We start from the raw sequence: 72,089 nt of genomic DNA, 5'->3' as shown, positions 1-72,089 counted from the left end.
ATGTATGATGCATATTACACATGTATGATGACTTGTACAAAGTGAACAGTTTGTATAATAAATATACATACATAGGACAAGTATGACATACATTGTATACGTCTAGACTAGACCCTAAAGTCCATTGTAAGTCAAGTTGAACTGTCAAAATAATATGAAGTATCATATCAATCTTGCTTCATGGGATGATACCTCTAGTCTTAAACTAATGTGTAAAACCATTGTTTATCTATCCATCCACTGATTTTTGGGTAAAGTGCCATATAACCGTTATTCAAAATTAAATTATATTCACAACCACACTCATGGTATGCATATGCAATTTGTATGTTCAGGAAACTTCCTCAGCTGATGGAGTAAAATGCTAATGTATGTGACTTCTCAGGTTGGCATCTGGTGGCTAAAGTCTTGGGGCGACACATCAGCTAATACCTCTAGCCTATCGCAAACGTGCCATCTCCATCTCCTGCCTGCCCGGCCATTGATAAATGGTTTGGGCGCACAATGGCCTTTTTATGAAGTAAAAATCATCTTTCGGTCCCACCATTAATTAGCCTAATTCCCACACTGCTCGAGAGGCTCGATAAATCACCTGGTTCCCGGTCGGACCTTGGGACCCTAATTAATGTCGCCTCATTAAGGAGATAAAGGTAATTTATTAGACTCGTTTTTTGTCGCAGCCTGTGGCCGTCATTCATTAACTAATATTGAACCTCGCTTGATGAGCCTTGAGCTGTAACTTATGCCAGGGCTGGCGTGCAGGGAGGTTGGCCGTGGGAGGCGCGGGGCATATGTCTGTCACCCGGACCATAATGCACCAGCACTGAACGCTGACATCACCACAGATTCTGGATCACGGATCAGGTTAGGCTTTAAAGATGAAATATCAGATAGGATAGAAGGCTCTGCTCCTGATTTGTCCTACCATTGCCTGGCTGGGTCTTCATATATCTGTGGTATCAAAATTACCATCAGGGCAGAGAATACCTTCTATGATGTTACAAAATTCATCCATGTAAACTACCTGACCACCACCTGCATTTGACTCCCTGCCATTATAGCTAAATGCATTGGTGCGTTGTAATTTTCAGTCTGTACGTTTTACTCAGAAGTCTACATATACATTATTTTAAATGTAGGGACTTAATTTGCATAGCGTAGCCATATTACAAGTTTTGATAACAGACTACACCATCAAAATGTATGTGAGCGCTGACAGAATGAGTGCTGATATACTTTGCTCAGCTGGTTTGAAGTGAGTTAGTAGTAGCCTGATTTAACCAGTTCAAAAAAGTCTGCCTTCCCTCTTAATCACCTCACCTTTTTCCTCTCTCTCATCTCTTCTTTCTTTCTCTCTCTCTCTCTCTCTCTCACACACACTACTCTCTTTCACACACAGGTCAACCTGTCCTGAGCAGCAGCAATGCACCTGTTTGTTTTTTCCAGCCTTGTCGGTAACAAAGCCTCTTTCTTCCCTCTGCTTCTCACCCTGCTGAGACGGCCTGTGCTTTATGGCCCTTAATGAGGGCCGCGCTTTACTTGTGCGGCTCACAGCCTGCCGTTTTACTGTCTCTGACAAGGGCCCCATTGTGTGGCGGCAGATAAACAGTGGTTATCGCAGAACAAGTCGTAATTACTTTCACCCTGCAATCCAGCTATCTAGCGCTAACCACATCCACACTCTCTCTTTCTCTCTCTCTCTCTCACACACACACACAAACACACACACACACACACCTTATCTTGTTCCTAGTCATGGGAAGTCATGACTTTGAAGCCCTTCTTCTGTCTTTAGTCATGTTACCCATTCCTAAATTGTCACTTCTCTCCCCCATGTTCTTCTCGCGGATCTCTCAGCACTAGGTGTTTGCAGGCGAGAGAGTGTTTACCTGGGAAAATGACACTCATTTTCATTAATGTGCATATCCTGGTAAACTGTGTCCATGAAAACAATTCATTTTCCAGGAAATATACAAGTTAATTCAAGGTTGGTGTCTGTGGGTAATGTTAAGGTTTGTGTATGCTAAGGTGTTTCACCTGGTTTGTAAAATCTACAAACAGGTCAAGTAATGTGGAAAAAGGAAACTGCTCTCAGAGGATGATACTCAAATAGTGTTGTATTAAAATAAGTCAAAATACAAAAAGAACTTCAGCCTCTGAGTGTGGTTTCCTTTTCAGCCTATAACCGGAAATAAACAAACCCCATTCATATTTAGAAATGATAAATTTGCCCCCCTTGAAATAGTTGTATGATACATTGATGTTTTGTTCACCTCCTCACAGCACACTATTGTGTATGCGAGGCAGGGTTGTGCAAAATTTGAATTGCAATTCTGCTTCCTGTTTGCTACCTCAATTGAAATGCAAGTGAAATTCAAGAATTGAATTGGAATTTAAGAGGCAGTTTCAATTCAATGCTGGAATTTTGCACAAGCCAGATGCGAGGAAAGTATGCTTTGTTAATTTGATTTGCTAATGTCGAACAATTCCAGTGTTAGGCTAATATCTATTTCAGTTTGCCTTTGCAGAAGACATTTATTCTTTTGATGTTGTATGGCTATGACCTTCTACCTGTATGAGAAACATCTTTTCTTTAGTAGGCCGACATTTGATTTGCTTATGACAAACAAATTCAGATTTAAGCTCTACTTCCATTTCACTTAACAGAATGGGGAAAAAGTCGATTTCTGATGTTGTATTTCTGTGCCCATCCATCCATAGCCACTCTGACCTACCTATCTGCCTCTCAGCAATCACCTCACTCTTTCTGTGCAGGCGGACATGTTGCTGATGGTCCTGTGATCTAACGGTAAGTGTTATGATCTGGCTTTGATGATGTGCTGCCTCTGATGTTTATGTACACAAAAGCGCATGAGGAAGTCTGTCAAAGTCATTATCACACCATAAATGTGAGCTTATTGGCCAATTTGACCCATAAGAGTAACCTTTGGTAAGTGTGGAAAGAGTACTCACAGGCCTGAATAGGTAAGTCATAATGTCCTGCGTCAGACAATATGGCCTGGAGATATTTGAGATAATTATAATTGCCCCCCTTTTCCATCACAGCTATGACTTTTATTTGTTATGGTTGCCCATGACAACAAATAAATACAAGTGTTGTTTGGTGAGTGTTCACATTTTTGGCTGTTGGGAGGGCTGTAAATGCCCGAATTGAAAAGCGCCGATTTAAGAACTGTCTGAGCTACATAATGAGGCGTATAAAAGAAATGGTCACATCTTTTTACAGTAATGGACCAGGCTGATCAAACATGACACATTTAAAGTTCACTTATTTATGTAAATGGTTCTGGAGAGAATTATTGGTGAGTTGGTCATCATTCTTACTGAGTAGCCCTCTTCTGGCTCATATAGGAATAGCATTGTTTTACAAATCAAGAAACAATATCAGGCCTGCTTTTGGAATAATACAGTGATGGATAGTATTTTCTCTCTGGCTCTGAAGAAGAGTAGATAGATAGTCTCTATTGTCCACAAGGAAAAGCTGTTGTTACAGTCAGTACAGAGGCTCATATACCTACATGCACATAACGCAGGCACATCAGCATCTTCCGCCAAGCACCCTTATTGTGCAAGCAATTACCACAAACACCTCAAACACATAATCCGCTATGACCCCCTTGTGCACCACCTACTCAACATGACATACATACATACATATAGAATCCTTCAAAATGGACTAGTGTATGGTTTGGGTCTGTATGAAAACTATAAGTGTCCCAAACTGCCCTTTTGTAAGCCCTGAATTATTCGTTTTTTTATTTTTGTTATGATAATAGCTCTGGTCTTCAGAATCTACATGGGGTGTAGCTGCTATGAAGGGCCTGGCCTCACTTTAAAGGCTGACCTCTGCAAGGCCCTAACACTGTTTCTCCCCTCCTCCATAGACACACATCCCCCTTGCCACAAACATCAGCAGCCCACCAATACACACAAACACAAATGACCTTAGGGTCCCCTACCCCCCCTCCCCCCCAACACACACAGTGAGGACAATGAGGCACAGTGTCAATTCCATTCTTCCATTGTTTGGCTCACACGTTCTTCCTAATGACCTGTGGCAAATTGAACACTTCCTATGGCACAAAAGAGAGTGCTTGAATGACCCCCAGAGACCTTGATTAATGAGCCAGCAAGCATCCCAGACTATTTAAGTAGATGCGTGTGTGTGAGTGTGTGTTTCAGTGAGTGTGAGCATGTGGCCACATGCGTCCTAAGTCTGTGTGTGTGTGTGCATGTGTTGGTCTGCGTGTGCGGCTAATTGAAATTAAAGGGAGGTTTTGAGACATCTGTTGCACTTGAACAATGCGTGGTGAGTTTTTTTGGCATCACACAGGACAGATGGGGTGCGTAGCCTAAGTGGGCTTGACCACACCCTTCACTACGTCATGCTGGTGAAGAAAAGCAGAAAAAAACAAACAGTGTTTATTATAGAGCTTTACATTTGAAAGACCTCATTGACTTTTCACCCGCTTGCCATCTACACGCAGCTGATGGCTCCGTCTTCCATGATTACAGAGCCAAGGAGAGGACAACCGTATGGGGACTCAACGCTGTGACCTTGGCTCTTCAGTCACCTTGGTTGGATGTCTCCAGCTGAATATTTGAAGAGTTTGGTTCCGAAACGCTGTTTCATGTTATGTATTTCAGGTAATAAAATTATTATAAAATTATAAAATAAAATTGCAGTTCTGTTGTTTTGATTGAGTAAAGATAAATCAAATAACAATACCCAATTACAGGTCCACTGAAATGTCCACTGAAACTTGGAAAACAAAAATAAAATAAATGATTTATGAAAATTCATTAAAATCGAGGATATAGGGCAGTGTTTCCCAAACCTTTTTTCTGGGGACCCACTTTTTAAAAATGACAGACTATCGCGACCCGACTCGTGACTGTGGTAGTTAACAAACTAGATCCTAATAGAAAGCTGTTAGCTTTCCTAAGCTATATAAGGTATAAGCTAGGGGTATTACACAACATAAATTGTCAGTATGCTATGCTGGCGACCCAAATAAAATCTCCTACGACCCATCTGTGGGTTGCGACCCAGTCTTTGGGAACCAATGATATAAGATATAGGACTGTTGAAGATGAATACTTTTAGAAGTATTCTGTAGAAGAATAATACTTGTTTAGAAGAACTACTCAAACATATTCAGCAAAACATGCCTATTTTTAAACAATGTTTGTTTTTATTGTGATAAAGAATCCCTTTAAAACATTAAACAGGTCAGAAAAAGACTGCGTTAGTCCAGTCATATAATCCACTATGAGCCATGTCACAGGGAATGGATGTGCCCGGTCAGCACTTTAGCTGTCACCCCCACGTCACTACTCAAAATCAGCCTTTTAGCAAGTACAGATCGGAAAAGACTGAAAATCAATCTATTGGTTGAGCGGTCAATCAAGCTGAGCACTATTTGGCTAATATTCGCACTCAGAGTATATCTATGCATCGATACTCCCTTGGCGCCTCAGGTTCAATTTGTGTGGGGAACTTTATCACCTTGGCTGTGACATAATTAAAACCTTTGTGTTAAGTTAGTGAAGCATTGTGTATGTGTGTATATGACAGTGTTTCTGTGTTGGGGTAGGAGAGAGAGAGAGAGAGAGAGCGCTAGAGAATTGAATTGATATAAGAGGAAGATTTTATAGCATCTGATTACTAGAATTGCCATTATTAGTGGACACGTTCATATGTAGAGCTTGTAACAATGTGTTTTAGCAGCTTCAGCGCCTCCTGGGCATTTCAACCTTCATATGAGAGTTAATCAGTCAGCTGAGGGTAACAGGCTGGTATTAGGGGCACTGTTGTGGGTTATTCATGCAATAACCTCATCAATGAAGTTGAACAGTGAAAACAGTAAAAACAGAGACAGGTAATCCAAAAATCATTTCATAATGTTAACATCTTACTAAAACACAGATTTGATATGTCTGAGAAAGACTTTATGGACCTGGTTCCTGCTAACCTTAGTCCATTGCTCAACAACTCCATTGAGATTCATAATAGTCTTCAGGCATTAATAAACAGCACTAATGAAAACAATAAAAGCACAACCCCATCCAGCATAATGTCAAGTGGACATCCAAAACCTGTGGACAGATTGGCTGTCATGTAATATCATTACCAGAGAAATGTCGTACGGCCCAGTATAATCATGTGTCACTGACAGATGATGTCACTGCATCTAATACCGGTTCTAATCTTCTCCCCGGGTTCATTAACCTCGGGGGGAATGAGATCCTGGTCACATGCGGGGTTAATCTGTGTGTCGATTTGACACGTCACCATTCATCATTGACGGTGTGTGTGTTAGTCTAGTGGGCTTCAGACCATCAGCAGTCTTTCTAGACGACAGGTCAGTCAGCTCGATTCCTCTTGTCTCGGGCTCATCTCACTGGTTAATTGGCCAGAATGGGCTACTCCGCCCACTAGTAAAAAGAGGGAATTGTTTAATTAGTGGACTACGATTGGTCATTTGGTGTGGTGACAGTAACGACTGCTTTGAAAAACTCCAGAGGGGACCTTCAGGTTTATCGTTTCAATCATTCAGCAAAATGCTGGATAGTGTAATTTGTGTAATATCTCAATGCTTGTGAAAGAGTGTTAGTCATACCTCCAAATATGTCCACTTATTTTTTATTTTTTATCACATTTTATGTAAACTAATCAATTTCAGTAGTAGGAAGACAAAGTAAAATTCAGGAAATGTGTTTAAGAAAGTAAAGCCATCTTTATAGAGATAGTTTGGCATTAAAAGCAATAGTTTGACAAGCTTTCTAGTTTGTTTTGCAAATGAGCTATTGAGTTCCACTTGAACTTTGTCTGTTTTCAACACTAGACTACTTTCATCCTCTGTATAGGCCTACTTCAGGCCTTTAAATACAACAAAACAATAGTATGTATGAGGATAATATCATGTAATCCTAGTTTTGTCTTCAGCTAGATTCACACATTCAGCACTGTTTTATCTAGTAAGTTGCTCACCTCTGCATAGCAATTGGAATGCTCTAAGCAGTGAATTAGCTGTCAGTTAAGTGGCAGTTCTGTCAGTGGTTCTGACAAGCTAATAGGACCAAGCTGTCAGGGGCCTGTTTACTTGTTGTTTAAGCCAAAACATGCGATTTCTGATTAAAACACCACAACATTTTTACCAGCTTTCTCTCATTTTCTCTCTTTCTTTCGCAGACAGACACACACACACACAAAATAACATTTACACACAGAGACATTCAAGTCACCTCTCTTCTCTTTCCATTTTTCCACTGCGTTCTGCCCTCTTTCAATCACTCATTTGATGCTGAATATGTATGGGCTCCATATGAGCTTGCAAACACATACACACACTGGCAGGCAGGCAGGCTAGAGTGTGGGTGACAATGCAGCATTAGGGAAATAAATATCTCCATTAGGTACATTGTGGGCAGCCGTCAGGGCCAGCAGCAGTGGTTTATTAATGGAGAAGGGCCCTGCTTTGATTAAGATGGATGATTTATTAGGAAATGGGTGCTCACACACACACACACACACACACACACACACACACACACACGCAGATGGATGTCATCCTAGGGAAGGTCACAAGAGATGAAGATCACTGTGAAATCATGCTCTTAAACCACACACACACACACACACACTTAGACATACACTCTAATTTATGTGATACGTATACAACATGCACATGTACACATGCAAATAAAAGCTCCATGGTGATAGATAGTGCTCCCTGGCCTACCCAAATGCATATTAAATGTAATGTCCTATGTGCAGTGATGGAATGGGCGAATCTCACGTGCCTCCCACTTTTTTCATCACTATGCTTTCAAGCACTCAACCATGATAAACACACACCTTAAACCACACACCCACACAGGTGCCCATCAGGGAGAGCAGGAAATCAAGGGACATAGGAGAAGTCTCGTCTGTCCATATTATGAGAGTGAAAATCATGCGTTTAACTCCCAAAGTGAGAATTTCATTTTCCTACTATTTGAATGTGCATAATGTTAACCTATGCAGCCAATTGTGTTCTGTCTTCAAGACTGACTGTGTAGTGTTTTGGTTCAGTATGTGTTTTTATAAGGAATCACATATGTATGTGCGTCATGGTCTGTGAAGTTAGGAGAAGATGCTTCTTTTTAAATGTGAGTGTGTGAAGTTATCTCCCTCCTATTATATGTGTGTGTGTGTGTGTGTGTTTCTGTATGCATAAGGGGGCTATATGGTTTCTCTTTTGCTCAGTCAGACATGTAACGAGGCTTCATTCTGGCGTTATTTCAATTAGCCTCGCAGCCCTGACCTCGAGACGCAGCAGCACAGAGCGACACAGACCCTTCCGTCCCATGTGGACTTAGGTGGGGAGCAGGTGTGTGTGTGCATGCATGTGCGTGCATGTGTGTGTGTGTGAAAGGTGGGGGTGATGAGCCAGACATTTTTTTGTGACATGCACCATTTATCAGCACACTTAACCCCGGGGCAGTGGGTTGTAATCCAGAGCGGGGCGCAGGCACTTGGTCTAATTAGGCCCGTTAAACAGGCACCCTCCTTGGGCCACACCTACAGCCAGACTTCCTCTCCCTGCTCCACCACCTGCCCTCTCTGGAGTCCTAAAACACAACTACTCACTCCTACTGCAGCTCTAGCCTCTGCAGCCAGTAGCTTTGACACTGGAAATGACATTCTCAGGTAAATGTAACACTGAAGTCATGAAAGTAAAAAGTTGAGCGGAGTGGAAGCATTGATATACTGATGCAGCCACAAAAGTGCACTTCATACTTTTACTCTTAGTTTCAGACATATTTTTGGTAGAGGCGCTCATGAAAAGGTTCCAGCATTTCCCCTTACATGACATATGACAAATAGGATTTGCAATTGTATTCAGTCGTACTGAACTTTCCCTCTTAACTAGCAAGGTAAATATATTGTTTTGTGTAGATGCTAAGGATACTGCGTAGGCAAATATATCAAATGAACAATAGAGTATTTGATATGTTGTAATCTATAGGTTTAACTTCTCTCCTATGTTTGATAACACCGCTTTTAAATATAACTCAATTAAATCGGAGTCTTTTCAGCAGCCCTGCTGTGGACTGAAGGAATGACTGGCCTGCTCTGGCTTGTTGGTGAAATATCCATTAGGCATATTGACCTTGGCATAAGTGTTTAAACATTTGATGTAACTGAAATATGATTGTGTTCCCTGTATCCTTCTCTGTGTACATACACACACGGCGTTTCCTATTTGAATGGAAGTCATTTTGAGGTGGCACACAAAAGAATCAAATACTTATCTAGCTGGCGTACTTCCTCTCTCAGTCACTCATGCACTTGTAAGACTAAAGCTGTTTTTTACTATGCACTGTGTAACAATGCATTTGAAAAGCTTCAATTGCAAGTTCGCATCCCTTTGAATAAAAGTGAACTGTGTGATGGGAATTACTCAGGCTGGCAGTATCAAAGGCACAGTAACCATAAATCTAGCACCAGGCTCCAAGAGGCCTTGATCTAGCAGGGGGGCTCCAAAGGCTGTTTAAACTCGAGTACATCAAGTGGTGGCAAGACAAAAACGTCTACAGAGGCAAAAGCTATACAAATGTACAGCGGCAGACACATTCAGACATATGCGTGTACGCTGTACGCATGCACACACGGATGTACACACACGCACACACACAATTTCTATCTCCAATTTACATGCATGTCTCTCCATTCCACAATATCTCTGATCCGAATTTCTCTGTCTGGCTATGTGTTTGACCCTTTGTCTTGGTCTAGAGTCCAGAGACAAGCCCACTGGTTCAGATGTCAGACACACACACACAAACACACACACACACACAGATAATAGGTGTCCATTGAAGATAGAGGCGAATCTCTGCTCTCTGAGGCTGTAAATGGAATAATCTTGACTATTCAGAGGTCGGAGTTCAAATAAGAGCTCATGTCTTGTTTTTCCTCGATTCCTTTTTTTGGATAAAATCAGAATATTTGGAAACTGACCTGCTTATTTTTCGGAGTAGTCTGGGGCAAGCTTTATGTAGGCCGCCAGTCTCCAGCTTTTTGCTCCTGATTGTGTCTGAATACGACCAAACACTAAATGTCATTGGCATAAATCTCATCAGGGTGCAAATTTGACCCCTCTTGAACCTCTCAAATATGATGCCCCTAGTTGGGACAAAGAGGCAAAAAAAACCATCAAAGTGGTGTTACTAAATTAACCAAGCCAATGCATGCCCTCTCCAAAAAGATGCAGAGAAGACACGCTTTCAGTTTCTCAATAATCCCGTGCAAAGAAGGGGCTCTTTTGTGGCTACGTAGCGGCATGTCTGCATGGGTCATGCAAGCACTTCATTTCTGTAATGGCTTCATGTTTATCACGGGCCAAGATTGACAGATAGGGGGGTGTAGATGACATCACTCACATTTCAAAGCCTATTCTCCTTGATTTAAATAATATGGCCTCACAGGATTTGCCTTTTTTTTGCTCGAAGGGGGCCTATATCTCTTGTGGAACAGCCATGGAACACACACACACAAACTGTCATGCAGTGTCACTGCAGCATTCAATCGTTATAATTGATCAAGGTCAGGTGACACCAAGACTGAGAACAATCAATACAGGTAAATAAGCACCAGCTCTACATTATTAACTCAAGAGCAGCATCTGACACACAAGCATGCACATACACACACATTTTATGTACAAACATGCATGCATTGTACACTCTCACACACAAATATGTACTCCACTATTACTGCTCATTACTGCTATGTAGTAATCACTGAATGTGATTGTTGTCAAAAGGCATGTTATCTGCAGTTCCATATTTTTTAACATCAGTTCTGTACACCCCAAGTCAAACAGATCCAAGAACAGGTGACTGTCAAGGGGTTTATTCATGTGCTGAAACAGACTGCAGTGTGCAATATATCTTTTAACACACTTCTATCGCAGGACTTCTCTTTCTGTACTTTACATACCGGTAACTACATTACTTTGAACATGACTTGTATCAGGAAGCCAAAACTGCCAGTTAAAAAACATGGCTGACAACAAAACAGATTCCGATTCCAATTTTCTGATTTTCAAAGTGGCAGAATGTGCCGGAAAAGCTGTTTTTACGCGAGGGAGATGATCAGTGTCCCCAGGATGGATGGGCCTGTCTCCGGACGTGCTGACTGTCACTCCGCCACAGCAGCCGTCGTCCGCACTCTCTCCATCAACACGGAGTGCCTGTCAGCACCCCATTTCAGGAAAATTAAACAAGCTTACCGTAAGCATGCCACCCAAGGGCGGGGTGTGTGTGTGTGTGTGTGTGTGTGCACTCGCATTGCAATTTGAGTATGTATAGCAATCAGTTAGAAGAGCGGAATCAAGTTTGTGAGTGTGTTTGTGTGTGTGAACTTACATGTCAAATATTTAGTGGCTGAAAACATACATATACAAGGCATGTCATAAAAATTGAGCTCACAATGACTAAGGAGGTATGACTGTGCACATCATTCTCATGTGATATGTGGACGCAGGTGGACTCTGTGCAAGTGGGTGTTGATGGTGTGAATGGGCAGTTGTTGGCATACATCCACTTGTGAGTACAAGTGTCTGCTCCTCCTTGTGCATTTCTATTTATGTGTGTATATGAAAGAGAATGTTAAAGTGTGCATGTTTGTGTGTTTACATAACTAGGAAAAGGTGTGTCTGCATGTGTTTGTGTAAGTAGGAACAAACGTGTATCTGTGTGTTTATCGCAATCGCAATATGAAGCACTGCAATTATCTAATCGCAAAGGCTACAAACAATCGTGCAGTTAATCTTGTCACATTTATGATTTTTGATGATTATGATGCATGCCATCCTCCTTGACTGTGCCACTTCTGATTGGTGAGTGTGCATAGTGCGTGAGAAGTGGAATTTCTGGAATAATTTGGAATAATTAACTCAATCCTGACACTGACATTCAAAAATCACAATCGCAATATCTGTCAAAAAAAATCACAATTAGATATTTTCCCCAAATCGTGCTATGTGCATGTGTGTGTGTGTGTATAAGCATACATGAGATGGATAGCCTACAGAGCAGCATCATGAGATGAGTAGTCAGTTCATGCTCTCCTCTTTTTTTCCTCAGGGAAGCACCCCTCTCATCCCCTTCTCCTCCTTCTTCCTCTATCTCTCCATCCTCCCCCTTTGACATGATAATGGGTACAAATTGATAAAGACATTTCACTCATTCCCTGACAACATCCTGACACACAAACACAAACACTCCCTCCTCCTCCTCCCTCCCTCTCTCTCTCCTTCTCTTGCTCCCCAGGAGACCGCCCATCAATCACCTGACCCGCCCACCCTGACGCTGCCAGGGACGCGAGCCTCTTTTAATCAGCTAATTCGCTCATTCGCGGTCACCCCGGCGCCCATCACTCCACCGAATAATCCCATCGTCCGGCACGCTTAATCTGCCCTAATGAAGCCCTGATCCACCAATTAGACCCAATCACACCCGCCGAGGAACGGAGAGGAGAGCAGCATGAGACACTCTTTTCTCTCTGCCAGTCTTGTCTGCCTAGGCGGCTGAGATGCGGCCGAGAAGCGGCTGAGATGATGCACTTGGGATAAAGGGGCAAAGAGACAAGGATGCCGATAAGGCTGAGGCTTCCGTCTTCATGTTCTGAGACAGTACACACACACACACACACACACTTCATCAATGTACTTGTGCTCCACACTCACCGACTCCAAAGAATTATTTTTCCCCGAGGGCTGAAAAAGGAAATGGTTATGTACACACTTCACAGACAAGGAAGGGAAGAGTTCTGTCCTAATCCGTCCTGATTGTTCAGAATCAATGAAAACCTGCTCAAAACGTGTCAGAAGTAATATGGGATGAATGCTCCAACTGACTTGAATATGACCAAAACAGACAGCTGGGAGAGTGACCGAGGGAAAGGCAAGATGATTGAATTCAAGCACGGCCCTCATTTCAATAACACAAGGACCTGCTTTGCATTCACTTTACAAGGCTGCATAATTTTATGATGTGTAAAGTTTGGAGTGTGTATATATATATATATATAGAGGGGTGTGTGAGCGCAGGAGGGAGAAAATGCCCTTCCCCAGTTTATACCCGATTTCTTGCATCCATCAGCAATTCCCTCTTGTGTCAGTGAGAGAGTTGTGATGCATTTAAAAGCATCAATAACACCCAACCTGTGTTGACCTGGAGGCAAATAAAAATTATTGATCCCCCCCTCCCTCCCTCCCTCCAAAAAAGACTTATTGTTGATCTTCAGAGGCACACTTTCATTTAATCACTTGGGGGAAATATAGGTAGATAAATAAATAAAAATGCCTTTGGACCAACGTGTTGCAACAGAGGTAGAGCTCACCTTCGGAGATGAAATTACCTCAAAAGCTGTTGCAAATCAATGGAATCGATGCAATCAACTTAACTGACGCGGCCAGAGCGAAGCTCCCAAAAGGAGCGTTCAATCTCCCTCTGCTGCTAATTGCCCTCATGGGCCACCCCCGTATGTGGCATTTGTACACTTTAATTTAATTACGAAACACCGCTGGTTTCCAAAGGCGTGAGAGTATTAGCTTGGCAAGCGTCCATTAATTAAAGCGAAACTTCATTTGATCACCGCAATGCTCCCTAATGAACTCATTATGCATTTTTATCCTAAACATTCAGGACAAACTTGAAGTGGCAAAAAAAAGTATATAAATCACATTTTTCCAGCCACTCTTCTGGAAAGTAATAGGAAGTAGTTGGCGAGGTTGTTTTAATGGACAACAAATAAAGGGCCAAAATGTAACAGGTTTACACTTACCGGTAGTCATAACATTATGCTGGCACAAACATGAAAAGAGATATCGTCTGTGTATTGCAATACCACATGCTGCCTCTATTACACCACCAGCATGGCCAAAGCTCAGTGGGACTTCAATCCAGTTTGAATCCTAGACCCTGGTATTTGTTCTTGAAGAAATGAGGGTTGAGGAATTTTGTGTTAAAGTTGTGAAGTGAATGATTTACTCCTAGAAGACGTGGGATGCGGCGTTTCATTATAGGCTACCTTCACCTTTTACCTCTGTACTAACTGATCTCACAAGCTCAAAATATGTCATAGGACTTTAATCTTATGATTTCAATTTCCCTGGTGATCCTTTAAAAGCCAGGGATATAGGCTAGGTCATTCAAGCTTCGGCCGATTCCATTTCTGATCTGACATCTGCTGACGCTGTCCCCTTTGACGCGCACAAATGCCCGTGTGGTGCTGAGGTGGACAAGCAGGTATGATTTAAGGGCGAGTGTTTACACTGCGGGATCAAAGCCACTCAAGGTTGACCCATAATTCCAGGCTAATTAAATAATTCGCTAATTGATTCATCGCCAAATCAATAAGGAGCCAGATGGTTTATGGTGTGAATGCGGTAAGGCCTACCGTATGGCGAAGGAGGCTGTTACCAATGCTACAGAAAAATAAACACAAAGGCAGGCAGGAGCTCTATACAGGCACTATACACATACACACACACACACACACACACACACACACACACACACACACACACACACACACACACACACACACACACACACACACACACACACACACACACACAGAGAGAGACACACACACACACCCTAAATGGCTTTGCCAGTTTGGTGAGTGGTGTAAATCCTGGTTTAGGGGCAAATTTGCCGATTAAATGGGAGTCGGTGTCGCCGTGACCTTGTGAAGGAATAACATGACATCATTTAGCATGTGCGCCTAAGACAGCAGAAATACAGGTCCCTAACCAAGAGGGACAGCGGCTGGAGCAGCAGGGGGTCCTGCACTTTGCAGACCATAAACACCGTTTCTGTATAATGAATACAATCCCAGTGGGGTGTTTGGAGTGTGCGTATGTATGAATGGTGCATATGGGTATATTGTTTAATTAAAGTGTCATTTTTCCCCCTGAGTGTTATGTACACAAGTGCAAGTCCACTGTGTGTGTGTGTGTGTGTGTGTGTGTGTGTTATGGACAGCAGGTTTATGGTGGCTATTCTGTCTGGGTTGGAAAGTGGAGATGGGTTGGCCGTGGAGATTGATTAGGACACGGGGTGAGCAGCAACATCGCTGTGAACTCTGTGACCCGGGTGAGTAGTAAATTTAGGCACCTAAACAGTTTCTCATGATTGTTTCATTTCTCAGTTTGGATGGCAGCACCAGACCTGGTTTGATACTGTACCAACTAACAGCTCATTTTAGTTGACATGTAATGCACATTTTCTATAGGCCTACATTTCTGATCTAATTACATGAATGAATTACATTAGTCTGCTAAACTGTACACAAAGAATAGAAAATGCAATCGAGAACCATTTAGAGTTCTGCTAATGTCCTGTCCTGTTTCTAGAACCATTTAGAGTTCTGCTAATATCCCTAGGTATCTAGGACAGTGGTCCTAAGAACCATTTAGAGTTCTGCTAATCTAGAACAGTGGTCCTGTGTCTAGAACCTTTTAGAGTTCTGCTAATATCCCTGTGTCTAGAACCCTTTAGAGTTCTGCTAATATCCCTAGGTATCTAGGACAGTGTCCTGTGTCTAGAACCATTTCCTAGACTGGCTTTTGGCAGAGTAAACCTCTAAAAGGCAAAACATAATTATGGTGGAGCTCTAATGCATGCATATCAAGATGCCACACAGGAACTTTTAGAAAGGGTTGAGTTTTAATTCAGCATTAAAATGTTTCCGTATGTGTATTCTAGTAGCGGCAGAGTTTCAGTTGTGGGGTGTGTCTCCCCCTTGTGGCACAGATGCAACACTGCAGCACACTGAAGAGATGACACAGCAAGTGAAGGCACAGCCCATGTTTCTCACCTGTCTGGCCTAACCTCCAATTCTTTCCACACACATTAATTTCACAACATTTCAGAGAAAACATAATCATAAACCGTGACTATGTTATATCATTAGATTTATGGTTTTAATGTGTTCCACAACATTCATTTCCAGACTGACCAGACCGCCAATGCTCTGACCATTCTTTTGATAATGGTACACAGCTCCTGCACTCTTTGTAAAATCCTAACTTCCGTCTGAAAACATCAGATATCCAGATCAATATGATTAAGTGGTGAGTCATTCAATAAGACTGTCAAAGAAGTTCTCATAATGTAACTTACATGAGAAGTAAAGGCCTTGCAGTCACCATTTGCGCATACACTTCCTGTGCTCACAATTATATAGAGGACTGAAATTAGTCCTTCAACATATCCATCATGCCCTTGTAGTACAACAGTGAAGAGATGAGTTAGCAGCCTTAATATGCCCATAATTCTTACTTAAATCAGATGTTTCAATGTCGCAAACACATAAAAGTAATTACAAGTGGAATAAAAGATAACTTGCTTCTCTTAATATTTAGAGTAATTCACACCGTCACTACTGCAGTGAGAACTGCATTTGCAAATGCACTCTTTTTTTTGTCTGAAAGGCAAATGGCTTTATAATGCCTCATCACACTACATGTGATGCCTTGCATGTGAATCTATGCATGTTCGAGTTTCCTACAAAGGTCATGTATAGTTCCTCACAATTGAGATTTGACATGTACATGGATTTCACACATTCAAACACAGGAAAATATGAACTTGTGCACACACACACACACATATATACACTCACACATGGTATACACAAATATTATAAAAAGCATGAATGCAGCATACAAATCAGTACCTTAAAAACAACAGTAACAAATCCTGAAATAATTTCAGATAAAGATGGAATGACACCAAGGGTCAATGTCACAATCATTCCTCCAGATGAATTTCCCTGGGGGTTGTAGCTGACTGCACCAGCTTCCTTTTGATAAACTGGCTCTCAACTGTTCTCCACCTTCAAAATGCTATTTCCTCTCTCATCCTGAACTAGCATTACCCCTCTTCTGCACAGCATCTCTCCACCTGCAACATGCGTCTCATTCAGTCAGGTCCTAAAGTAGGCTTAAGTAACTGCCCCCCCCCCCCCCCCCCCCCCCCAATCCAGTGGGCTTTCTGCAAAAGCCACTATAAACCAACAGTGAGTGGCAGTGATCATCGTGTTGATGATTATATAACACAGTGTTTCCCATACATTTGACTAATATGTGGCGGGGCGCCACAAAATTAAAATCGGCCGCCACAGATTAATATTTGATGTTTAATTTAATTTAATTTAAATTAAATATAAGATCAAATCCTTGCATTGCCATTGAGCTGCGCTTTTTACGCACGCAGCCTTTCCTTACCCCGCCCCGCTCTCTCTCGTAGCCTGCTGCCCCTCCTCTGCATGTGCATTTAACAAAATATTCACGATTGTTGTTGCCACATAGAAGCATTGCATAGAAGACGTCTGGCTAAATTGCTATTAAATCCGCTTAGCATCGTGACCATGCTGCGCAAATTTGTTCAAAACTGCTGCATTGAAGTTAAAGCAACACCAAAGAGTTTTTTGTACCTTAAAATAATGTTTCCAAAATTCTTTCCGTGGTTCATCAACTCTAACAGGGTGAACGGCACTTCTGCATTCGCTTCGCGGCCCTCTATCAGCTGTAACCGCACTATGTAAGTTTGCCAGATCAGGTAGCGGGTTTGTAGTTCGATGGAATGAGACCTAAGAAACTACAAATTTGACTTGCATGATGTCGGACACATCGTACTTTCATAAAATCATGCAACATATTCTACCTTGTCTATGGACATCGTTATTTGCAAAGCCGTTGCTAGATAAACAAATAGCGTGCGTGCGACAGAGGAAAAGTTCTTTGGGGTTGCTTTAACTCTGCTAAGGTCTTATCACAACGTAGTAGGCTACATTGAAGAGACTAAACTAAGTTAAGTTATGCAATCAAGCAGTATCTCAAAGCTAACGTTAGAATACTGTTTGGATGTCGAATTTAGCATGCTTAGCCTACTTGCAGCTGCTTGTCAATTTCGTTGAGGGGCTCATTTTATTGACTCTGAATGTTTGTAAAATCCCGATGTAAATGGAAAAGTGTTTTCCAAAATTAAAAAGTGCTTGTCCCAAGGAGAAGTACAAACCTTTATTTTAACTATGTAGAAAACGTTGCATCCACACGTCAGCAGCCTTTTAACTGTGTTACAATTGCAAGGGTTCCCTCACGAACGTCTTAAAGTGACAGGCACTCAATTAGACCTATACACTACCAAGACGATCTTAATACCCCCCCCCCCCCCCCTGTCCAAGTCAGCTACCGCCACAAATTGATCCAATTCTGTGGGAAACACTGTGACAGTTATATATGTATTATTTTTTATCATCCCAACATGCTTGAATAAAGATTAAAGAAAGTGAGAAGTTAAAGGGTTGGACATGAAATCTATCGTCAAATCCTCTCCTCAGATGTGTGCTGTGACTTCCAGGCATGCTCATATGTCCCAATGCAATCTACATGCTAAATAAATCCTATGACTAATTTATCCTTCAGCTTCTTGTCTTCAGTCCTACACTAAAATCCATTATTTACTACCCACAGCATCAAGTAGTGCTTCTTTAAGATGTTGGTTGGTACGCTGCTCAGTAGTGCATTCTGTGCAATCTGTGAATGTATAAAATAGCATGATGTGCCTGTGTGTGTGTGTGTGTGTGTGTGTGTGTGTGTGTGTGTGTGTGTGTGTGTGTGTGTGTGTGTGTTCTCCACGTTCGTATGCCAGGTAAGCTTGAGGTAACCATGAGCACCGTGTCCGGTGGCTTCCCTGGTTGAGGATGAACAGCGTGTTTGTCCCAAAGAGAGTGCATAGTCCCGTGAGAGAGAGAGAGTCCAGAGTCCAAATGAATCGATGTGAGAGAGAACGATAAAGGGAACAAATAGAAGGAGAGAGAGAAAATAGAAATAGAGAAAGAGAGAAAAAGAGAGAGGAGAGAGGAGAGAGAAGAGAGAAGAGAGAGAGAGATGCAATGTTGCTCCAAGCTTACTCCCTCTTCGGGGCCATCATACCCGGTTGGCGTCGGCTGGTGCTGGGGTGGAGTTCTGGAGGTTCTGGACCTGGTCCAAGACCCAGCTGATGTCAGGCCTCTCCTGTGGGTTGGGCACCATCATGGAGCTCAGGAGGACCTGCAGGCCCTGGGAGTAGCTGTGTGGGGAGAAGACAACAGGAGGACGATTCATATGCAAGTCATGCAGTTCAGAATATGTGTACATCAGTGTGCATGACTGTGTGTGTGTGTGTGTGAGAGAGAGAGTTCATATTTTATTGTGTTTTATCTTAGTTCCACAATGAAAACAATGAAGAAAAAGCTAACCTTCAAGGGAAGCACATTTATTTTGAGAAGAAAAAAATCCTCATAAAGAAATATTTTTCAATAAAAACATATCTGACAGTTATTGGCAGCTCTAATTCTTTGTAAAGCCTCCCTTTGCCAATAAAATAGCTCTTAGCTCATAGTCTTCTCCTTTAACATCCCATACAGTTAGAGAATACAAAGCAGGGGATTTGAGAGCAGTACTCTTTACAAAATATCTACGGACCGTCCAGATTTTCTCTTGTGCATTCTCCTCCTAAGCTCAACCCTCTATGGGGGTCAGCTGAGGATTCCAAGATAACCATGTGGTAGAAACTTGCTTTTGTGTTCAGAAAACCATTTTTTGCAGTGATCTGGATATACATTTTGGGCCACTGACCTACTGGGTGATCCAATCATGACCGACTTCTAGTGTTGTGGCAGAGCATCTAGATTTTGATTTAAAATATCCAAATATTTGGTGCAGATATCAATACACTTTGCCCTTATTGGTGTCCTATACTCTTTCCTATGTTGAGGAATGACTAGGGCCTTTTACTTTATTTTTTATACCTCAATGAAAGGAAGTGATGGATTACTGTGTGGAATTTTATGACCTCTGATTGCCCTTAAGGAAGAATGGAATTGGAATGGATTTTATTTATGATTTTCTAGGGGCCCAATACATTCTTTGAAGATGTTTTTTTAAATGTTGTACATTTTCCTCATTGTTTTCATTGTTTTCATTGTGGAAACAGATAAAATTCCAACGGGTTATTTTTTTATACCTTTTTTTTTTTACTCATCTTTACTGGGGGTGCCAATAAATGTGGAGGGCGCAGTATATTAGAATTTTGGTTGACAGGAAGTCAAAACTTTAGGTGGGGTTGACAGGGAGTCAACACCTCAGGTAAAGTGAAAAATTAGAAATTGTGTAATTATACAGTGATTAAGATTTCGTAGAGTAAAAAGAGTAGTTTTGCAGAGTTCAAAGAACAGAAGAGAAGAGAAGAGTGCACCTTTTGCATATAGTGGTATACTATTTCACTCTTACAGAACACCCCAATGTCTCTGACCGTTTTTGAGGAGTTCTTGTGGAACTGACCTGCAAGGCTGTGGAATGGTGACAAGGTTCTGAACAGCGAGGGCCACACTATCTCCTTTCTGGAACACCATGTCATACGGCCCCTCCAACATCATCATGCTGTACAGCACACAGCCTAAGGACTGATCACACAGACAACACATGTTGGGCCACTGCCTTGGACCACGTCATCCATCTGATGTAAATACAATACATCTGAGTACTTCATCTTCAATGATGTCCCTTGTTTCTATCAGGACAGTTTAAAGAACATCATCCCTCACAGATGACAAAAATCAATTATTAAACAAATCCATGTGGACATTATTTGTATGTCTTTGATCCTTAAACAAATTCTTAATGATTTCTTTGTTGTGTTAAATTGTGTTACCATAATGTAGTATGACATCAATCAGCTCTTTCCATCATTCACTGTCTTCATAATGACGGTCATCCAGGGAATAGAATTTAGAACAAAGACTACACTGTCTGAGCACTTCTATTTTTAGTGCCCCCCTTTTCATGAGCTCATGCTATCCATTCTAAGCTAAGCTTTTGCCGTTACCATGTACGATGTGCAACCACTGATGTAGCTGTAGCTCCAGACACATGGTTCCATGGTTCTGACCCCCCCCCCCCCACACACACACACACTATCCACTGTCTCTCAACCCAAGCTGCCCCCCCCCCCCCCCCCCCCCAACCACACACACACCCACAAACACACACACATCTCCTTATGAGCTGTATTCTGCTCAAGGTTTCAGTTTTTCTCTGCCACCATTTCTTTGGTGTTTATCCCTGAAGGAGGTTCAGGCTCTGGGCTCTGTAAAGCATCTTGAGACAATTTCAATTGTTATTGGCGCCATGGAAATCAATCAAATTTTACCTGATTGAATTATATTATCAACAGTGTACGTAAACACTGAAGATGACATTCAAAGAACCAAAGAAATCTGCTTGGAAAAATAAAACCAAAAGTTACGTTTGCAAGTCACACACTATTTATCTTCAACCAACCTTGGCCTTTGCCACACCAAGCTTATTCCCTACAAATGACCAAAAATAACCTGTGTGGGAGACCTGACCAGTATTCCATCTGTTCCTGCTAGATAAGATAGGAAGGTGGACGGTCACTTACCCAGATGTCCGTGCGCTCGTCGATGATACACTGGCTCTCCACATTAAACAGCTCAGGCGCCCTGTACGAGATGGTGCACCTCTGAGCTGCCCAGTCCTATGCAAAACCACCAGGGAACACTTTCAGATATACAGTGCCTATCTATGTCCTCTAAAGACTGCACACCTATTCAAATACAGAGCAATGTAGACTAATCTACTGCAAATGCTCCAATGTCAACCTTCTAAGTGTCCACTCGCAGTTCAACCTCACCTGAATGGTCATCGCCTCTCTGGAGCCCCGCACCTCTATGCGGGCCCTGTTCATGGAACCCAGGTCCATTAGAACCGGCCGGTCATTCTCGTCCAGCAGAACGTTTGTGGGCTTTAGGTCTCTGGTGAAGGAGAACGGGGGAAGAAAAATGATGGACGAGTGACAAGAGGTGGAGGTGAAAACACGGAGAAGGTTGAGCAGGACAGATGAGATAAGGGTGGAGAGGAAAACAGAAAACAGAAATAAGAAGCTTCGACAGATAGGAGGTTGAACAGCCAACAATTGTGCAGGGCTGAATTTGTGACAATACTTATCCAGTGCTAACTGATTGGAGGTTTTTATTCTTTTGCAAGAACTAAAGTAAAACAGAATGAATGAGATTTAATAGATGCTTTCATCCAAAGCATCAGGGACTCACAATGGCAGGTTTGGGTTTTGAACCTGGGCAAACCATTTCTCATGCTGCCACTGCTATTGTGTAATTGTGGCTGGAAGCAGGCAGTAGAGAGGTAGGAGGATACCTGTATGAATAGCCTTGGTCGTGGATGTGTGTATGTGTGTGAAGGAGGTTATGTCGTAGATGTGTGTGTGTGTGTGTGTGTGTGTGTAAACGGACCATCGTACCAGTGTGTGTAGCCTCAGTCGTAGATGTGTGTGTGTGTGTGTGTGTGTAAAGGGACCATCGTACCTTTGTGTGTAGCCTCAGTCATAGATGTGTGTGTGTGTGTGTGTGTGTGTGTGTGTGTAAAGGGACCATCGTACCTGTGTGCGTAGCCTCAGTCGTAGATGTGTGTGTGTAAAGGAACCATCGTACCTGTGTGCGTAGCCTCAGTCGTAGATGTGTGTGTGTGTGTGTGTGTGTGTAAAGGGACCATCGTACCTGTGTGCGTAGCCTCAGTCGTAAATGTGTGTGTGTGTGTGTGTGTATGTAAAGGGACCATCGTACCTGTGTGCGTAGCCGCAGTCGTAGATGTATGTGTGTGTGTGTGTATGTAAAGGGACCATCGTACCTGTGTGCGTAGCCTCAGTCGTAGATGTGTGTGTGTGTGTGTGTGTGTGTGTGTGTGTGTGTGTATGTAAAGGGACCATCGTACCTGTGTGCGTAGCCTCAGTCGTAAATGTGTGTGTGTGTGTGTGTATGTAAAGGGACCATCGTACCTGTGTGCGTAGCCTCAGTCGTAAATGTGTGTGTGTGTGTGTGTGTGTGTGTGTATGTAAAGGGACCATCGTACCTGTGTGCGTAGCCGCAGTCGTAGATGTATGTGTGTGTGTGTATGTAAAGGGACCATCGTACCTGTGTGCGTAGCCTCAGTCGTAGATGTGTGTGTGTGTGTGTATGTAAAGGGACCATCGTACCTGTGTGCGTAGCCTCAGTCATAGATGTGTGTGTGTGTGTGTGTGTATGTAAAGGGACCATCGTACCTGTGTGCGTAGCCTCAGTCGTAGATGTGTGTGTGTGTGTGTGTGTGTGTGTGTGTGTGTGTGTGTGTGTGTGTGTGTGTGTAAAGGGACCATCGTACCTGTGTGCGTAGCCTCAGTCGTAGATGTGTGTGTGTGTGTGTGTGTGTGTAAAGGGACCATCGTACCTGTGTGCGTAGCCTCAGTCGTAAATGTGTGTGTGTGTGTGTGTGTGTGTGTGTGTGTGTGTATGTAAAGGGACCATCGTACCTGTGTGCGTAGCCGCAGTCGTAGATGTATGTGTGTGTGTGTGTATGTAAAGGGACCATCGTACCTGTGTGCGTAGCCTCAGTCGTAGATGTGTGTGTGTGTGTGTGTGTATGTAAAGGGACCATCGTACCTGTGTGCGTAGCCTCAGTCGTAGATGTGTGTGTGTGTGTGTGTGTGTGTGTGTGTGTGTGTGTGTGTGTGTGTGTGTGTGTGTGTGTATGTAAAGGGACCATCGTACCTGTGTGCGTAGCCTCAGTCGTAAATGTGTGTGTGTGTGTGTGTATGTAAAGGGACCATCGTACCTGTGTGCGTAGCCTCAGTCGTAAATGTGTGTGTGTGTGTGTGTGTGTGTGTGTGTATGTAAAGGGACCATCGTACCTGTGTGCGTAGCCGCAGTCGTAGATGTATGTGTGTGTGTGTATGTAAAGGGACCATCGTACCTGTGTGCGTAGCCTCAGTCGTAGATGTGTGTGTGTGTGTGTATGTAAAGGGACCATCGTACCTGTGTGCGTAGCCTCAGTCATAGATGTGTGTGTGTGTGTGTGTGTATGTATGTAAAGGGACCATCGTACCTGTGTGCGTAGCCTCAGTCGTAGATGTGTGTGTGTGTGTGTGTGTGTATGTAAAGGGACCATCGTACCTATGTGCGTAGCCTTAGTCGTAGATGTGTGTGTGTGTGTGTGTGTGTATGTAAAGGGACCATCGTACCTGTGTGCGTAGCCTCGGTCGTGGATGTGTGTGTGTGTGTGTGTGTGTGTGTGTGTATGTAAAGGGACCATCTTACCTGTGTGCGTAGCCTCGGTCGTGGATGTGTGTGTGTGTGTATGTAAAGGGGCCATCGTACCTGTGTGCGTAGCCTCGGTCGTGGATGTGTGTGTGTGTGTGTATGTATGTAAAGGGACCATCGTACCTGTGTGCGTAGCCTCGGTCGTGGATGTATGTGTGTGTGTGTGTGTGTGTATGTAAAGGGACCATCGTACCTGTGTGCGTAGCCTCGGTCGTGGATGTGTGTGTGTGTGTGTGTGTGTGTGTGTGTGTGTATGTAAAGGGACCATCGTACCTGTGTGCGTAGCCTCGGTCGTGGATGTATGTGTGTGTGTGTGTGTGTGTATGTAAAGGGACCATCGTACCTGTGTGCGTAGCCTCGGTCGTGGATGGCCTTGAGGCCGTCACAGATCCCCCTCAGGATGTAGATGATGCGACTCTCTGGCATGGAACTGCTCTTGTCCCTCAACTTCTCCAGTGCTGACCACAGGCTTCCCTTCTACACACACACACACACACACTTTTATTTCATTCATATTCATATCATGGCAGGATCCAAATATTCATATCATGGCAGAATCCAAATATCCACAGAAACACAGACACTCACATCAGGATCGCCCTATTCTTACTTTCATTCTTCCACACAATTTCACACATTTGAAACTCAGTTAATGTCTTATCAGAAAGTTGAATCATTTCTACCAAATGGGCATCAAAAGAGGCCATCACTTATGCAGAGCTGAGGGAGACAAGCTTTGAATCTAATATTAGAGATCCAAGATATGCTCAACACACACACACACTTTCATCTTTCTTAGTAGCTTCAGTCTACTTGATCTGCTGTGACAAGTACACACACACAAACACACAAACACACACACACTCAGCTAAAGAGCACATTCTGCTTTGCTCACACACAGAAATTCACACATTTCAGTCACTTTATTTACTCTTAGCACAGCCTCTAGCCTCAAAGGGCCTTTGATGTATAACAGAAATACACCCAAACACACACGTGTACACCAGGCAGGGCTCAACGTTAACTTTTAAAAGGCATGAGGTAACAATTTGGTATACAATTTTGGAACACTTGGAACAATTTGGTAGCCAAATGCAACAGGGCAACCATTAATGTTGAGCCCTGGTGTACACAGTCATGCAAACACACCCACATCAAAACGCATCTCTCTCTCTCTCTCTCTCTCACACACACACACACACACACACACATACTCTCTGAAACTCACGCTGACGTAGGGCAGCAGCAGCCAGGCCTCCGTCTTGCCGGCGCGCTCCACAAAGGCATGGCCGGTGAGGCGCAGGACGTTGGGGTGGTCGAAGAGCCGGTGCATCTCCACCTCCGTCTGCGCCTCTTGCCGGCCCTCGCGGTCGTGGCACAGGATGCGCTTGAGCGCGTAGAAGCGCCCGTCGTGTGCGCCCTCCACCAGGTCCACGTAGCTGAAGCCGCTGGAGGAGGGGCAGACATGGGGGGGACGCAGAGGTGAGACATGGCATGGCATACCAAACAGGGCAGGACATAGACCAGGAGGAGACAGGGGGGGGGGGAGGAAGGGGGAGACACAAGATATGTTGTGCCCCCCCTCACCCCCACCCGGTACATAGGCTATTGACAGCTAGCTTTAAAAGGAAGGTGAAGAATAAGACAGACAAAAAACAGCAACAGAACAAACACAGACACACACACACAAAAGGTAGCATAAGTGACAGCCAGACTAAGAATGATGGAACAACAGAAATGTAGCAATCGGAGAGAGAGAGAGAGAGAAGCATAACAACTCACCCCTCATCTAGCTTCTGGATGAAGTAGTATTTCTTGTTGTCGATGGTAATGGTCCCTCGAGAGCAAATACACAGAGCCTGTCCCATCGTCTCAGGGGCATTTCGTGGCAAGCTGACCAGGGGGAGAGGACCAGCACTGGGCCAGAAGATAGAACATCCACTGCTATTGACAGAACCTCTCTGGAGCATCCTCACACTCTCACTGACTGTAGCAAGGCTAAAATAACACTGGATAGATACAATCTACCATTTAACAGCACAGGGGCTATAACTTCTTCAAGACTGTATGACGTCTAAGATCTTCACTCGGTTCATTCTGTCGTTGGAAAAACAAGACACTACGCACTCTGGGACTATTGGGTCGTGTCGTAGGGCTGCCTTAATTATTCAAGGAATGAACCAACGTCAAACTGCAAGGGTTTACCCCAACCGGTGAAAAAACGATGCAGAGCGATGGCTCATCGCATCAAAACCGGACCTGTTCTTCATTGGTTTAGAGCCAGTGACGTTCGTTGGTGCATTGGTACTTCGACAGTGAATTAATCCATCGATTCTGGCTCAACGTATGGGCTGCAGCTAGTAATAGAACAACTACAAACAATTGCGGACATATTTACGATTAGAAAAAGGTAACTCAAACGAGCTAACGTATCGTGAAATTCGAAAAGCTACGTGGCACATAATGGTACAAACGGGACCCGTAAAGACGCCTTGTGTAGCATAGCCTAATGCGAGAAGACATTAAGAGGCGGCAAAGTATTTAAAGTTGAGCTTGACACAAAGGTTCCTTCTTGCATTTAATGTATTCGGGCGTCTTTGTGATTGCAGCATTCGGCATCAATATTTAACTTACAGAAATAGTTTACCTTAGAGAGGAAGCTTTCTGTCGGTCCTCCAAGCGCTTTTATCCAGCTTTTCTCCCACACGTCCACACTACTTCCGTGTACATCAGACGTAAAATGTGACGCAGCTGCCACAATTAACCCCTTCATCGCTAAATATGCAAGTAGGCGACATCCCATGTAACCAGCCCCAATACGTCAGGTCCATATAAGTCATAATTTAAAAATAAAATGAAAGCTACACGGTTGTTCTACAGGTGGGAGAGTGACACTAAATATGTCCACCTTTATAAGCTACATTTTGTGTAGGATTGCAAAGCTATGACCAAGACAAACGTCCTGTTTTGACTATGATCCTATTTTACAGTGTATGTGTATTTGTTTTATTATTCATGAATGAAAATTGACATGACAAAGTGCAAAATGAGTGACCATTTTAAAACATTTTATTTACAAAGCCAAGACACCCCTCATAGCAAGTTGGTTCTGCACAACTTGTTTTTTTCAAAAATAATTTATAAATGGGCATTACTGATAAGACAAACAGAAATTGCACACAACAATGACTGTAGTTTACACTAACAGCTTACTTCTTGCAAAGTTCGCAACCTCAAAGGCCCCATACATTGGTCAAAAGGCATTTTATTTTCAATGCAGGAAAGATGGGATTTGATTTCTGAACATATCACCACTGGTCAAGTAACACCATACAAGCTTATTATTCAAGTTTAATAATAGAAAAGGGAAGACCTTTTTATAATAGGTCAAATATAAAATAAAAATGACATGGAAATAGGGTACAGCCTTGCATATAACACACTGTGTGTGATGTATTGACAAGACAGTAGCTTGCTTTCTTTGGTAATGGTGAGGATGAGATGGGAAACTGGAGACTGTACATCTCCAAAATGGCCAAACTGTGCAGTAGTAACCTCCCAGTGCTATGAAAGCAGAGATGGAACTGATCCATGACTGTCATGGGATGCCCGCTTAAATATCAGACGTCACTAATATTCTTCTCCCTCCTCATCCTCCTCGAAGGAGTCAACGCCCACTTCTTCGTAATCCTTCTCCAGGGCGGCCATGTCTTCTCTGGCCTCGGAGAACTCGCCCTCCTCCATGCCCTCTCCCACATACCAGTGCACAAAGGCGCGCTTGGCGTACATCAGGTCGAACTTGTGGTCCAGGCGGGCCCAGGCCTCAGCAATAGCTGTGGTGTTGCTGAGCATGCACACGGCCCTTTGCACTTTAGCCAGGTCTCCGCCGGGCACCACTGTTGGAGGTTGGTAGTTGATGCCCACCTTGAAGCCAGTGGGGCACCAGTCCACAAACTGGATGCTCCTCTTGGTCTTGATGGCGGCAATGGCAACGTTTACGTCCTTGGGGACGACGTCTCCACGGTAGAGCAGGCAGCAGGCCATGTATTTGCCGTGGCGCGGGTCACACTTCACCATCTGGTTGGCGGGCTCAAAGCAAGAGTTGGTGATCTCAGCCACAGACAGCTGTTCATGGTAGGCCTTCTCGGCAGAGATGACAGGGGCGTAGGTGGCCAAGGGAAAGTGGATGCGGGGGTAGGGCACCAGGTTGGTCTGGAACTCAGTCAGGTCAACATTCAGAGCACCGTCGAAACGCAGGGAGGCCGTGATAGAGGAGACAATCTGGCTGATCAGCCTGTTCAGGTTGGTGTAAGAGGGACGCTCAATGTCCAAGTTGCGACGGCAGATGTCGTAGATGGCCTCGTTGTCTACCATGAAGGCACAGTCGGAGTGCTCCAGGGTTGTGTGGGTGGTCAGGATGGAGTTGTAAGGCTCTACAACAGCAGTGGAAACCTGGGGTGCTGGGTAAATGGCAAATTCAAGCTTGGACTTCTTCCCAAAGTCAACAGAGAGGCGCTCCATTAGCAGGGAGGTGAAGCCTGAGCCGGTGCCCCCACCAAAGCTGTGGAACACCAAGAAACCTTGGAGCCCTGTGCACTGATCAGCCTGTAAAAACACAGGAGAATATTTTCCACACGTTTTACACAGGATAGCATTTTATTAGATTTTAAGGAGACTTTTTTTTTTTTTTTAATATGGTAGATCGTTCACTCTCACAAACAAAAAGCCTTTGTCTGATAATTATCCAGTTTCCTGTGGGATTTTCCATAACGAGTTAGGGGAAATAATCTTATCCAGACTGGTAAAGGATCAGATCAGTGTCAACAGTAGAATACTTAAATTATGTCCTAATGAAAGTAAATAAACTCAAATCCTTAGAAATGCAAAGATTTTTTTTTTAAATTACCAGTTTACGGATGCGGTCTAGTACTGAGTCGATAATCTCCTTGCCGATGGTGTAGTGCCCACGGGCGTAGTTATTCGCTGCGTCCTCCTTCCCAGAGATGAGCTGTTCAGGGTGGAACAACTGACGGTAGGTGCCTGTACGAACTTCATCTGAAAAGAACATTTCCACATGCTTTACATTACAATTGATTAATTTAGCAGACTCTTTAAACCAAAGGGGCTTCTGGGAGAGGTGTACAGCTGGAGATGTGTCAATATGTGTGTTCAAACCCATGACCCTGGTATTTACATCTTGCTCCAATGGTGAAGCAACACAAACAGGCTGCACTGTCTACAATGCAATTTGTTTCATGTAAAATATTGCCCATTATTTCTCCTACTCATTTAATTCATTCAAATGTTGTGTGAATGTACAAACTAGTCTTACCAATCACTGTTGGCTCCAGGTCGACAAAGATGGCACGTGGCACATATTTCCCAGCACCGGTATCACTGAAGAAGGTGGTGAAGGAGTCATCATGGCCACCGACAGGCTTGTTGCTGGGCATCTGGCCATCAGGCTGGATGCCATGCTCCAGACAGTAGAGCTCCCAGCAGGTGTTGCCCATCTGAACGCCCGCCTGGCCCACATGAACTGAGATACACTCACGCTGTGGAGACAGGAAAGACAGGAAAGACACAGAGAGATGAGAACACCTGCAACTTCATTTGATTTAGCATCACTTTTGCACTAGCATAGCCCAGGGAATTATTTAAAAAATCTTACATACTACTGGGTCAGCCTAAATGACACAATAACGTTTCTACTGCAAATTACAGTAGAATTTCCCAATTATTTAGCTTTGACTTAAATGAAACTTTTATTCACAAATAAAATGCATTATTGTAAATGTATCAAGGCACTTACGTTATTACACTGGGCTATTAGAGATCCTTTACTTTGCACTAGTTTGAATAAGATACATACGAGTGTGGATATATTAGCAGGATTTTTAAAGATCTGGGTAGCCCAGTTACTCCAATGTAGGTCTGAGAACATTACGTAACCTTAATTAAATCTCCAACCTAGACATACCCTGACCTTGCACATTTGATGAATGATTCTTAGTCTTAAACAACTCACGGTAACCTTACTTTGTAGCGAATGCATTTGGATGATTGAAAATGGATATGTATACAGATACAGATATGTGTATGTGTTATATTTCCAGATAAATTAGCATTTTACAATACATGGGAGCTTGTAAACCAGCCATCTCCAAAATATCAGTTTAATTCCCTACAGTACAATGAACTGCCTTGCATAATATTTGCACAGGCAAGGGTCATAGCCTCATTTGATAGACCTCCAGCTCTGGCTGACTGTATTGGTAGCAAACCATGCAGAAATACAACGCATCAGACATCACAAGGTCAGTTACGCAATCGCTTAACTATGGCAACTCAGCTGGTTTTCTGGCCCTAGAGGACTTGGCAGAGTGACACAGTATTGTGCAGTGGCATCTCCTTACCCACAGATGGCAGTACGATCAGGTGAGAACAGTCTATAGTTGTTGCACAGTTTATAGTTGAGTGACAGCTACAGCTGACAGGTGAGTATTTGGTAGGGCTAAAGCCTAAGGCTACCTAGCATGTCAGGCCCCTTCATTGTGACGCTGACCAAACAAATCTTCTTTGCCTGGCACGCTGCCTTTGTAATGACAGAGAGGAATGCCACATCCTTGTTTTGCCAACAGAATTGGTTTAGAGAGGACATGATGCATTTCCTTAAGAAAGATTCCTGGAGCACTGTACTTAATATAGATTGACATTATTTTGCCATTCATGCTTACACTTGTACTTTACCAAGCTTGTTATGCTTGATATGGAATTATCAGGTATACCCTCACATACCTCAGAGTAATTGGCATGTTGACAACAAGTCCATATCAAAGTTGAACAGGACCCACGCCCTACAGTGGAATTTTAAGCATCTTACTTAAAAAAAGGTCAGGTGCAAATTGCAAACACACAATGAAGAGTATCAACACTCCTTGCTTACACTCCTATCTGTAAAGGGGCAAATCAAGCAAAGGTGGAGCTAGTCTGTCCTGTTTTTTTAAACTGGTTTATGGCAATATGGTGATGGGGAGAAATAGTGCAGAAAGCCAAAGATGACAAAGGTCAACAATAGCAACACTGCAGCTCAAAAAATAAAAAAAATGATTATTTTCTGAATACTGGGCAGAGGACATAAATCTGTGAATGACCAGTGCATCACAATGATGTGAGTGCCAGTTCACATCTGTACCCTTAGCGGCACATCATCAAAAACACAGTCACCCAGTAACACCACAGTGCTATGAATAGTGCTGCAGTGTATGCTGTGGTTGCTGGAATCTGTGTCTACACCTCCAGGATGTGCCCTACTTTATCCCAGGAAGGGCACCTCGGCCCACACGCAAGCCCACACCAAAGCCCTTGTGTCGGACATACTGCGCTCCTGAATTCCCCTCTCCCGGGGGTTGGGGCAACTATTTTTACCCAGCTATTCCAGCCCCACTGTTAGTCCGACAGGTCACAAAGGGACTGGTGGGGTGATTGAGGATGGCATAGGGACATGAGACCATGGGAATGCCTTGTATGGGCATGACTGCCAAGTCAGCAAATCTATTTATGGGTACTACCATGGCCCCTTCCCCACTTCAACACAAACCCTCCTATCCTTTTCTTCCCCATAGCCTACTGACCTAGCAACCTTACTCTGTATGTGCTAACAACCATCCAACCTGATGACATTTGGGACCTTCAAAGAAGAATCTGCCCATCTCGTGCTGCTGCGGCAACAGGCATCCTCATCGGGCAGAGAGGCCACTGCAGCCACTGGACCGCATGAGGACAAAGCCCAGTGACTCGGCACAAAATCCAATACTGCAGGCTCAGTGCAATGATGCTGCATTAAAGGCATGGATATTTAAAGCAAAACATCAATATCAGGAGAGCTGAAAAGCAATTCACTGATCAACATTCTCATTTTTAATGGAGCAGTCTGTGTAGAGACTGCAATTAGATAAACCAGTTTCACCCAAGACAGGAGTGTGAACCAAACCCATTCTGAAATTAATTTGAAACTGATTAAAGAACACATAGGTGCACTGTAATCAGTGATTACTGTATGCCGATATGTCAGATAGGCCATTGTTAATGGATAACCTGTTCCACTCACAGCCACTTCATGAACCTACATTCTGTAGTCGTATGATGTTTGCATGTCTGTCCACTGTGGACCTTGGTTTCAGAGACGTGACATGACGTGCTCAAAAACTGCTTAAAATGTTATCACTTGGCCGTGAATATTCACACCACACTTGGCGGTGACAGCACAAAATTGTGCTTTGGGGTCTAATTGCTGTTAGAACTAACAAACTGTCTTTTGAGTTCTTCTGTTTGCCATTTCCTGCTCACTCCCCACTACTTGAGGTGTGCTAAAAAAATGGTCTCCAAAGTGCAAACTCAGACCCATAAACAGTGTGAAACATTTGTCTGTGCAATTCAACACAAACAAAATGACTTCCTCACCCACAACCCCCTTCCCCCCCCCTTAAAGCTGAAAGAGTTAAAAACATTCCAGCCTCTCTCTCTGATCCTGTGGCAATCTCCAATCATGTGTTCAGAGGAAGGGTGGTGGGTGGCTTGGGGGGAGGGGAAGGGTGGTGGGTGGCTTGAGGGGGGAGGGGTGTCCGGGACACCACAAGGAAGGACTTAAAAACCCACATGTTGAACTGATCAACATGTTACAGCGGGGCTTATGGATTATTAAAGAACTATTTCACTGAGTAGTTAAGCACCAAGTGCCCTTTAAGCAACAAAACCCAGGCACTCAGTCTGGTGGGGAAGCTTGCTTATCCCTCAGGGCTTGGCTGCTCTCCAGGAGCACATCAATTCAGTGTTGCTTATAACCAGCAGTTATTTAAAAATACATCTATACAGAGGGAAGATGTAACTGAAGCACAGCTATGATGAAAAGGTTCGACATTAACATAAATCCAGACTAAAGACTAATGAGATGGTGTCAAAGGGGATGTTTCAATGTTTCTGCTTCTCCTGTATTTGCTCTAACTGTTCAGCTGGACCCTTGTGTTCATATGCATTTGAGAAAATATAAATAACTGCCCTCTTCAAGCAAAGGAACAACACAGGTCCTGAGCCACATCAGCATTGCAGACGTCTGTGCCAGGGCAGCAAATAAACACACCCATAATCGCACCACGACCTAAGTTGTAAACGCCCTCTTCAAAAGACGTCTCCATGCAGTTTAACTGAAACCATACCATAGCTTGTCAAACAACTAACAACGTGTCTGCAGTCAGTGTTTTCTCTGCGAGAAATAATGAAAAACAAAATAATTTCAATGCAAACGAGTGTGGGAAAACAGCGCCACCATTGGTCTTGTAGGCACTTTGTCTTTGTGGTGCAGGGAAAAAAAATGGACACTCAATATAAGTGATGCGTCATTGGCGCGAGAAGGACGAATCTGCGTAGGCTACAAGCTTAGGCTACTGCATCGCACCAAGTTACAGGGCCAAATATGACTAACTATTCTATACAAACACTATGACGCATGTGCTTATAGGCTGTAGACTATAGGCTGACGAACATATTTTTTCCCGGAAAACAAAGAGGTCATTAGAATTTGCGCGCGCAGAATTATTTTTTATTTTTTTATTAACAATTTAGTAGGCCTAACCAAAAATTACAAGTAGATCACGTCACATTCGCTTGTGTCAAACAAGGCTACTTTGGAAACTATAACCAAATGATGTTAATACGTCGTTACAAAGTTATCTTTTTTTGCGGAAACAGATTTGATGGCCCCCGCCTTTTTAAATGAACAGAAACAAATGAATAGACTGGCGAATGAAATAGAAAACAGGTTTCTTACCATGTTGCTTGATTGATTCTGTAGATGTTAGGATAACGTCGTGGTTTGTTTAAGCTCTATAACTTCTCACTGCGCGCCTGCAATGTGGTTTGCGTGAGACAGTCCTACTCTGACTCGGCATGAGTTCGTTTTTATACCTAGCCTACCTTACAGGCGCTGGGGGAGGGACTAGACACTCCTCAGCACTCAAAACTCAATTTTCATTCGGTGAACAGATATACAGCATCGCATCACTATTTCATTCTCCGGGTAGGTTCCGGTTTACATTTAATAGGCTAATGAAAGCTACTTTATTCACAGCCGCAACAACATTAGTGGGTTTTTTTACTTAGTCTATGGGCAATCCATTTCTGATGTTTTGACCATTTGTGTCGCACATTTCGCTCCACATGTGGCAACCCACTAATCTCGACCGGACACCAAGGACTGTGGCACACAGCAGTCAAATCCAAAAATCGTTGGACTATGATAACAGTGAGCTTTCCAGTAGGCTAAGCTTGAAGGATCATGTGATGACACTATCCCTGATAATATCACCTAACGTTAAATTAGCCTATGCCGCCCGTAAGCCTATAAGCCAAGTTGCCCTCGTCCCGATATGTCAAAAGAGTTTATAACCGCTTCGCTCGATTTAGGCTACCATATCCACATTATTGGTCACCAACTCGGTCCTAGTTGTCTATATCACCGGATTTGGAGCAGAATCTGGTTACTAGATATTTTTTCACTCTCTTTGGAGGGACGGTGCTTAAATGTTTTGCTTGATTAGAGGTCAGGGTGCGCACTTGCACAAACACGCGCGCACACAGGAAGAGGAAGAGGATGATTGACTTGAGGACACCGGAGGACACCCGGGAAGTTCGCTTTGATATATTTCATTTTCACTTCCCCATAGATAAATGAATTAATAAAGTAAGGGATTGGTTAATTTATGGCTACATCACTGAAACCAGAGTAGGCTAACCATCCATTCCCCATGTGTAGCCTATTCCCGGCCTTTCTATCCTTTCTATATTTAGTCTATAGCTTGGCTACAGTGATTTAAACATTATATGCTACCATATAATTTTGTTTTGGTCCAAGAAAGACACGTTGCAAGGAGTCTGAAAGCAGCCTTAATGACAGGCCTACATTTTCAATGTGCATTGGCCCTTATTAGGCGCAGTTAGGCCTAGGCTACAATGTTGCAGTTTTGAAATAATATAGCCTATTTAGGCTACTTCAATAGAACAAGCAGTACAACTGCGAAAGTTCCAATAATATTATATATAATATAATATTATATTATAGTTGTTATTTATTATGAGTCTAAAATGCCACAGTTGCATCGCGATCTAAACATAAAAGGATAATAAACATGTGAAATGGTTTTGGTGAAAATAACGACATCTAGTGTACACATAGGTGATTTCATATTTTCTGTGAGAAATATTTCAGATTCACAATTTCAACAACCATGGTATTAATAAAAAATGGTAATGTTTCAATTAAATAACTTTACATAATTTAACGTAAGCACGCAAGCCCTATTTCTGAGGCATAGGCCTAATTTTATGTATGCTAGACTAGTTCTGAAGATAAAATGAGTGGGCTTTCTCTGCTAGGACAAAGTCTGTTTTGTTAATGCAGCTAGTGTGGTGATAAAATTAGCATTTATTTCAAGTTCCAATCAATCACACAGTCCTGCTGTAAGATTTGGGAGAGAAACAAAACACTTCGAATAGTCCAACTGTAGAGGGCACCCTAAACTCATCCACTGCAGAGCCTTCTAATATAAGGCTTCCACTGCCATATTATATGCAGCTCTGATCCACAACTAGATGTACCGCAGAGCGGTACAAAATATGACCGCCGCCCAGTCCAGCACATTTTTTCCACAAAAATAAATCACGCTGAAAGGCCTATATGATTCTAACTGTCTCACTAAATTGCATTAGCCATACTCAATTCTCACTGGTATCTGCTAGACAACAAGTACCAAAACATAATTAGTTCATAGATTCCACATGTAAAATTCATTTTATACAACCCCACCCCCATCTTGCCTGTTCATAATTCTGAAAAATTCTTCAATTGTGTGCATGTGTGCGTGTACACGTTTATCTTTATGTGTGTGGGTGTGTGTGCGTGCTTGTGTGTTTGCCTGCGTATGTGTGTTTGGGCATGTGCATGCATGCATACATATGTCTACTGTGTGAGTATGTGTCATACGTATGATTACTGTGAATGTATGTGTGTGCGTGTGGATCTGTTTATGCACATGTGTGCACATGAAATGGGTTAACATGACCCCTGGAGGCAAACATGCGGAAAAAATTGGTCATCCTAGGCCCTACGGTTCTCAAGATATTCACAGAAAACTGTGTCTGCCCTACCCTCCTTTCGGGGGGTCCAGTACAGCGGGGGGTCTACAGATCAAAATGAAAAACGATGGTTCCATGCTATCCATGTGGAGTTACATGCCCACCAAGTTTCGTGTACCCCGGTCTTTCAGTGTCCCGGGAATCCTTGTTGGTGTACGGTCACTAAATGTACACATAAATTATTTTATTGTAAGGCCCCCCATGAACGAAAGTTCACAAAACTTGGCATACATTCGGAGGGTGTCATAATGATCCTACACTTTCAATTTCTTATATTGTGATGAAAACACCTAATTTTTTGCTTTTTAATTTTTAACTAGTTGGCGCTATACATGAAATAAGTGGTAATGGGATGGGTTGACATGGCCCCTTGAGATCAACATACAAAAAAAAGGTGGACCTCCTAGGCCCTACGGTTCTTGAGATATTCACAGAAAACTGTCTCCGGCCACCTACAGGCCAGTTGGTGTATAGTAACATAAATTAATTTATTGTGTGGCCCCCCATGAACGGAATTCCACGAAACTTGGCGTGCATTCAGAGGGTGTCATAATGATCCTACACTTCCAATTTCGTGCAGTTTTGACTATGTTAGGTCACAGATACCTGCGATTACAACACTTCATTTTTACTTTTTTTGTGTTTAACTAGGTGGCGCTATACATGAAATGAGTGGTTATGGAATGGGTTGACATGGCCCCTTGAGATCAACATACAACAAAAAAATGGTCCTCCTAAACCGTACGGTTCTCGAGATATTCACAGAAAACTGTGTCTGCCCTACCCTCCTTTCGGGGGGTGCAGTCCAGCGGGGGGGGGGGGCTACAGATCAAAACGAAAAACGATGGTTCCATGCTATCCACATGCTATCCCATCCACTCCCCCCCGTGCTGGGCCCCCCGAACCGCAAAAAAAGCAGTTTTTCCTAAATAACTACCTGAACCGTGGCAGTGAGGATGAAGAATCTTTTATGGTATGTTGGTCTCAAGGGCCCACATCAACCTGGCCCATAATCTCTCATTTGTGATTTGCACCCCCCCCCCGGTAAAAAATGAAAATGCAATATTATTCTGCTTTAATCGCCCCTATCTTCAGTTAAGATGTTCAGAACTGCACCAAATTGTATGTGTATGATTGACCTGGCATTCTCTGGGGGTATGCCAAGTTTCGTAGAATTTCATCCATGGGGGGTCTAAAAAAAATTAGGTTATGTGTACATTTAGTGACTGTACACTCATTGGCCTGTAGATGGCGGTGCACACATATACACATGCACACACACACAGACACATACTATCGCTATTAGAACGGCCGATACATAATTACAAATTCAGTAGGATTTAAAGAAAGCCAAAATAAATATTCATCATCATCATGGCTGCATTTCCAGTATTGGCGATAAGTTGTCGTATGTCCACTAGATGGCGCATCGTTGCAGTGAGACGTAATTTTGTTGGAAGTTAAAAGTGGGTTGGAAAAAACAATGGACGCTTCCTACAAGGACTAGCCTAGAAATCTATACAAGGACTAATTTACCGCAGAGAACGTCTAATAAGGATAGGACGATGTTCACATGAAATGTAATTCCCATTTCTTCTTGAAGCCGAAATAAATCTGAGGATGTTTATCGGACATGCTTGGTTTTTACTGCAGGTACATTAATCTTATAATATCAATAAGGACCTAGGTAATGTTACCTTTAGCGTTAGTTGAGTGATGGAGGCCAATTTGATTGATTGCATTTGTAGAAAATTATAAATGCGGTTATACCAAGCAAATTGATAGCGGCACTGTAATTGTATCTTTCGACAGTCATTTGTTGCACGTGCTACAAAAATAATTCTGTGCAATGGAAGATTTACCAACGTTACACCGGTCTGATACAGTTTTGCGTGAGACTGAGACGCCTGTTTATTTTGTTTTAAGTGCCTGCAGGGTGTGAGAGGGAAATCGATGTGCTTTGATTCCAGCTTGGTAGTTGTAGTCTGTGAAATTAAAAAGCACGTGTGTGTGAAGTATCCAAACAATGACACCTTCATTTCATTATGGCTGCTTTAGCAACACACCTTAAGCTACTGTAGTGGGTCCCATTTAGAAGTGGCTACTTCATTCGCGCTTTCCTTGACTCATGGAGCTGCGTGAATTTTATTACAACTTTTCGCCACGATATGGCAGTTTAAGTCCGCTTGATACTGTAATTGGCGTAAGCCATTGGTTTCCAAAGGAGATTTTATTTGTGTCGCCAGCATAGTCTATTGACAATTTATGTTGTAAATAGGCCTACCTTATAAGCCTACCTGTAGCTTAGGGAAGCTAACAGCTTTCTATTAGGATCTAGTTTGTTAGTTACAGTTTTGTCATAACTCCCTGATGCATTTTTGCATTTAGAATAGCCAGAGCGTGGATATCTCAATCGGAAAATTAAACAATATCGGGGTGAACCCAGCCTGATCTGCCCGCTATTTATTTTTTGATTTCTTAAAAGATTGAGCTTGGTCTGGTGAAAGCCAGACTAGCCATGGACCTCAGTTACACAATGCAAGGGAACATGAATCAGCCTATTTGCACGAACAATAACGGACAACAGCTCTTCAACTTTGGCCCGTTAAAATGTGTATGAACAGTCTAGCGACGCATTTCATCAAGGCCCATTTGGACATGTCAGTTATTTGCACCACTGGTTAGATGTAAAACAGCATTTCGTTTCAGACTACTGTTACTTAATTTGTGCATTAACAATAACGTTTCAGACTACTTAATTTGTGCATTGACAATAAAGTATGACATGAACTAAAGATGACTAAAATCTTATGTAGAAGAAGAAACATTCACAAAAAATCCATCCATCCAAAAATGACCTTTGTTTTTGATAGCTGTTGAAAACGGCATGGAACTGACAGAGATGTTTTTGTTTATAAATAAATAAATAAATAAATAACATTATGCTGATACCTTTTGCTTTTCCCAAATACAATGTAGCCTACAGGTGTAGGCTAAGTGACCTTTCATCAATCCAGTTGCCATGGATGAACTGTGATGAACTGCCCTACTTGTGATTGTTTAGAGATTTTAAATGTTTTATAACAATGCTACATCTTCTTTGGCTATTCTACAATCTATTCACCTTTTCAGCACCAGTAGGCTACTTTCTGTGCAGCCACACACACACACTCAGGCATGCCAAACAAGCATACACAAAAGTTTCAAGAGTGGGGGATGGAGTAAAATATGGAGACAAATTGAAGTGTGATTTCTTTTCGCGGAACGGATGTACAGGACTGAGCGGCGGTCATATTTTGTACCGCTATGCGGTACATCTAGTTTCTACGCAGAATTGGTGGTGAGCCCAACTTTGTGTATTCAATGTCCATTTAAATGATTTCCGATCTAAAAAAAAGTCAAAGATTCTTGAACGCTAGGCCTACGCTGGTGCTTGAATCAAAAATCTTTGATCAGGGTATTGTAGGTAGGCTCCCATATTATTTATTATAGGCAGTGTTGGGCAAGTTACTTCAAAATCGTAATGTACTATGCATTACTTATTACTGTCATTTCAAAGTAATTTGTTACATTATAATATTACTGTCTCTGAATTGTAAGGCATTACACTACTATTGCATTACTTTTAAGTTACTTTCACCAAAATATCTAGAAATATGGATTTGCCATTCTAAATGCAGTTTATTACGCTCAATGCAGCTCATTGCTCTCCCAATGGAGGGAGATGTGGTATAGCATGACTGAGCTAGGCTTAAGGCTAACAACATACAGTAAGAATGCAATAGGTGCAGTGCTCATGATGCAAAACAAGGAACAATCATAGTCAAAATTTTGTTAAAAACCAACAAAAGGTCAAAGTCTGGTAAATTGTGATATAAATACTGTAACTTTAAGGCCTAGGCCTGCTCAATAGAGAGCCTATTGTAAATCAACGCTTAATAAAGACATGTCAAGATGGTGGCCTACTGGCCATTTCGGTGCCCTAAGTGAGTGGCTTTGAGTGAGTGACATTTAAATGGTAAGTCAAACACCTAAAGTAAAATAAAAGGCCTATTATACAGACCATTACTGTGTGTTTTTTAACATTAATTTCTGAAGAAATGCTGTTTTCTTATAAATGGTGCACGGTCACTTTAAGAGCATTGATCTTTACGTTCTCATAATGCCCTTTTGCCAGCTCTTGTTTACAAGCCTTGTTTGTTGAGTTACATTGATAGCACAATATTAACAATAATATGCACAATGTTAAGTTGTTTTAAGCAGCCTTCATTGCTTTGGAAAGTATGCAATGACATGTTGCTTCACATTTCGTTTTGCAAATAAAAGTGAATTATGAGCCTGGTATCCACCTAGCTATCTGAATGGATTTTTTGTCGACTTGGCATATCATGTGCTTCATGTAGCCTAAATGCTTGGGAAACGAATTATTGAAGACCCACCAATTCCATTCTACTAGTACTACCTGGTGGAGATTGAGAGAACCCACAGTGCGTGATGCGCGTGGTGGGGGCGGTGGCACTGCCAGGCTACACAATCTTTTTCTGCATTTCTATCCCTTTATTCTCTTTAATTCAAGTTCACAGCTCAAAGCTGTCATGCACTAGAAGAACATAGTTTGTGTTTTATCAAGAATAAAAAAGATTAGCGTGGCACCACTTTAGATGTTTCATTAAATGACTTGTGCTATTTCGCGAGGCATAGTGAGATCGTTCGGTTTCGCACACAAAGTGAACTATTATGTTCTTCATATCCTTGTCTCTGACAAGCTAAAAATAATGAGCGTAGGCTTATGTCCATCCCGCAAATAGAGTCCGACTTTGAGTCTGCTGCAGCCACAGTCATCTTCAAACAGTATCAGGAGATACCTTCTTCTATTTTGCGCGGATTTTTTCTCGTCTGTTGTTCTCGCGGTGGTGTTTGCGAATATGTATCAAAACAAAACAAGCGCTAAATTTTGGGTTAAAATGCATTGTAACGCGCGTTACTGAAGTTTGTACCGAGTAAATATTACCCAATTTTTTTTTTGCAATGCCTTACATTACCGCGTTACCGCAAACAGCAATATATTACAGTAATTACATTACTTTTGTAACGCATTACTCCCAACACTGATTATAGGTCATGGGAATTCAGTTTTTTTGGCAGGGAACGTGATGGAATTTTACATTTGACTTGAGAGCTCTGCTGGAAAAATAAGCGAGTGGGCCTAAACCACTCTCTTTGAACAAAAATGTGTAAATGTTATGAACAATAGTTCTAAATATCCAAATAGTTCTAAATACCCAAGAAGTCTGATCCTGAGGTGATGCACTGTTAGCCTGCGCATCCTATTTTCTCTTTTGCAGTAGGATAGATAGCCTATTTATGTATTTAACCGCTTAAAAATGTCAATAGGCCTATGAAAAAAGAACATACTTGTTCTTTGACTAGGTGAAGGTAGCTAGCTGATATTTTGAAGGCAGTTCATACATGCAATTTAAATACATTTAAATTAATTCGAGTTCGAGTCAAACGAAAGAGAGATAGGGACATGTGCAAGAGGAAGTCGACGCCCCATTTTTAAGAGGCGAGTTTGATGTTGTGCGTATTTTGTGACGTAACAGAACAATCCCACTCTTTTTTTTTTTGGTTGCTTTTTTCCCCTCCGAAGAACGAACGAACGACTGTTTGAAATCTCGTTTGGGCTTGTATTAGTGTAAATGGGGGAGTCCTGTACACCCGTCGTAAACACTTCAACATCAAGGAAATCTTTTTGGGGCACTGACAACTAGCTGGGGTACTATCTCCGATTGACGGGGACGTAAACAAGCTTTCTTTTGGTTGTTGCTGCTGGCTGGCGTGTCTGCCAGCTGTTTTGAACGCAAAATGGAGCAAGCTGCGAGCCGATACCAAGTGGTAAGTTGGAAGGATACAGCCATTTAATTTAACGATACCATACGAAACATAATTTTCGTTATGTTTACTGGTGTTGTTCTTGAGAAGCACCTCTAATGGAAACCTACAACTACTACCTTAATGAACACCTTTCGAGCTAGGACAAGCATCAATAAAGCTAACGCGAAAGCTCGCCAAGCTCAGCTAACGTTAGCTAGCTAACGTTAACTAGCTGGCCGTAAATGTTCCTTTCTAACTTCCGCATCCGTCGAATTATACATCATAATTGATTCATGTTTCATATACAAACACAGTCAAGTGTGTGCTTAATAACATATTAGACAATATACATTAAAGGCAAGCTGTCTTGTTCTTTGGAAAGTTGTCCAAAACATTGTGCAGCTAAAATCGTTCCAGCTGTTCTACAGTGGCCACGCGAGATACCAGCACTTTGCCATGTGATTGTTTCACATACTTTTGTACTATTTTCAGGATCGCTCTAGTGTGTGTGTGTTTAATGTATCAATGGGGGAATTGTTGAAATGGCAACTTGGACTTGTGGAGCCACTTCCATTATCATTGCCAATATTTGAATTTTGGTCAATGTACCTCTAACTCAATGACAGAAGCAGCTAATGTGTGAAGTGTAGTGAGAAGAGATGTAATGTTAGGCTACTTCTCAGTGCAAAGTATGTGCTTGGACATGTTGGGTTGAGGAGGGGATGTAGGATAAGTGTAGGCCTACTGTGCTGTACACTGATGATGACAGATGCATTGAACATACATTGCCCACATGGCTATGTGGTATTTTATAATTCAGGTATTAGATATAATGCAGGCCTTTATCATACACCCATATGGTTCTTTGGAGTATGAACTGCTGTTTTGCCAGCACATTCTCTATGTGATAAAGGCTTTAGGGAAGAACCTTCAGCGTGTTGATGAGACTATCGCTAATATCTGGAGGTCACCACTATAGATTTAGCCTATGACTTCGAGTGCATCAGATTGAAGTTCTTCTGTAGTTTACAGCATTAAACAACTTCAGGTTTAGTTTTGTTTTCCGCTGTGCATATGGTAATAATCAACCCGAAGATCCTGTCCATGAATGTTGCTAGGCCTACCAAATGTCCAAGGTTCAAATTGTGTTAGTGTGGCACTAACAGTCTGTGTTTCAAATGTTGAGGCCCTCAAAACAGACTTCATGCTGAATGGCACACATGACAGAATCACCACTGCTGCTGGCCTAGCACCCAGTTTCTTTGAGATCAAGTTGACATTCATAGTCTTTTAATAATAGCCTGTTGTTCGGTTGCTCTCAGTCCGAAGCAGTGTCAGTGTCAGTAGGCCACAATTTCTTCAGTATTCTGGGCACTTGAACCTGCCTATTACCGAAATGCTGAAAGTCAGGCTATGTTCTTTCTTTGTCTGACTAGACTAATAATAGATAAATAGGCTTCCACATCCTGTTTGAATGTGGTGAAGTAGCGACTTTTAATACATCAGTGAAGTCAGGCAGTTGCTATGCAACCAACCTCTTTCAATGTGGGGTTTTCCTGAATCTGAAGGGTAATTTTTTGTTTGGGCTAGTGTACTCGTACCTCAGTCAGTTCACTGGGCACTCCGGTACCTACCCTCTATCTCTTTCTGTCTTCCTTGGTTCGATTCCACCAGTCAGTTAATAATTCATGTGCTCTCACTTGACCATTTCACAGAGGGCTGTGGGCTGTGCCTCTCTTTTCAGCATCTCGTAAGAAGATTTATCAGCACCCCCCCCCTTCTTTCCATCACTGCCTCATACAATCTCCCAGTTTTTTCTCCCCTCTGTTTAGACTCTCTGCCTTAGTCCCCCCTGCTATCTACTTACCAGTCTCCCTTTACCCCCACCATTTCACCCCTCTCTCTCCGTCTCCGCAGTAATTTTCTCTTTCCCTTTCTTCTCTCACTCCTCCACCACTCTTCTTCCTCAGCCCCTCTCTCTCTCTCTCTCTCTCTCTGCGAGCCTGTGGGCACAGTGGTGAGAGAGGCTGTGGAGGAGTGCAGGAATGTCCCAGTGGCCCGTTGGAACGCCCTCCTCTCCTCACTGGAGTCCGTGTGAGCCGCTTACAGTGCTCCCTCACCCCAGCACGAGGAAGCTGGTGGGGGGGGGGGGGGGGGGGCGCGGACTCCTGGGTTTTTGTATGTTTTACAGTGTGACTCAAAAAACAGCCTCACAGCCGTTGGATTGCCCATTGCATTTATGGATGCTAGTATTCATTTTAGCGGATAATGTAATTGCAAAATAATATATTATATTATTAATTAAGTGATATGCAGTGCAGTCAGTGTTGTGTAGACAAGCACAATCCCACACCAGAATCCACTCGCAACTGCAGGCATGGGAGGTGGCATGCTAGCAATGGCTGCTAACATTTTGTCGATGAGGTTTCAGCATCAGTGTTTCAGGTTTAGGCTACTCACTGCACAGCACTGTACCTGCTGGATGCTGGTGCTACGCTAGTGCTTGCTGGAACTGTTGAATTTTAGGATTGTGGCTCTTCCAGTAATCTGAGGTGAAGGTTTTCCATTGTTGAATCTAGAGTGTTGATGATGGATCATAATATATTGAAAAACAAACAAACAAAAAAAGAACTCAAACAGCTCTGTCTATGATTACAGTGCATAACAAACAAAATGGTAGGCCTAACTGGTGGGTATTAGTCAGATGCTTGGTGGTTATTTTTGTAATGCTGCCTCTGCTTTAGTTAAAAGGTTCCTCTTTTAACTTAATCCCAGCAGAGGCTGGAGCGATGGAGCTGGGGCTGGCGTGTTCGCCTCTGACATACATCTTCTTACATAACAGCACAACACACACACACACACAGTTTTCATGGTCATCTCATCTGCCGCCCTTTGTCCCCTCCTCCTTTGACTTCCTTTTATATGGCGATAAGGACAGACGCCATCACCAGTCCACGTAGGTCATTTAGGAAGATCGGAAGAACTAGAGTGACCTCCAGCACCCTTCTCCTGTGTACAGTGTAGATTGGATTGGGTGTTACACACACACACACAGCCCACAAGTGCTCGTCCCATGAGATCTGTATAGTGTTTGGATTTGAGTGCATGCTAAACGGCTAATAGCAGCAACAATATCAGTGCTGGACACACGTGAATCGACACACTGTCCACCAGCCGTCCACCTCCACCGCTGCAGGTGTGGCGATTCACGTGTGTCCAGCACTGGGCCGGAGTGAGGGCTCTCTGACAGGTGCAGCGTTCTGGGGGATCCAGCGGCTCATCTTACAGCTGTTCAGATGTTTCCCATGTGAAGAGCTTCGGGGGGTCTGATTTCTTCATTTGGCACCCACTGATCCTGCCTGGGCACCCAAGGACATTATCAGCATGAAGGCCAAGCAGCCTGTTGCACCCTGGTGTGAGGTAGTCATGTAGTGTGGATATCATTTCACCGGATGAGGTAGTCAAATGAAGGAGACACTCACTCACTCTCTCACACACACACGCACACACACGCACACACACGCATACACACACACACACACACACGCACACACATACGCACACACACACGCGCGCGCGCTCTGTCCAGGTGTTTGGAATCAGGGGTGAACTCATGAATCAATATGTTATGATACTTTGCCCATAATAATAATGTCCCAACAATACAGTGATTCTGAAGTACTCAATTAGTCTGGAAAAATCCAAACTCATTCACGAAGTGAATAGAGTCTGGTCACTCTCGGTTGGGAAACGTTTCCAACACTCGCATCACAACAGACACTAACATTGAAATCTAGCCTTACCAATCACATTCATAAGAGATTCCTAACATTACTTCCTACTTCCCCTAAACTTAAAAAACTATACTACAATAAACAGCATCAACAGTCAGGAAACAATGTATGTGTGTCTACCCTTGCAGTAAATAGATTTCTGCATTTTTCCAACTGCATTTTTTAACCTTTGCAGAGATGGTGTTGCTGCTTCTGTTTATCACAATAAGTTTCGGTTTAGTCTGACCCTCTCTTCGCTGATTGGCCTGACATTTTTCTAACTATGGTGTTCCAGACTAGATCTGCCTGAAAGAAGATCTAGGTGGGCAGGGCCAGGCTAGTACTCAATAGCCTACATGGCAAAACATTGATTTATGACACATGATATCTGTGTAATGAAGTAGGCAAAAAGTACAACAAGCTGGAATTATTTATTTATTTACTGCATTTCACAACTGAATTGAACAGTGTGCAAAGTCCATAGAGTTTTTGCTTAGTGCCTCTTAAAAATAGAAAATAATTGATAGTGTGTGTAGAGGATTACTCTCATTCATTCACCATCATTCAAGCACCATCACAAGGATGCATTCAGTAGTGACTCTGGTCAGTCAGACTGGCAGAGGAGTCCATTTAGAACCATAGTAGAATTTTATATTGTAAAGTAAAAAATGAAGTATTGTAAGTAAAAAATGTTGATACTACGACATATTCATATTTGTCAAGTCAAGTCAGATTTATTTTTAAAGCGCATTTAACATGCACATAGTGCAACCCAAAGCGCTCCACAAACAAGACATATAACAACAAGACAAACGATGCCGGATGGAGCGGCGTAGTCGCCAGTGTACCCATGACATCAAGACAAGACAAATACATTTAAAAAATAACAAATACAAAAAATGCCGGACGGAGCGGCGTAGTCGCCAGCGTACCCGTGACACCAATACATACAAGACAGACAACAAAACAAATAAAAAAAGAAAATATATTTACAAAGGGGGAAAAGTGATGTTAAAATTAGTCCAATTTCCAAACCAGCTGAAAATGTCCAAGGGCAATGATGATCCGTGAAAACTGCGCACAGAGCTGTGTCTTCACAACTGATGCAATGCCAACAAAGTTCTTTAGCAACTGACCAACCCGGTGAATTCACTGGCAGTCTGGAGATAACGTTAACGTTAGAAGCTAGGCCTTGTAGACCGCAGTCTGGAGATGACTGGAAACACAGTCCAAAGTACTGGGCGATCGTGTAGATCCGCAATTCGGTGGACTTAACAGTAGGGCTGTAACGATACACCAACCTCACGATTCGGTTTGTATCACGATTTTTGACCCACGGTTCGATACGAATCTCGATTTTTCTTTTTTTTCCCCTTTTTTTTGGGGGGGGGGGGGGGGGGCTAGACATTTTATTAAATAACATTTTAATAGCCTCCCTTAGAACACCAGAGGATTACAATATAATATATCTATTATTTTATATCCTGATATAAAAATATTTTTCTGAATGACTGATATTTATGACAGCACACTTTATGCAGATTAGCCTATAGCCTAGGCCTACTATTTTTTTATTACAACTCTACCTCTTTAATTCAGCTGTCTGGTTGAAGCCTGGAAATATTGTAAACAAAGTAGCATATAGCTTAGCCTATCATAGTGTACTGATTGGACTGTCCAGTTTCCCCATGTGTGTTTAAGTTTCAAGGTAATACTAGTTCTCCTTGGGACAGGCCCTTTTGGGAAACGTTGGTATTGAGATGATCAGTCAACTTCAATGCAAGAGTTTTAAACAAATATGTGCAGCATGCTAATGATGCTAAGCGGATTTAATAGTCATTTAGCTAGTCGTCTTCTATGCGTCCTTGCTTTCACGATTGTGAATGTTTTATTTAAGTCGCGCGTGTTCATTGAGCAGGAGAGAGAGGGAGGGAGGGAGAGTGAGAGGGAGGGATCGCGAGAGAGAGCGGGGCAAGGAGAGGGGGTTTGCTTCTATACTGTTTGGTAAAGTTGCACACATAGTCTACAATGAAAGCAAGGAGAGGTATGAAATGATTATTTATTTATTTATTTGTTTGTTTTTGGACAACTTAGGCTACCGACAAGTAAAGCGGGAGTTGTGGGTTGCTTTTGCGGCCGCCTAAGCTGCAATGCACTGCGTGAAACACTAGAAAGGGTGTGTCGCGATTCTGCCTTTTCACACCGCGACACAGTATCGTGGATATGAATGTCGCGATTTCGGTTTCGAATCGTAAATCGTTACAGCCCTACTTAACAGCGACCGTTTGTTGCTCCGTGAGATTGCAGCTCTTCACCGTTAACGTTAGTCTGCAGTTGGCAAGGCAGCTCGCAGGTCAGCAACAGCTCGGCGGCCACGGCAGATCTTTCGCAGAGTAGCTAGCCTAGGTCCAGCTGTCCCGAGAGATCCCCTCGACCAGACAGTGAAGTGCACTGTTCACGGATGGATGGAAGGATGTCAGAGTCTGCAGTTGGCATGGCAGCTCGCAGGTCAGCAACAGCTCGGCGGCCACGGCAGATCTTTCGCAGAGTAGCCTAGGTCCAGCTGTCCCGAGAGATCCCCTCGACCAGACAGTGAAGTGCTGCACCGCTCACGGGTAGAGCTAGATGGAAGGATGTCCGATGCCAAGCTAGGGCAAAAGCTAGCCATAGCAAGCTCCCAATGGACAAATGTCAATGACATCAGCTGATTTAGAAGCAGTAAAAAGGACTAAGAATAACACGATAGCGTAAAAATATAGCGCAAAAATAGCGTAAATAAATAGGGAAAACATTTAACTAGACAAACCAATACAAAAAATAAACATGACATTACATAAAATTACGAACATTACATAAAAACAAACAAAAACATGATGCCAGACGCAGCGGCGTGTCTCGCCAGCGTCCCCGTAACCTAGCAACTCACTTGTCCCACCCCTAATGCTGACTGTGTCTGTCCCTCTGTCGGTCCTTCTATCTCTCGCTTTCTCTGTCTGTGTTTCTCTTCTCCCTCTGTCTCCTGCTTTATAAGGGGTAAGGGCACCGATTTGATCAGATAAGCACTGGTCGTGTAACTGATCTACTACCGCTGATTAATGCCAGTGTATTTTTAGCAGAGAATACCCTACGGCAGCAGCAACACCAGTCTATTACATGTATAACATGCAGAGTATGGTCCTTTGGGATGTAATCCATAGTCCAAGTCAGTTGAATAGCCTGACGTACTCAGACCAATTCTCAATAACAGTTGAGAAGGGGGAGTCACAAATGGGCAAATTAAACTGAAGTTGGTACATTCAACTTTTCATAAATCTTGTCATTTGCATTTGAAAATGAAATGCACCATCCAGGTTACTCACTGACCCAATCAGAGCCGCGGCAGCCAGTTGTTGTTCACAAAAGTGCCTCCACGGTGCCCCTCTGTCTGTGATCGTAGCAGATAAATGATTGTGTAACTGTTGGGAAATCTGTTTCAGTGGGAGAGAGACCAGACCCTTCTCATTAAGTGAATTTCATGAAGTGAATGTAGATGTGTTTATAGCCAACTTCACTAACAGCTAGTCTGAAATTGCTTCCCTGTACCATGCACTGAGCTGAACTGAAATGAAATAGGCTAGCCTAATTGGCTCCATGTACTAAGCTATATTGGATTCTCATGCACTGAACTGAATTGAAATTTCAATTAATTGTATTTATACAATAGGCTACTGTTTTGTTCTGTCTCGTTTGAATAAAGGGCTTGTCTGTGCCTTGTGTTCACTGATCAAGGTAGTACATGGCAGTCGGTAGTCAAGTGGTCGTCTCTGTGTTGTCTTCTGTAGTTGGCACGCCTAAGGATAGGCTTGGATCATGTGTGGAGGAGAGAGGGAACGGAGGGATGTCAGACGGAGGAGGGGGATGAGCGAGGGAGAGTTGAAGGGACAGGGAAAGGTGTAGTCGTTAGAGCCGGAGTGACGTGAGAGTGAGAAGACTGAGGAACCCAGGGGGCACAATGAAAAGAAGAACAAGCGCGACACAGAGTTCTTATCTGGGACGCCTGTCGGAAGAACAGATCACAGGGAAAAAAGACAGAGAGAGAAATGGAGCAAACAAGAGAATATTTTTGCTCTGGTAGACTCCCGTGGCCTGTTAGCATTAGCACCACAAAGAGGAATAGGCTGGTGAAGACTGCTGCACACGTCTCTCTCTCTCTCTCCCTTTCTTTCTTTCTTTCTCTCTCTCTAGCCTCTGTTTCTGTCTCTCACTGTCTCTCTCTCTCTCCCCTCTTTCTCCTCTTTTTTTCTGTTCTGCTGAGGGAGCATTAAAGTGGGGAACCTAAGATAGCAGCAGCCTAATGCACGTGGACATCCTGCTGACTGCCTCTACCTCTTCACTCTCTCTCTCTCTCTCTCTCTCTCTCTCTCTCTCTCTCTCTCTCTCTCTCTCTCTCTCTCTCTCTCTCTCTCTCTCTCTCTCTCTCTCTCTCTCTCTCTCTCTCTCTGTGTGTGAGAGAGAGAGTATCCATGTGTAGGGACATCTATATGAGTACACTCTCTAAGTGGTGTGTGTGTTAATGTGAGCAGACTATTTGCTCACATCCTGTGCTAATGACGATGATAAATAATAATAAGTTTATTTTATATAGCGCCTTTCTCAAACCCAAGGTTGCTTTACATAGTAGGAAGGCAGGGAAACACAATAACAAATAAACAAACAATACAACAGAGACAAAGGCAGGGAAACACAATAACAAACAAACAAAACAATACAACAAAGACAAGTTATCTGTATGGAACTATGTGTTGGGTGTAGAGGAGAAGTGATCATTAAACAGAAAGGTCTTGAGATGTGCTTTGAAGAAAGGAAGAAAAGGACGGGCACAAAGGGGTTGGGGGAGGGAGTTCCAGAGTTTGGGGCCAAGGCACTGAAGGACCTGCCACCCAGGGTGGAGAGTCTGGAGCGGGGGATAGCCGAGGTTTTGGTCAGAGGATCTGAGTGAGCGGGAAGGAGTGTAAGGGGTCAGGAGGTCACAGATGTAGGGGGGAGCAAGGTTGTGGAGGGCTTTGAAGGTGAGCAGTAGTACTTTGTATTTGATCCGGGACGGAACTGGTAGCCAATGGAGTTGATGGAGAATGGGGGTGATGTGTGCTGATCGTCTGGTATGGGTGAGGAGCCTGGCTGCAGAGTTTTGAATGTTATTGTAGTCTTTGAAGGGTTCTACTGGGGAGACCAAGGAAAAGTGAGTTGCAGTAATCTAAACGGGACATAATGAAAGAGTGAACCAAAGTCTGTGCATCACTAGCAGAGAGGAAGGGTCGGAGGCGTGCAATGTTACGGAGGTGAAAAAAAGCAATCTTAGTGAGTGATTTGATATGAGGATCAAAGCTAAGGGTGGAGTCAAGCTGAATGCCAAGGTTTTTAACAACGGGTGGAGTGGACAGATGAGCCATCAATGTTGAGCGTGAGATGCCGTGATAGACAAAAAGGCCATCTTTGGACAGCTATCCAATGCTACGTTCTTCTGGGCAGGGTCGCCTCTTTCACCTAAATGCAGGAGGATGTAGCCAGTCAGGCAAAAGCAATATGGCGGTGAGCTATAGTGAAAAAAGTAGCAAACATGTATTGTAATTTAATGTATAATCATTTAAAAATATTAAATTATCTGAAAATAAATGTCAATCACACTCAATTCTGTACAAAACCTTTCAAATTAGAATGTTACAAGTCTTTAAATAAAACTGACCTAACTAATTCTTTCCATTTTTATACTCTGAGAGATGTAGCCCTGTAGTGATCCTTGTCAGGTGTGTGATATAAAGAGCAGCAGTACAGCAGGTAGTGTTGAAGGTCACCCACCACAGTTTAGATCACGCACCGATGTCCTCAAACACTACCTCTCAACTTTCCTCTCACGCCATGGCAACAAGCAACCTGTTGAGTTTTATGGCCTTGTGAGGCTCATCGGTGTCTAGTCTGCCTCTCTTAGAGACACGTCTGTGTGTGTGTGTGTGTGCACGACACGTGTGCCTGCAGGCTCTTCATTCTTACTTTGTTATGGCTGTTGTGGAGTTGTTTATGTGTTTTCTTGCTTTGATAACTGTTGTGTTGTTGATAGTCTACTCCCTGAGATTCTAGTAGCTTGTGTTTTTTTCGTGTAGGCTATTTTGTGGCTAATTTTGAGTCAGTTGGAGTTTACTGCTCACAATATGCCCTCACAATAAGTGTTTTTACTGCTCACAATATTCTCTCACAATAAGTGTTGAGTCTCCTCGTGTGGTGAGATTTTTGTCAGACAGAGATGTGTACCTAAATGTGTCTCTCCTATCTTGTCCTTCCACCAGTTACACAATGACTACAATGAGGAAGACTCGTCCGAGGCCTCCACCAGTGCAGTGCCATCCACCTCAGCCCAGGGGGCTTGTGCCATCACACCCGAGGTGGCAGGTGCCAGCGCGGCGCCTGAGGCTGAGGTGCCACCGCCTCCCTACGACAGCGTCACCCTAGGGGCCACCGCCGCACCAGGTACGCCAATGGAATGCTCCCAACAGAACTCTTGATCTTGGTAGAATGGACAGCCAAAAACAGAAGTAGGCTGCACTCAACCATTTAGATGGAGCCCCTTACTTTAGTTGGAGCCAGTGGTGCTATTGCAGTCATCAGAACTACTGGTAAAGGTGAGCCCACTGTCTCAGTGATGCAAGCAGCTTTCTATCCATAGAGCCTAAAAGATGTGGAAATAGGACATCACAGACATGAGAACTGTCAGGGTTGTTGCAGCTTTCATTTCGTTATCATTCTCAGCATGACGGTTCAGAATGAATTGGAGCAGTGCATCACAATGAACTGCAGCTTTCAGTTCATCGGCCCCAAAAGTGTTGCCACAGAGCCTGGTGACCGTCTTAGCAGTGACAGTGGCAGAACACCCCCCCCCCCCCCCCCCCCCCCCCAGGATCGAGTCAAGAGCAGAATACAATTTTTCAGCATTACCATGGTAACTGCTGTGGCTGTTGGCATGGTTACAGCCTTTGCAGTGGAAGGTACTTTCTGTCGAGTGGGAGGAACTCCTAAACGAAGCTCTCTGCCATGTTATCATTCTCGTACGTGTGGTCACCTCATTCTTGTGAAAGATGCCATGTTCTGATGCACAAGAACACATGCTATTGAAAGTATAGTCTACCAGGGAAGTTGCCTGTTTGGATATATAGAGTTCCTGAGAACAAATAAGTTAAGTGCTCGTTTTGTTTCCGCTTCCTGTTGTGAAGCAGTGGTTACAAAAGCGTGTATCTATGCTGATGAGTAAATACAGTGTTGTCCTCTCATCCCCCACCTTCTCTCTCTCTGTCCTGCTCTTTCTCTGTGTGACTGTCTCTGTGTCTGTCTGTCTGTTTCATAGAGTACCGAAGCCATGACATAGCGTTGCCAAGGCAGCAATTTCACTGGATCTAAACAAATCAATCTACCATTGAAATCACCATTAGCGGTGGCTTTCTTAATCTATTTTAATAATGTTTCTAAGTTAGTATATATTTTTTTTCTATACTGTAGGAATCACATACTACAACATATATTCATACCAACATGATCAAATTTGTGACTACAGAGTTTTATTTTAGCATGGGTTTCCTCCATAAAAGAGATCTGTATATAACTTCACAGCAAAAAACGTCACTCTTAACAGCCGCCAGTCTTTGAGAAGACGTGAAATATCCACTGGAATTTTGTTTCTTTATATTACACCTGCCAGGGAATCCGTGTTATATGGCTAAGCTGCTGCCTAGCAGGTAAAGCACGTTTAAATGGCTATAGCCTACATTTAAAACAATTTATGAGCTAGAAATGATGCCACATGTCTACATTCAATGCTATTTAAGCCACTTCGAAAGTTTGTTTAAATCCAGTGATTCTGCCGTCATAGAAACGCTGCGTCAGACTTCGGTACTCTATTGACTCTGTGTCTTTGGCTGTTGTTATGCATTTTAAAATATATTGGCTGATGTGAAGCAGAGACAAAAGCCTTAAGTGTCAATAGGATTAAGCATCTGGTTTTCATTTCTGGTTTTCATTTCAAATCTCTTTTTTTCCCTTTTCTCAAGTTGCATTTTCCTTATCAGATAGCCTGGATACAGTTTTACAAAATACCTAGATTTGGAGTGATTTGGGATCTTTCTTTCTTTCTTTCTCTCTCTCTCTCTCTCTCTCTCTCTCTCTCTCTCTTTCTCTTTTTCTTTCTCTCTCTCTCTAGAAACTAGTTTTCAGGGGGGTTTCCCTGTGCCTCCGCCATACAGTGTTGCCACATCTCTGCCAACCTATGATGAAGCGGAGAAGGCCAAAGCTGCAGCCATGGCGGCCTCCGCTGTCGAGGTGGTGCCACGGGTATGTCCCAATCTCACACTCACACACACTCTCACACACACACACACTCACATACACTTATCCAGACACAAAATACTCATTATCACTGATGTCCTTGTTCGCGATCTAAAGTCTATCCATGCAAGGGCTTTACACTGAAAGCAGTGACAGGAATATGAATAAGGAACCTTACATGACGTGCTTTCACAACTTTTCTTTTATCTCTTCTATGCGATTTTTCTCTGTAACACACAAGGCCAGCACACACACACACACACACGCACACACACACACACACACACACACACACACACACACACACACACACACACACAATAAATTCAGATACATACACCAGAAAACAGACCCATCCACATCAACCACACACATAAAGGAGCAATCATACACACTCTTTTCTATCCTAAAGATCGGTCATGGGATTGTGCCCTTTTATTTCTGAGTGAGGCAGAGTGATCAGTCACCTCTGAACTTCCTCTGGTTTTCACTCCTTCTCTCAGTGGAATCCCCAGTGCACCACAAAAGCCTGCATCCTCTTCTGTCACTTTCCCCCCCTCCTTTCTTCTCTCTTCTGTCTTCCTGTCCGCAACCCCCTCTCCACCTCTCCCCCCTCCCCCATTTTGTCTGTTCACTTCTCCTTAAACACACATTAGCCTCCACAAAAAAAAAAAAGGCCAACATGGTGCCCTAGTTTCATATAGCGTCTGCTGAATTGGTTTAGAGAAGTACCACAGATATGCCAAAGTTCCAGCCTCACACCACAACCTAGAAACAAACGTCCACTCTCTATCGTCCCCTAAATGAGAAGGTTAGAATTTAATCTAAAAGATATCCATTTGAAATATTTATATTTTAATTTCTATAAAGTGGGTGAATTTCTATAATTGAGCAGCGGCTGCATAAACCTCTTATTTGAAAGCCCTCTGTTGATTGGATTTTTTTTTTTAGCAGTTTTAGCTTGACTGTCGAGCTGAGCTGTGCAATTTCCTGTTTTAGTTGTTAAAAATAATAATGCTACACCATTGTGGCTCTAAAGATATAATTCAAAGACTTTAAATGCCTTAGTTGTGGTTGGATTTTTCATTAGAGTATGGTTTTAAATTTTTTAAGGGGTCGTGTTACGTGAAAATAAACCTCAAATACAGCAATACAGCAGTTTGTGAGGAATCACTGGGTCTTTGTTTCATATTCTACTTTCTGTGCAAATCCCACCATTTGGTTGGGCCTGTTGTCTGCAATTTGTCAACAGTACATACTAACTGTCAGTCCATCCATGCGTCAGTCCATCAATGCTTTTGTAAGAACTGGAGCTAAAATACTCTGTGCTCCTTCATATTATCTTGCTTCAGACAGCTGTGGTCCATACAGATGTGATCTTTGATGATAATCAATCTGTCTTTGTGCTTCCCTGACCCAGGACGAAGATTTCCCTCCGCGAGATGACTTCAGTGATGCCGACCAGCTCAGGGTGGGCAATGATGGCATTTTCATGCTGGCCTTTTTCAGTGAGTATTTTCCCAGGAAAGAGCAGAACAAACACCCACACACACCTATGTACATCTTTATATGTACATAAATACAATGATGATATCTCCATGCTTGTTCTGCCCAAATCACCACTCAGTCCCAATGAGACACACACACACACACACACACAGAGAGAGAGAGAGAGAGAGAGAGTTATGAAGTATATATAAGTAAGTATATATACTCTTTTGATCCGGTGAGGGAAATGAAATTTGGTCTCTGCATTTATCCCAATCCGTGAATTAGTGAAACACACTCAGCACACAGTGAGGTGAAGCACACACTAATCCGGCGCAGTGAGCTGCCTGCAACAACAGCGGCGCTCGGGGAGTAGTGAGGGGTTAGGTGCCTGGCTCAAGGGCACTTCAGCCGTGCCTACTGGTCGGGGTTCGAACCGGCAACCCTCTGGTTACAAGTCTGAAGCGCTAACCAGTAGGCCACGGCTGCCCCATAAGACAGAGACTATGTCTCAAATCGCGTACTTCTGCACTTACAATACCTAAGTTGAGTGCATGAGGGTGTTCACACTGAAAATTCCAACGACACGAAGGGCGCTGCAAGTTCCCGGATGGTGCACTCATAACGGTCAAAAAGCTGAGTGTGCAACGCTGGACACTTTTCGCCCTTAACGGACGCCATCTTGCCCAAATAGCGGAAGGGGAGGGAGCGTTTTCAAACTCGTGGTAATCGCGGTTGAGAAAGCTGAAGCAGCAGCAGTGGAAAACAGACTTTACGGAGGTACAAGCAAGTTATAACATAAACAGTTCATGTTTTGACACAGTATGACCATGTCACTGTCGAATTGAGGACGCCAATAAAGTTATATTAAAATGTTTGCGATCGTCATTTCCGTGAAGTGCACGGAGTTAGTGTTTGATATGAGACAATACTATTTTGTTAAAATTTGCGCACTCCGCCAGTAAGCACACAGTGCACATAGTGTACTACACGAAAGTGTACTCACGTAAGTACACCAATTGAGACAGACTCAGAGTTATGTAAGGGATAATGTATAGAACGCCAGTCATTATCGGAAAATCAGTCCCGACAGGGCGAACAGAACCCTGACGTGCCAGCGGATTTTCCGATAATGACTGGCGTTCTATACATTATCCCGCTTATTACACAGCTACTTGCCAAATCGTGGCTTTTGCAGAAACATATAGTTCGCAACACGCGCTGAACTTGAATCAAACATTCTTTTTAGAACGCAGCTGATCAACCGTCTGCTTTTACTTTTGAATGAAGTTCTGTTGCAAGAAGTAACTGGACTAGCGGAGTGATATGAAAGACATGAATTTAGAAGCACAAAACCCATTTTCCTTGACAGAGGTCTGTTACTTAGCAACGAAGGCCCATTCAAGTAAATGGAGCATTCTGCAGCATTATGAAGAGCCGTGTAATAATATGTACATAATGCCAGTAATGAGCCCCAGTAATGACAGACAGACAGACAGACAGACAGACAGAGTTATAAGAGAGTTATTATGTATATAATACACACAAAGAGAAGTCCAGGGAGCAGTGGGAGTGTAGATAGGTAAAGAGGAGGCCATTCCAATCCTATACACAAGATTTCTTAAAATCAACTTGCAACTTAAAGATGTCCACCTTCTTGGCTAACTTTTCTGGCGGCCCTCCACAATATCAACATTAACCACCACACAATGATTTTCCAGGTTGTACTAAATTGTGCTTAAATCTGGTTAGCATCATAACCACACTGTGCTAATTGTTAAAAACTGTTGTATTCAAGTTAATTCTGCAAGCCAACCACCACAAATAAAATTCAATTCTGTGGAAAAACACTGTTTACAGTCCATACTAGGGTCCATGCCTGATCAGTTTGAGTGTGTTTTCTTTCTGGAGATCTGTTCTGTTGAGATAGTGTTTGTTATCTTTTAGTCACAGACAACTGAGCCTTAGAACAACAGTTATTTTCTTGCTCTGAAATATTCCCAATTATATTTCAAAAAGTACCTTGGTTGGTCATATCAGGTTCTGGTCACTTGTAAAAACATTTCATTGAACAGTTAACACTCATTCTCAGAGGTAGAGGAAGGACCTGGACATACATTGGGCTAGAGCAAGAAGAGGAAAAGCAGAAAGGAAACTGCATGAATGTGTTCCTGATTAACTGCTGAACTTGTTAAGGGACTTTTATTAAGGGCTTGCGGCTGTTGTCCTCTGTTATGCTGTGAAACTGTTCTGTTTGGATGCCACCTGCTGGGAGCTTTTTCACCTTCAAAGGATTCGGAGCAGAACCTTTTCAAGAAATTCGAAATTGACATTTAAGTTGGGAGGGAAAATACATATTTTACTAGATTTTCATATAGAGGATATTTCTGCCTGAAATGTACATCCACCAAACATGCATTTTCCACAGTAAAAGCAGTTTCCATACTGCTGTGCAGTGTTGCAGGAGTATTCATTCACCACTAGATGGAGTCCTTTTCCATCTTTAGGTATGATGCATGCACAGTAATAAGGCACACGTAGAGCAAACGTGTGTGTGTGTGTGTGCTCTCTTAGCATCCCCACTGACTGTGTTGCATGTGTGTCTTGCTAACAGTGGCCTTCCTCTTTAACTGGATCGGATTCTGCCTGTCCTTCTGCTTGACCAACACCATCGCGGGTCGCTACGGCGCCATCTGTGGGTTTGGCCTCTCTCTCATCAAATGGATTCTCATAGTCAGGGTGAGCCCACATCCACAAACTGCCTGCACACATCAAACTGAATTTAATCATGAATTGACCATTTTTGTTTACCTGTATAACATCTGTGTATCTAGACTGATTGGTGTGTGGATGTCCGTATGTAAAAATCCTACTCTGACTGAGCGTTCTCTTCTGCTCCCAGTTCTCTGATTATTTTACTGGATACTTCAACGGGCAGTACTGGCTCTGGTGGATCTTCTTAGTTCTGGGTAGGTACCATGCCATGGTCTGTATCTGATTTGTTTAGCATACACTGAAATGCTGCCACCTGGTGGTGGTAGCTTTCCTCACACGTGTTGCCATTTATTTTTCCATTCACTACGGCCTTCAGGGGAGCCAGTGTAATGAAATGAGCGTTTCAATGATCTATTGTTTGTCTGTGGGAGTGTACTTTATTTCAGGGACAGAAAATGCCACATTTGAAGCTTTGGCGCTGTAATCATGTGGCTAAGAACGGTTTAAAACGTTAGCTTATTGTGTGGCAGTGGTCAGGACGAGGTCAGATCGTGTCCTTGTTATTTAGTCACAGTAGATCTCATGGCTGCTGAAGGAGGTAATAAATTATCAACGCATTATGGAGTTTTTTTGACAATCTCACTACCTCCCTCGACACAGTTGAGGCTAGGACCTCTTCTAGTCAATTTCCAGAGCTCTAGCTACCACTTTTAGCGTCATATACTGTTGTGAAAAGCAGAGAAAGTCAGCGGATGTCTAATGTTGAACATGTGTTCCGTATCCTCCATAAGGCCCCTGTGAGGAGACGTGTTTACAGCATTGTCAGAATGCTGGTTCACTAGTAGTCAGAAGACAGCAGCAGAGACACACTTTTGAAAGACGCTGCTGCTGCTGTTTTGGAAAAGATGAATATCAAATGTTTCTGCTATAGTGTTTCACTCCGGCAGACATGCCAGTGGTGTTTTCATGCAAATCGAATGCAAAGAGAGGCAGCTTGATGCAAATGAAAGAAGCACAGTATTGAAATAATCTATCTGGACGGACCGTGTGGAAGTGGAGTGGCCTTGAGGCACACCCACACACAGGGAACAGGAAGATTGACTTGAATCTTCATTTAATCATGTGTTTTGCTGATCTCACTCTCTCTCTCTCTCTCTCCGCCCTCTCACTCTCTGTATTCATCTCTGTGTCAAACTCTCAGGTATGCTGCTGTTCTTCCGGGGATTCGTGAATTACCTGAAAGTTCGCAATATGTCAGAGAACATGGCCGCCTCCCACAGAATGCGTTTCTTCTTCCTCTATTAAAGAGGTACATACCCCCTCCCACCCCACCTCACCCCCTCTCCCTCTCTCATATCTCTCACACATTAGCACATACAACCTCTCTCACAAACATGCACAGTGTTGCACTTATAAATGTTCTCCTGTCTACAGACAAATATGTGTGTCAGCATCTTTGTGTCATATCCACAATTCTATTCTGCTCAATTCAACTTCTTACTTGTGCTGCAGCATGCTTAAAAACGAAAGTGTAAAAAGTGCCCAGCAAAACAAAAATGATGCTGTGCCACAGAACAAAGTTGTCAGCATATCAGCATATAGTGTAGCAACAGTTACCTTCTGTTGCCATCAGGTTGTAAGGCTTGAATGGAGATGGGGATGAAGGGTTTTTTTGTACAGTGTTAAAACCCATCAGGGTCCAGTGTGGTCCACCAAAGCCCTTCTCTGCCAGTGCAGTCCTCTCCCTCGGTTCTGCTGACTTTGAACATCTGCCCCCAGGACTCCTCCGCTGCAGTCTCGGCCCTGCTGCTCCCAAACGCACAGGAGCTCATTACTGCAGCTAAAATTAACTTTCTGTGCATCACAGCTACGATCACTTAATCATATTCCTCTCAACCACAGCACAGCTCCAGCAGCTCCTAGTAGTCAAGCATGTTTTTTTTTTATTTTGTAAGTAAATCAAATAGATCAAATGTATGTAAATAACATTAGATTTATGCTGTATTGCATCTTCTGTCGCTGTGAATTCTGGATAATCACAAGGGCAAAGTTCTGCACCCCGTGCAGGTGTTCTGCGCGTGTGCTCGAGCTCTGCGGGTTTGGATTAGGGGCTTGATTACTTGTGGACTCAGACAGCCCTGAGCCCTTCCAGACTTCACAAGGATGCGCCCACATAATCAGAGAGTCTGTAAGCCCGCCGAAGTCCGGACATCCGGATTTGGCGCATGCTTCTGTGACCTGTATCATGCCCCCTTTTTTTAACAAAAAAATAAAAGAGATGGAATCACAGACCCACTCACTGACCGCTCCCTCTGCTGGTTATCGTACCCCACTGCCTCTTTTCCATCTTTCATAGCGTCACATTTTCACTTCGAAACTTTACCAACAACTTAAAAGTCGATGCGGATTCAAACTCTTTGTTGTAATTCAACACACACCTCTCGATGCCATCGGCTGCCAGCGCGGGCTGCTCTTCCTCACACGGCCGTGTGTGTGTGTGTGTGTGTGTGTGTGTGTGTGTGTGTGTGTGTGTGTGGTGTAAGTTCTTTTGTGCTGGCGGTCAGTGACACTTTTTGACGGCGCCGTCACATCGGCGTACCCACGGTGCCCCTGCATTAATGGTCAGAGCGGCTGATGACTGCTGCCACTAATGCACCAGTGTGTGTGTGTGCCAGCAACCATCTCTCTCTCTCTCTCTCTCTCTCTCTCTCTCTCTCACTCTCACTCTGTCTCTCTCTCTTTCACACCGCATTCACGCTTTCCCTTCCTCTCCACTCGTCCTCCCACCACCGTTCATGCCCTCCCTCTCTTTCTGTTTATTCGTTCCCCCGTTTCTTTATTTAACATTCTCCCTTTCACCCATTCAGTCTTTTTTATGTATCAATCACTCTCTTATTCTCTTCTCTCTCTTTCCCTCTTCCTCTCTCTCTTCTCTCTCTCTCTTTCTCTCTCTCTCTCTCTCTCCCAAGGTTGCCACACCAAACATTCCTCCCTAATGTGAAATTCCGTGATGATTTGCAACCCGTCAAATGAACTGGACTGAAGCCCAAAGGGGGGGAGGATGAAGAAGAAGAAGAAGAGGAGGAGGGGAAGAAGAAAAAGAGAGAGGAAAAAAGGAGTGCATAAGTGCTGCCAAAAAAGCCCAGGCTTCCCTCATTAAAAGTCAAAGAAGTGATGCACTCCTTCCCCAACCGAGTACAGATTAACTAAGTTAATATTAGGTTTGTGTAATATCCTTCCTTGCCTTTGTATGCTCTTATTTAATTACTTGCTATACAGAATGGACTGATACTCTCACACACACACATGCACAAACATACTTAAACACACACACACACACACACACACACACACACACACACACACACACACTCTTACAGTGTGACACTTTCCAATGTGGAGTGATACTTCATAGTAGGGATCTAAAATCAACTGTAGAGAACAGGTCCTCATTAGGAGTATGCACCCGAGGAGTGCTATGCAAACGGTTCATGTCTCTTCGAATGCGAAGGACCAGATAAATGTAGTCGGTTAGTGCCCCCCTCCCAGCCTCCACCCCACCCCTGCTCCTTCCATTTAGAACTGTAAGCTTTGTTGCACTGCAGTATTGAAGTAACCTCATGAATAAGAGCGCTCTCTCTCTCTCTCTCTCTCTCTCTCTCTTTCGCTCTTGGTTTGATCATTGAAGCTAATGCCAACTAAAGATATGTTTGCACTACATGAGGTCTTTACCCTTACCTTTCTTAAGTCATGACTGGCTTATACTCTTAGTAGTGTATCAGTAGAGCTTTGTCAAGCAGGTTTGGTATTCTGGAATTTGTATTTATCTTAATGATATACAGAGATTTTGCCATTTTTGCACCATAATAATTTAATTTGTTATTTTGGATATTGTTATTGTATTTACATACAGTATATAGATTATTGCAATCAGCTAAAACTGTGATACTTCTTTCCTTGTCTAGGCTACATTTTAGTGCTTAAAATGCTATGAATTTCATCCATTTGATTCCACAAACAGCCTCTTCAGCAATATCAGATCTTTAATGAAACATGTAAGTGCATGGTTAACTTGGTTGCACTGGTTTGAAAAAAAAAAAAACCTACAGTCTTAAAATAGTGCAACACAGTGATTTCAATATACATTTGTAAACCAAACTCTTTTCTTTTGTCAGAATTGAACATTTTGGAGCATCTCAAGTGTCAGAGACATGGTTGTGTGTGATGTGTTAATTCTCTTGTCTTGCAAAATTGCCAATAAAGTTCCCCTGGAACCTTGTGAGCCCTCTTGTCTTGATTACTGTGGTGAACTCTTCAAGCATACAGGAAGTATAAATAAGCATACTGACAAACGTGGTTGTAGACATATACAGTATATGCATATATCATATTAGATCGGTCATATTAGATGCATGTGGATTTGTACATTTGAGAGACTTTTGTACACAATGCCTTGCTGTACAGTGCTCATCAACAATGCTCGACAAACAGTTCATCAATAATGGTGTTCCCTGAAAATTGAACTCCCATGACTGTAACATTGTTAGTAGTGCTTTGCCTGTTGGGCAATGATACCAGTTCAACTCAGTTCAACCATGTTTATCTGTGCTTGCCCGTTTTGTCAGTTTCATACAGTTGAACATTTTACAAAGACCAAAAGTACACATCTCTGTTTGAGGAAGAGACGCTTTTCAGAAAGGACAAATCTTCAGAAAGTAGAATGCTCTTTCTTGGGAGCATCTCACGGTTTGGTCTGCTACACCAGCCTCACCAGACTGTGCCGTGCTCTGCACCGTGCTTGAACTTTGTAATAGATGGAAACTTTCAGTGTTTTAACTGAGTGTGTATATCATTTCATTTTTACTGGCCATGTTTGTGTGTGTGTGTGTGTGTGTGTGTGTGTGTGTGTGTGTGTCTTTTGTCGTTTTTGACCCAGTTCTATTCAAAGCCGAGCGTGTGTGAGACTCCTCTTTCCTGAAGAGTTGGTGGTGGCGTCGATATGAGGCTAAGCCCTGGCACCGCTGTGAGCTGCCCGTCTTCATTTCCTCTGTGTCCTCAAGCCCCCTCCTCCCTCCACTTCATCAACTTTTAATGAGTGACCTATTTACATAACACTCTTCCGGTTGGCACATGTTCCCTCGCTCTCTCTCTCTTTTCTCTCTCTCTCCCTCCCTCCCTCCTTCCCTCACTCTCTGTCTTTCTCTCTGGATGGACAGCTCATTCCTCACAACCTCAATCCCCACCTCCACCCCCTTTCCCATGCCTTCTCTCTCTCTCTCTCTCTCTCTCTCTCTCTCTCTCTCTCTCTCTCTCTCTCTCTCTCTCTCTCTCTCTCTCACCCCTTGCTCCCACCCTCCTCACCCTAAACTAGACCTAGCTGGAAGGACACAAAGTAAACTCTGTGACACGCACCCAGTGAGCGGGAGGGAGGGAACGAGGAAGAGGTGCTGACAATCGCTGTCGGCAGCGTTTTCTGTGGCCCCTGTGTGTGTGTGTGTGAATGCAACCAAGCAGGCCTCTCCTCTCCTCTCGTGCTTTCCAGCCAGTTGGGTAAATACTGGCTCCCTCTCCTCCTCCTCCTCCTCCTCTCTCTGGGCTCCAGTGCTCTTGACAGGCGGCTCGTCACTCAGGCCGTCAGCTCGAACTGGAGGTGCCGCAGGTAGCGCCAGGAATGCAGAGGGGGGCTGAGTTCCAACCTGCTCTCGCCGACAGTGCTCTCCACTCTCTTTTTTCTTCTCCCCTCTCCCTCTGTCTCTCTCCTTCCCTTTCTCTTTGCAACTCTCAATTTTCACCCTCAAGGGCTTGGTGATGACACCAAAGGTGTTTCCCCCTTGCTTACTTGGGCTCTGTGTGTGTGTGTGTGGGGGGGGGGGGGTGCTTGGTGCTTTGGTGCCCAAGAGGTTGGTATGGCAGCATACCACACAGTCAGCTAGCATGACTGACAGTGGGAACATAGTACCCGCCCACCCTCCCAAAACACAGACACATACACACATATACAGTATATACGGCATCATACATGCACACACTCACCATGAGGAAGGAGACCTCTGAGGCTTTCTAAATCCGGCTGTCAGCCCTGTCCGAGACTTTAAGGCTCTTAGGAGGAGGCCTGACTTCAAAAAGCCTTCAGCGGCCGAGGCAGGCGTTAAGGGCCCAATGTTTTTTTTCTAGGGTTTTTTTTCCAGTTAAACTATGACACGCAGAGGAAGTGTTCATTTGAAACTTGTCGAAATGGAACGTTACACTGAGCTGTCAGCGCGTCGATATTAGACACACTTCCAGAAACATGTCTTAAATCCAGAGATGCCTGCAAGGCAAGCGGTTTGCGGTCTCAACCCAAGTGGCGTACATTGAACTGCAGAGGAAATGCAGGGAATTGACAGCGGCGGTGATGGTGAGAGGTTTGACATTCAAAAGGACGCTGGCACCTTGGTGCCCTCAAAGACTGTGAAAGGGCCTTAATGACCATAGGACACCCAGTTGGTTTGGGTAGCCAGGAGGAGGAAGGGGGATTGTGTGCCACGAAGGTTTGGCCCACTCTTGCTTGTTTGGCGGGGGAGACTGGGGTCTTTTATACGCTGTTCAAATGAAACCGCAAACACCAGAATTGGAGGGCCCAATAGAGTTTTTTCCCCCCTCATTTTCTGCACCACCAGAGAGAAGTCCAAGTCTGTGTCAAGGTCCTTCACTCACACAGATGGAGAGAGAGAGGGAGAAAAAAAGTTATACAGAGAAAGAAAATGTCCCTCATCCTTAACAACTCACACCTTTATACACCTGTATACCTCTATACATCTTTTCTTTTAAAATCTTCTGATTTGAAATGGGGTACACATATAATTGAGATCATTTATCATTCTCTTATACACTCACACAGATGCATTATGGGTGTGCGTGCGTGTGTGTGTGTGTGATGAGATGACCTTTGTGACCGTTGGGCCGTCCACCCTAATGTTTACAGTGCGCTCAATCTGACAGATGTCACAAAGCATGCAATGCAGGCCAGCCATATGCTGAGCCGCCCCCAGCTCTGGCGCTGAGCAGTTGTGTTTGACGTGTCTCCAGCTTTATCGCTTTATGACGCACTCCCAACAGACCACACCTTGGGTCAGGGTCGGGCCGCCGTTTCCAAAGCCCTGCTGCCGGTTTCATCATCTGTGTGGCTGTTTCACAAAGACGTGGCACATAGCAACACACTTCCTCACAGGATCCAACGTAAAAGATGTATTGAATAATAACGTAGCTTATTTGGCTTGTTTACTTTGTCTTGTGCAAAAATTCCACAGAAATCTGTTGAAACTGTATTTAAGAGATAATATCCAAACATCCACAACCAACATTGGAGACAATAATTGCATCACCACTACATACTACACAAGCTGTTTCTAGCGTATTTCTTTAAACACACATTTAATTATTAATTGTTATTAATAACACACATTATTGCCACAAGCTGGACATGTAAACAGTAAAATCTGTTTTTGGACGTGGATGTGGTTCGGTGTACAGTGTCCTATTGACATTTCACTGCTATGGAGGGTCAGAGGTGGCACTAGGTATGTAGTGAAGCAGTATGGTTCCTTTTAAAATGTTGCTTTGTCAAATAGCCAAACCGCCACAGATCTTCAATACAATCGCATATTTGTGTGTTATCTGAAATCACCTTGAATAACTTCCTGTAAGACCAGCACTTAATACCTGTTCCCTGCCAAGGCCTCTATCTCCAGCAGCCAACCACTCACAAATCAGCCCAGAGTGCCACTTTCATGGTTACCAGTTGAAAGGTTTCTCGGGTCCTTTACACAATTCACAGCTGCGCTAAAGAATGCTTTTGCACGTCCATCAGAGGACACACACTGACTTTGAACACTCTGGGTTGTCCTCCCCAAGGACCACTCCAGGTCAGTTTCACATATGACTCAGGCTTCTAAAGCCGTGACCCTTTTGACCTACATCTTGGTGTCCAAAGATTTCTTTCGCAATACGGGAACACCAGCATCATCCTTAAGCCTAACAGATGTACTGTTTTTTGTTTTTTTTTGTTTTTTTTTGTCCTTCTCTTCTCGGAAACTACTGTTTAACACGGGTGTGTGTTTTCTCCCACTGTGCTGATGAATGTCACTCTAGTGTACATAAGTGTGGAAGAAAAACATGTCATGCCAAAAGCGGAGCGTCGGGAGAGAAAGGCGAGGCGTTTGAAGAAGAGCGTCTAGACGACGTGTCTTCAGAGGAGACGTACTCTGTAGACCTGAGGGTAAAAGGAGTTGAGTGCCCTCCTCCCCCGAAGACCTGAGAAAGCCCCCCATAGGTGTCAACTTGATTTGCTCTTCCTCACTCGCTCCCTTTCTTTTTTCCCCCCAACTGCCTCTCTCTCATTCTCCCTCTTTCTCTCTCTCCCTCAGGGTTATATCACTGGCATTTTCATATGCTCCCTATCTTGTGTTCTCTCTCCTTCTCTTGTTCTCTCTCTCTCTCTCTTGAACGCGCCTTGCTCTCCCTCGTTCTTTTTTTGTCTTTCGCTTCGGTCGCACTCTGAGTCACTCATTCAGACTGCTCTCGCTCACTGGCTCTAAATCTCTCCCACTGCCGTTCTCTTCCTGGGGAGCCCTCGCTTGACAAGGTTAATCTGTCCTGATGATGAGCAGTTGTGCTTGGCTCCACTTTTTTTTTTCCTCCATAGATTCCTTCCGATAACCGTAACATGAACCCCACATATGCGATAGGAGTTGGGGGGGGGGGGGGGGGGGTTTGAAAAACAGAGCCTAGTGTTGTACGTTTAGTCGTGCCCCTTTAGCACACACACACACACAGACCATAAACTTTCTCAGGCATTCCCATAGGAAAGACTCCTGTTTGACATCCGTAACTACGAGCACACTATACCCTGAAGTTATCGGGGAATGTGTCTGGAAGCGTGTTTGTGTGTGTGTGCATGTGTGTGTGTGTGTGTCTGTGTGTGTGTGTGTGTGTGTGTGTGTGTGTGTGTGTGTGTACTTGCACATGTGCTGAAAGCAGAATCCTAACAAAAGATGAATGTGTGCTTACAATGACTAACTCCACTAAAAGCAATGAGCCTTTTGCATAGTTTCTATCCCTCTCTCTCTTTCCTTTATGTTCATGAAATACAGTTGGTGTTTAAAAAAAGGCTCTTGAATACTGTATTTTTTAAATTGAAGGTGGTGACTGTATTGAATGCCTGGCTGGCACCAATGGAAAGTGAATGGAATCAATGCCTGCTGGGCAGAGGTGGAAGACTAAGGAGCTGAACAAAGAGGTAGAGGCACGTCTGACTCTAAGCCAGGGGGTGGTTATGGTGGTGGTGGTGGTGGTGGGGGGGGGGGCGCGAGCATGCTGGCTGGCTCCATGCCAGCAGGAACAGGTTCTAGGTGAAGTGAATCAGGCCAGCTGTTGCCAGGGCTGTTGCCATGGCAATCACCTCACAATATTTGTATTAGGATGTGTGGGTGAGACATCTGATACAGACAGTTCTTGCAGGCTCCCTCGCGCTCGCTCGCTCACAGGCCTCCCACACACACACACACTCACGCACTCACACACTCACACACGCACACACTATCACACATTTGCTTACGCACAGCTGCTCTCCAAGAAAAGCCCCCATTTCTTTTTGTGCGTAGTTTGTGTGAATGAGTACACCTCCGGAACGACACCTGGGCCGGCTCTTGGTCGAACTGGGTCACTGCGGGGACAGGATACCCACCCAAACCGCCAGTCCAGTTTGCTTTTCTGATGTCAGACTGTACCACCTCATTCTACGGTGTCCTTTGTGTAGTCTTGACATCAGTGTAGCATTGTGATGTTGAGGGTGTCTGCAGAGGAGCTGAGATATCAGCACCAACGTCTGTAAATATTTCTTTTTTGATAGAGATGGGTGCACCTGGCTAAGTCTGGATAAAGTGCCACACCGACTGCATGTTTCTTTAGACTGCTGGGAACAGGGGTGTAGTGGTAAAATAGAGGTGGGTAAACTATAAATTCTGTGACAACACTGGTAAGGTGGACCACGGCATACCAGTGTAAATGTATTAGATCGGCCGATATTAGGCCGTAAATGTATTAGATCGGCCGATATTGGCTATTTGCCGATCTGTCGGTATCGGCATTCATAACGGCCAAAAAAAAAAAATTATAAGCAAAAGACAGCCAACCCTTCATCTACATTTCCAGTATTGTCTTTCCAGCCTAACGTTACGTCCAGCATTAAAATAATGTTAGCATTGGTTGAGTTGGGGAAGCTAACTTGATTGTTGGTGTATTTGTGAAACTTAAACATGATTATACTAAACTTAACAACAGCACTATAATTTTCTCTTTCGACTGTCATTCCATACATTTTCTGACATGTAGCTAAGGTAGTTAGCCACGATGATAGCGTTAGCTAATAGCTAATGTTCGTTTAGGGTCAGGAGTTTTAGCCCTCGATAAAATGTCCTCCTTTATGGCCCTCCTTTTTACTCCTCAGCAAACAATGCTTGTAAGTAGCGATGATATAAGTGCTCCATAGCAAACAAGGCTTATAAGTGATCGATAATAAAAAAACAACACATTCTCTGCGGTCGCACATTAGGGGCTTACAGTATTTAATTATATGTATTTTAAATACGTATTTAATAACTTTAGCGTATTTTGTAATTTGTGTTTTGCAGGATTGGAACAGATCTAATGTAGTTTGTAACAAAATACTTTAAGAGATTGTATTTAGAGTATTTTAAATAATCTGTAAAAAAATCTGTAATTCTTTCTCTAATAAGCCAAAATTTCATCACTCAGTAAAATTATACTACCTATAACCATGACAATAAGCTATGCTTATAATAGTCTGGGAGCCAAAGGCCAGAATCTGGGTGAACCTGGTTTTGTCGGTGAAAGTTTTTTTTATTTTCTTTGCTGTTTCTTGTTGTCTAGGGGTTACTCCATAAGAATAGGGTGGGTGCCTGATGATATCCCTTGGGCAATTCCCTATATTCAGCTCTAAAGTAGCAATTTGTCCATAAAAATGCTAATTTCATTATCCTTTTGGAAGGACAGCATAAAATGTAAACCCATTTTCATTTAGTATGCCACATTGTGACCAACTTAAGTGTTAGATCCAACTTTTCTCTTTTACGATCCCCTCTGGACATGTCTGAAGTTGGAAACATTGAAAAGAAAAGTCAACTGAGGGAGCCAAAATGGTCAACATGGGTTGTACACCTAATTTTTTTTGTTTGTGCCGCCAATATTATGTCACCCTCCAGACAACTTAAAAACATTATATCTGTATTTTCTGTTTCATCATCCCCTTAGAGCATTGGAAATTGAGCATTGAATTGTTAGGTGTGTGAAGTGCTACAAGACTGAAATTTGAAAACGATACACATAAGTTACTGAGGGAGAACATTAGGACATGGACCCCATATGATGACCTTTGACCCCATGACCTTGAGTACCTAATAGCTGATGTTCATTCTCACTACAGGACAGTATTAAAACCACTTAATGGATTTGACATAAGGATTTATGCCAGGGATAACATCCGCCGAGGTATGCAGAAATAATACCTCGGACGCAAAGACCTGCCTGATTCGAAAAGAGTTTTCTCCACCAATTTAATCAATTCTGTATATCGGGACACCTTACAGGATGTTATTCTGTTTGTCCTCCATGTTGCCAGTCATGTATGTAGGCAATAGGCATGCATTTATAGCACAAAAAGGGATATGCAGTTCAGTTTAAAAAAAGGCCAACCTGTTATCAATGTTTACGAAAATGATGGTGGGTACAGTATGTACGGTATGTTACAGTTGATTCCACTGTTGCGAAGTCTGCTTCTTGTCAGTTCAATCATCGTTTACATTGATATGGGATGCTGATTTTTTTTTTTTACCACATCTACTTCATAGAATACTTCCAATGTACAGTATTAATAGCCCTCTGCCAGCCAATCAGAAAATAATATTTCTTGTCTCTTGGAGATACATTTTCAATAATATGCCTTGTAGTTTCTTTGTTGGTATACCATCATTATTGTGTGGGTATTTTTGTATATTAAAATAACTAATTACTTGTATTTGAATTAAATACATTTTTCACAATCAGTACATTGTTACATTTTATGAGCCAGTAGTTGTAGTTTGTAACAAAATAGTTTATGACGTATTTGTGCCCACCTCCTATTAGGAGCCCTCCATTTCAGAGTCTGGTTGGTGGTCACCCTATTTCAATGTATTTCTGCACAGAACCACTTCCGACAAGCAGAAAATAGGCATCGCTTCTATTCTCAAACAGTGTGGCTTCTCTAACCTGTTAACATGGGCAGTGAATGACCCCCCCCCCCCCCTGTTCTCTAACCTGTTTATTTAGCATGCATTAAGTGTGTTGGAGTCCAGTCTGAATGCTATAGCCTACCTACACCTTTAAGTTAATTGATTTAATACTGTACACGTCTATGTGCCAGTAGCATTTCAAGAAGGGCAAGGGGGATGGGGCACTTTTCCCCTCAATCATAGCCTCACTGTCAGAGTAAATTTGCCCAGTTATTTCTTAGGACATTGTTATATCAGGGATGTGGAGCCATGTAGCATCATCCACAATTAGTTGCGATGACTTTGTACCTAAGAATGTATTTTGTTGGTGAGCTAATTATGATCAATTAAACTTTATTTCACCTACTCTTCAGACACAGTTTCCTGTGGTTGGTTTATATTATTAATATATAAATACACACACACACACACTTCGCCCACTAGGAATAGGCCTATGACCAGAAATTAAGGTGTGTCCTCATTTTGGCCAATTTCATCTCATTTTTAGACATAACTTTAATATTAACTTTAATATTATTATAACATTAGTTGACTAGTAAAGGGAACTTAAGTTGGTCACAATGTGGCGTACTACTGCAAGAAAAAGGAAAAATGGGTTTACATTGTATGGTGTCCTTTCAAAAGGGTAATGAAATTTATGGACAAATCGCTCCTTAGTGTAGGTCAACTTTAGAGCTGAATATAGGGAATTGCCCAAGGGGTATCATTGGGCACCCACCCTATTCTTATTGTGACGCCCCAGCTCTACTGTGCTGGGTCTGCCTCTTTCTCCCTTGCTGGCTATGGTATTGTGTGTGGCTTGTTCTTGTCTGTCCCTCTCTTGGCCTGTAGGAGGAGCTGTGGAGGTTCTACCTAAGTGGCTAATTGATGGCCTAATTGGAGGGTGGATAAAACTCGCGAACACACTCTCGGCAGGGCTGGCTGCAGCTCTGCTCCTTTACTTTTTGCACTACACATCCACATGCTGACCTACACGACAGTTTACTTTGCCTTACACATACTGACGTTGTAAATATCTCATTTAATAAATATACTTTTGTTTAAAATATACTTTGGTGTGGTCTCCCCTTCATGTCGTGCTCACTCCGAGCCAAGTGGTTACGACATATGGTGTAACCCCTAGGCAACAAGAAACAG

The 72,089-nt window shown here is 43.2% G+C and overlaps 3 protein-coding genes across 3 annotated transcripts; 1 reads left to right on the top strand and 2 right to left on the bottom strand.

Annotated features, from left to right (window-relative positions):
• Positions 1-15,737: 15,737 nt before the first annotated feature.
• On the bottom strand, positions 15,738-26,973 carry stk16 (serine/threonine kinase 16). The gene is made up of 8 exons (XM_076303607.1): positions 26,886-26,973; positions 26,021-26,155; positions 25,467-25,686; positions 24,582-24,715; positions 21,784-21,904; positions 21,532-21,627; positions 20,412-20,533; positions 15,738-19,158 (listed from the first exon to the last, which is right to left on the bottom strand). The coding sequence occupies exons 2-8, from the start codon at positions 26,104-26,106 to the stop codon at positions 19,017-19,019; spliced, it is 921 nt and encodes a 306-aa protein (XP_076159722.1). The 5' UTR covers positions 26,107-26,155; positions 26,886-26,973; the 3' UTR covers positions 15,738-19,016.
• A 316-nt stretch (positions 26,974-27,289) lies between these two features.
• On the bottom strand, positions 27,290-34,214 carry tuba8l2 (tubulin, alpha 8 like 2). The gene is made up of 4 exons (XM_076303606.1): positions 34,065-34,214; positions 29,571-29,793; positions 29,145-29,293; positions 27,290-28,843 (listed from the first exon to the last, which is right to left on the bottom strand). The coding sequence occupies exons 1-4, from the start codon at positions 34,065-34,067 to the stop codon at positions 27,869-27,871; spliced, it is 1,350 nt and encodes a 449-aa protein (XP_076159721.1). The 5' UTR covers positions 34,068-34,214; the 3' UTR covers positions 27,290-27,868.
• A 7,813-nt stretch (positions 34,215-42,027) lies between these two features.
• On the top strand, positions 42,028-62,902 carry ndfip2 (Nedd4 family interacting protein 2). The gene is made up of 8 exons (XM_076303605.1): positions 42,028-42,322; positions 52,395-52,575; positions 54,296-54,426; positions 55,841-55,928; positions 58,523-58,647; positions 58,811-58,877; positions 59,825-59,932; positions 61,593-62,902. Exons 1-7 carry the CDS (start codon positions 42,293-42,295, stop codon positions 59,926-59,928), a joined length of 726 nt encoding a protein of 241 aa, XP_076159720.1. The 5' UTR covers positions 42,028-42,292; the 3' UTR covers positions 59,929-59,932; positions 61,593-62,902.
• The last annotated feature ends 9,187 nt before the right edge of the window (positions 62,903-72,089 follow it).

Source organism: Alosa pseudoharengus, unplaced genomic scaffold (assembly GCF_046254945.1).
Source record: "Alosa pseudoharengus isolate Yale_2024_CS ecotype anadromous, Long Island Sound unplaced genomic scaffold, YU_APseudo_1.1 YU_APseudo_1.1_scf_24, whole genome shotgun sequence".
NCBI classification, from domain to species: domain Eukaryota; kingdom Metazoa; phylum Chordata; class Actinopteri; order Clupeiformes; family Clupeidae; genus Alosa; species Alosa pseudoharengus.
This window is presented reverse-complemented; position numbering and strand designations above follow the sequence as displayed.

What these genes read in the sequence shown, in the direction of transcription:
- stk16 (XM_076303607.1), bottom strand. Translation starts at nt 26,106, where the DNA reads ATGGGACAGGCTCTGTGTATTTGCTCTCGAGGGACCATTACCATCGAC. An exon ending in ATCCAGAAGCTAGATGAGGG is followed by an intron (nt 25,687 to 26,020) that starts GTGAGTTGTTAT and finishes CCCCTCCTCCAG; the next exon opens with CGGCTTCAGCTACGTGGACC. An exon ending in GACCGAGGCTACGCACACAG is followed by an intron (nt 21,905 to 24,581) that starts GTACGATGGTCC and finishes CTCCTTCACCAG; the next exon opens with AGACCTAAAGCCCACAAACG.
- tuba8l2 (XM_076303606.1), bottom strand. An exon ending in CCTGGAGCCAACAGTGATTG is followed by an intron (nt 29,294 to 29,570) that starts GTAAGACTAGTT and finishes TGTTCTTTTCAG; the next exon opens with ATGAAGTTCGTACAGGCACC. An exon ending in TAGACCGCATCCGTAAACTG is followed by an intron (nt 28,844 to 29,144) that starts GTAATTTAAAAA and finishes GTGTTTTTACAG; the next exon opens with GCTGATCAGTGCACAGGGCT.
- ndfip2 (XM_076303605.1), top strand. Translation starts at nt 42,293, where the DNA reads ATGGAGCAAGCTGCGAGCCGATACCAAGTG. An exon ending in AGGGGCCACCGCCGCACCAG is followed by an intron (nt 52,576 to 54,295) that starts GTACGCCAATGG and finishes CTCTCTCTCTAG; the next exon opens with AAACTAGTTTTCAGGGGGGT. An exon ending in TTTCATGCTGGCCTTTTTCA is followed by an intron (nt 55,929 to 58,522) that starts GTGAGTATTTTC and finishes TCTTGCTAACAG; the next exon opens with TGGCCTTCCTCTTTAACTGG.